Here is a 72,089-nt window from a genome sequence, read left to right as displayed (position 1 = left end):
GCATGTCTTTCTAAAACTTCCCTGTCATTTATTCCTCATTTATCCTCTGATCCCCTCTTCTGTTGTCTCGACTCCTCCAGAGTCTGTTCGTGGCTCTGCTGGGGTACGTTTTCCTAATTTATCCCTTCCTCCGCCAAACCCCCCTCCTCCAGTCCTGTCCTGGGCCCCTTGTGTCATGGAAATCCTTTGTTCCCCCTGCGTCCCTATAACACATGCACACACACATGAACACAGATGGAGTGAGTCAGTCTCAGCAAACAATGATCGTCTTTTGTTGGTGAGTTGTCTGACAAATTGAGAAGGGACATATCTGAGTACAAAAACTTGTAGCAGTCAATAAAAATAAGTCAATGACAGTAATAGCCATTTTTGTGAAAGAAAAGAAAGAATTCTCTCTCCTCTTCCCAAAAAGCTAACGTTTCATGGGTAGAGATATTAAATTTAATACCCTGATGAAAAATCATGATAAGAAATAAGGATAAAAGATTTTTTGATTTAAAAATGACATCAAAGCCTTTTATCCCTTATCATTAATTTGGTCTTTTTTTTGAAAAGCCTTCAGTGTGGTCTGTATGTGCTATCTGGTGATTACACACATAACTTGTGCCTTTTATCTTTGCCTCAGACGAAAGGGAAACCAAGATATGATCCAGTTCTCCTCCACTAGAGTAGACACAGTATAACTCAATGGAATAACTGCATGGCTCTGCAACTCTGTGACACCGGAATCAGCAGTATCACAGAGAGGGAAGGAGAGGTTCACTGGAAATGAGGAAAAAGTGATGGGGAAGGATTGGCCGATGCATGTGTACGTGTATTTGTGCCAAACTTCTATATGATATTCTCCCCTGATCCGTTTACCGTCTTAGCTGACCAAGAAATTCCTGTGCAATAATCCGCCCACTATCGAGAATATAAGATTAAAATTCTATATAAAGAAATTGACATTGACAACGACAGAATATAATACAGCTCCATCATCTGCGCCATATCACTGTGTGTGGATGAGTCACTTTTCAAACACCATGCAGGAGCTAAAGTGATTTTATGGCCTTCTGTCTGTCCTGTCCATGACGTCCAGTTTTTTGGGGGTGTGAAACTGCACGACTTTGAGAAATGCTTTGATTCCTCCTTAAATCATTTGACATGAAAGCCACTTGTGTATTTAAAGCTCCATATCAGGATTAACAATTGTGAAAAACTGCCGCTGTCTTGCTTTATAGATGCATAATGAACAGTCACTGTTAGCGCTAAATTCAGTGGTAAATACAGTGTGCGTCCTGTGATTGCTTCACAATAAAAGCCACCCGGAAGTTGAAAACTCTTCAAGGGAAACTTCAGTATTTTTCAACCTGGACCCTATTTTCCCATGTTTTTGTGTCTGGGTGAAAAATGGGAATGACAGTTTTTTAAATTGTTCCAGTATTGAGCCGGAGCACTGCACCAGGCAGCTCCAATGTAATCTCTGGGGCAATGGCGCGCTGTCAATTGACCTCCATTAACAGTGCATGTTTTTGCCACTGACAGGCTCAGACTGTTATTCTAAGTTTCTGACAAAGAGGTAAAATGCTTTTCTTTACCTTTTGCTTGATTTGTTATGTGTCTAACAAGTTTAGCTAATAGAATCTTGTTTTGTAGTCGAGTTCAGTTGTCGCAAAATGACAGGTAATGAAAAATATTTTGTTCATTTTTTTAAACACATAACAATCTGAGCCTGTCAGGGGCAAAAACAAGCACTTCTAGTGGACATAAATTGACAGTGCAATGATGCCCCGAGTGGCTGAATTGCAGCCTGTTTTGCTGCTGCTGGCTGCTGCCCTATTTCTCAATACTGGATTAAAAGAAAAAACTTGTCTCCATTAGTCACTTATACACAAAAACAGGGAAAATAGTAGCCTGGTTCTAGACCATAGACCCCGCCCACTCAACTGAGTAGGCTTGCATCTCTGGTCTGGCATACTGCAATGAATTTGCGATTTATCTCGTCCAAACGATGGACGGACCAATGAACACCGGGGGTGGGGGCAGGACTAGCAATTAGCCAATCAGCGCCACGCTAATGGCGACCGCTGCAGATCCTACAGACCACATTAACAATGCTATCGAGGTATTTCGCCACCACTCGCGTTAATGGAGGACCGAATTAAGGAAGCTGCTAAACTGGATTTAACGGCGATGCAGCTGGGCGTGCATGACGACGGAGACATGACGGAGGCAATGCTCGCTTGTTTTCGGCACCCCCGAGGCATGGATACTGATGACGTCAGATTCTGGGTGAGTCGCTGATCTCTACTGATTGGTTAGGGAAAAATCAAATTCCCTCCCCCTTGTAAATCGCCTTCAGTGGAGGCAATGTCAGACTGAAGGTTCTGGGAGCTTCAGTCTGACACTCAGGCTAGGAAAATAGGGTCCAGGTTGAACACCGCCCCCCCCCCCCCCCCCCCCCCCCCAAAGTTTTCCTTTAACGTGAGCTAGCAATGCAGCAGTTTTTATTAGTAATGACTTGGATACAGCTGTAGGGAAGTCAACAATAACAGCAAAGACAAGGACATACTTTCTGCATTTAATGTCCACAGACAGCCGCGGCCATGTGCACGGATTTTCTTATATAGTGCAATTGAGGGTTTGCATCAGCCACCAGCATTGAAAAGCAGGGCTGGTAGATGAGCTTACTTGTCCTCCTACTGAATTAATCTAGGTCTAAAATGGGTCCGAACTGGGTCTGGAGTGAACGTCTGTCTAATATACAATTTAAAATTAAATGAAGTTGGCCTGACCACAGTGTTTTGGCCTGGACTGGAGTGTGGAATAAGAGACCGGAGCATGTATAGTCAGCATGCTTGCTATACACACATTCCATGTGTTCAAAAAAATGGGCTGTGCACTAATGTTCGCATAGGGGTCTGGCAGACCCTCATGGAAATGAGTGGGTGACGACGTAGATGTCAGTGGGATCAAAGCAGACCCTCTCGGTAACATGTATGATTTATGTATGTACTGTATGTATGTATGTGCATGTATGATATCCTATGAATTAGTGCCCCACGAATGATGTTACATCCTTAATGTACAGTTGTGTAATTAATGTAAAGTGATGGAGGTTAGGTTTAGGCAAGTAAAGTTACTGAGGTTAGGTTTTAGGACAAGAAACATGTCAAGGATGTATCTTAAAATGACTCAAAGTTCACTCTGTTCTGAACATGCAACTCCAGAGGAAAGTCCTGTGGAAAGTCAAGGTTTTTGTGACATATCTACCACCTCAACCTGCCACCTTACAATCTGGCTCAGGACTGCTACCTTGTTTATTCCTGTTAGTGCACTGGTCACGTAATTGCAGCCTTTTAAAATACATGAGATTAGTATGAATTTGGGTGCATTATTTTTCATAGGAAAGCATATGAGCGCTTTGTGAGAGCAGCCTGGTCTGTTCTGCATATTTGCTGTGAATCCCTTGCACAGAGGTAGGCATGCTGAATCCAGTGTTGAAATGGCAGACTCTGTCTGCCACTAACAATAAAAACTACTATATGAGATAACTCTTGAATGAATGTACATTGAATGGCTACTGCAGAAAAAAACCATTATATTCTTATGGAACTTTAATCAAACATACAAAGGTGTGAAATGTAGAACTCAGCTGCACAAAGATTCAGAAGAGAGTGGATTTGGTTTTCTGTAGATTTGGTTTTTACATCATTGTGTATGTTCACACATGACTAGAAAATGGCCGAATCTCCTGTGGCTTTTTCGGAGGCCATCAAAGAAGCTGTCAGTCTCCTTTCAAATCATCAGGTGCAGGACTTAGATCTTATCTCTCTGTTGACAGTGCTTTGTGCTGAAAAGGGATGTGCCAAATTAGCATGCGAGGAGGTATGTGAGCTGCTGATATGAACTGACCTGATTTGAGCATTTTGTCTGTGATCACAGAGCTCCCCGGAGGTTTACTGAAAGACATATTTTTCTTTGTAAAATGGGTGGTATTTGTGTTAACTCGGCAGCAGCGTTACTTTCCCGTGCTCTGTGTTTCTTCCCTTTTGCTTGAATACAAATTACCTCTATTGTGTCCAAACTATGAAACACTGATAACAATACAAGCCCAACTACATGTGGTTGCTTTTTTTTAGTCTCACACAACAGAGATCATAGAATCAGACACTCATCTTATTTGGTTGCCACAAAAACATCCTATTACCAGATTACCAATTTAGGTGATTTTTATGCTTTCAGAGAAAAGCAACACGCTCCTTTGTGAATTTAGACAATTCTCAATCTTTCAACCTTTGGAAATTCAAAGTAATGAAGCGCAAATGAGGCTGAAGTGTCACGTTTTAAAAAAGTTTTCCCTAAATCACCATGGCCTAAATAAAAATATACACAGACTGTATTCATTTTAACTGACATTATAAACAAAACCTCACACGTTCATTTGAGAGAGAAAACAGTAATTAATCTAGAAATCTAGGGAGAATAAAAAAAACCCAAAACAGAACAACAAAGCCAGATGTGTGCCCACAGTGTTTCATTAGGGAACGCCACGACTGCAAACATACTGTTGCTCACACAAACACAACAACAGCTTAACAAGATAGCACAGGAGGTTTAACAAGCAGGTTACTTCCTTGCCTCTCGGGCTGATAAAAATGTTTGTTTCCATGGCAACAAAGCATTGTTATTTTACAATCCACTCTTAACTGTCACCCCTTCAACTTTTTCCTGCGTCTCCTGTTTCTCTGTTCCTTCCATCACAGCATCCCCTGCTTTTTCATCCCTCAGTGTTTATCCTTTTATCTTGACCTGCATCTCTGTCTCCTTCTCTTTCCTTCTCCCATCTCTCCATCCTCACCCTCTTTCTCCTCTTTCCTTCCTTCACCATGTTTCTCTCTCCGCTTCTCTTTTCCTCCACTTCCTTCATTATAAAGCTAAGAGGATTTGGTGGTGTGTGTATGTGTGTGTGTGTGTGTGTGCGCTGTGTCCCTAGACCCAATTAACCCCCTGAATCTCTTCTCTCTGCTGAGTTGATGCACAAAACGAGAGACAATTTAAATAACTAGTTTTAGGTGTGACGTTTTTGTGTTTGCAAATGGAGGCTTAATTGTCCGGGGTCGCGTCACGCCAACTGTCTTTTCCTCATATAAAGGTTAACGTGTTGACACAGCTGAGACCTGAGCTAAAATAGATCTGCATGTGGCTTCAAATCAGAGGTGGATTGCTTTACAAATATCACAGTTTGATATCGTTTCATCACGAGAGCATCACTGCCGATCAAGACGGGCTTTGCTTTGCTTGTTACCTTGCTAATTTTAGCTGATTTTCAGTTACTCATCTTATTTCCTTTGAATTTTGGAGAGGTGACACTTGACTAACTTTGTGAAAAGCAGCCTTTGAAGATGTCTTAATTTACACAACAGCAGGGACGGTAAATGTATCACCGGTGCTCCTGCTGGTTGCATTCATTCCAATTAGAGAAGAGACAAACAATATGTTTTAAAGGAATTGGGAATATTATTTAAGTGCATGCATCCAACCAGATGAGCTCCTGTTGAAAATAATAAAGAACTGTGCATTAAATCTCAGCTCAGCAAGAAATTAGTATCAGTACATGAATACTGATGTATTAAGAAATTAAATTAGTGTCATTTTTAATGTTTCATATACGTCATTTTTTACAACATGTATATCTTGTAATGGAAAAGTGTAGTTCTTACTAAGTCTGATTGCAACGACTAATAACTTCAAAATGCTTGCATGCATGTTTGTGTTCATGTTCTGTATTGCCACCTTCTGCTGTACCCACAGGTAGTGTTGTGCATGTTCACACTTCACAAGAGCTAGGCTGATGTACGGACTTGTTTTTTTTCTTCTTTTGCACAATGTGCATTAAAACCTGATATTTTTTTCCCTTTCTAATCTGAGTGGTTGCACTAGCCATGCAGGTGTAGTATCCATGGGCGGATTATGACACAATAAACCCCTGGGCACAGATATACAAAACACCCCACCACCTCTCCTACACAGGAGCAAGACACACAGACTATGTGGTTTTGCATCTCTTTGTAATTGTTATCCATCTTTTTGTTGCTTTGTGTCTCTTTGAGGTCATTTTGAGTCTCTTCCTGGTCGGTACGTTAATTTGAGACTTGAAATTTTGTAAGTGAACACCAGGGGGCTCACTGAAACTTAAGCCTTGTTTCCACCCAACACTTTCAGTATGGTACCTTTGGAACCAAAAGTAACCCTTCAGACATGGTACCTAGACCCTAGTGTTTCCACCACAACAGTACTCTTTTATGTGGGCGGGGTTGTTGTCACTCACTGTATTACCTCATTACTGGTGACACAGATGGAAGTCTGCGCCTCATTTATTGTTCACAAAAACAAGGTTGCACACCAACATTTTCAGAACAAACAAAGTTTATATATATAAATGCTTGGATATCCACTCATGTCGTACAAAATCTAAAGTAATGTCGCGGTGAATTAAGCTATTTTTTTCTCAGACTCCAGCTGCTGCAAGAGGCAGCAAAACATCCCTTTCATTTTATAGTTACAGTTTACTAATAAAACTCTTGACGGTATGAACAGTGGTTACGTGAGCCTCAAAACCAGCCACAACTCAGCCCTGAGCAGAGTGACCGTCCCCTATTGACCAATCAACAGACTGCAGTGTTCACAGCTCCACCTTTTAGTACCAGATCTGTGTGCTAGGTACCACAACAGAGGGATGACCAAAAATGGGGACGGTACAGAACGGTTCTATTGGTACCATCCACAACTTTACATAGTGGAAATGGAAAAAAATTGTACTGAACTGAACTGTCCCGTACCTTACTGCAAGGTGGAAACAGGGCTTATGAGTCCCTGGGCAGCCCCATTCATGGTTTGGTAAAGGAAAAGGTTTGGTTCAGAGATTTTGGTAAGAGGAAACCGCCTTCGACACAACACCAGCATGCTGGATGCCATAAATCCTCAGGTGCCGTAAAACACAGTGCATGAGCATTTTAAGCTGTCGCAAGACTTAACAGTGCTCACATTCATATTCATTATTTACAAACAGATATGTTCAGTGTTCACTAAAAACACGAGCATGTTCAATGAATGTGCATACACTGCCTATATGCTGAGGATAAATTCACTGAGTTAGCGTGAATGAAAACTCCCTGCCATGAAAAATTAAGAAAACCTTTTCCTCTTTATGTGAATATAGACTACACACATGAAACTTTAATTTTTCACATGAACTGACACAACTATTATGAGTAATAATCTATTAGCATTAACAATTTAAAGCTAATAGATTCAGTTTTATTCCTTATTTGTTGTGAATGACACAGTAAGAATTTTAAAGGGATTTTGATAAATATTGAAATATCAACAGCGTGTGTAGATGTAGCATCAAGTCCCAAATAACCGTGTTGTGGTGCTTTTTTGAAATGGTGGCCAAAGTTGGAATTGCAAGTCACGTGACACACACACTTTCCCTAAAAGACTTCTTTCCATACACAAAAAAACTGAAGTAAGATGATAAATTGAGTTTTCTGAGCATCACAAACACGCTGAAATTACAGAGGCCTGAGGAAATCTGTTGAGCAACTTTAACTGGAATGAGTGAAGCCCTGTCTTAGAATATTAATCTTGTTCTCTTCATACATTCATTTGTAATACACTGGAAAGATGTTTTTTCTTTCAGCTTTTCACCTGCAGTCACAAATGCATTTCAGTGTCAAATGTACTGTCCTGGCTGTCTTGTCTTTTCTCTACTTGTGTCTCATTTTGTGCACTCTAGCCTCATGTACTGTATCCATTGTAAGTCAGTCCTTGATGTACAGAAGATTTGTTCAGAATTTTAAATGCGTCTGAGTACTTTGATACTGTAAGCTGTCCTCCAGAGCAGAAGGTGGAGGGCAGGGCACAACAGAGAGGAGACAGTAAAAGCATTTCTTGGCATTTTATGGCACCACAGGACCATGCACCAACACACACACACACACACACACACACACACACACGCACACACACGCACAGTTAAAGGAGTCTAGGGGCTATTGAAGGTATCAGGTGTAAGCCAGCTGTGAACACAGACTGGTTAATAAGCCGTCTTTGTTTGAATTAATGACTCATAAACCTGTCTATCTATCTATCCGTCTATCTGTCAGTGAACATGTGTTGCCCCAGACTCGGGTTCATAAAGGTGCTTTTTACAGCCAGAGAGGAATAATTAACATCAGCACATGTTAAAATGATTGTTTATAATCTTTGTTCATAAAAGACTTAGTATGTTCAGAAACAACCCAAAATTAGGACTTTGATGTACATTTGATTTAAATATTGATGATCATTTTTATAACAGCAAGCAAGCAGTTAATTTTTTTTTTGTCATTATGAGCACGTGAAATTTCTTGACTAAAACTGTCAGTGCCACCCACAGTATCTTGTATTGGTAGATGAACACATCAGGGGTGTCGTAAGGTGTTCAGATCATCGTGTAATGGCAAATTAAATTTAGGGTAAAGAGATAAAATTGCAGGGAGATGAGAAACACAAAATCCAAGAAACATAGTTATCCCAGACAGTACAAAGACGCTAATCACTGAAATGTGAACACATTGTTGGAAATGAATCCTTACGGCTGTTAGAAAACTTTCATACAGTTTAGACTGATCGAATTTGCTGCTGTTCATTCTTTACTCTGACAGAGCTGTGCTTTACCTGTCGTTTCAAATCTTAAAGATCCTCTCCTACAACTCATCTCTGTTCATCACAATTACATATTTAGAAGTTTTGTTTTCCATGAAAATCATCCTTTCTGTTGGGAGAGGTGAGCTGTGAGAACAAAATTAATTGTGGAGGAACAAGATGCACTGTGAGGTTCAGCTCTGTTGAACTGGAACTCTCAGACAACTTTATTTAAACCTTCAAAATAAAAGCCAATTTACACACACTCTTCATACATGTTAACACCTCCCTTTGAAGTTGTTTAGATGTAATACTACACTTTGCCTCATTTAGGATGCACAGATCTATTAATATGCAAATTAGCCCCACCCCTCAGCTGCCCGCCTGCAGCTTGAGCGTACCTGCCCACCTTCCTCTCTGCTCATCAAGCACACAAACCTCTGCATGTAAACTGTAATAGATAACATGAGCCTTCTGTTTGACTACATTATCAAATAGCTAATATGTTATCACCATGTTGATCGTCAGCTCTGACAAGTTAAAGTGAAAGTGAAACTTACATTTCAAAATACGGACAGGTAGCTACACCTGGCTTCTCCTCTGACACCGAGCACGTTGACGTTGACGTTCGTTAGTTGCAATGTAACGATCACTGGCTGTCAGAATCTGTGTTCTTGACACTGAAGTTCTAACAGCTTCAGTGTCAGTGTGACATGTCTGCTGCAGCATGCCCACAGCAGAGTGCGTCCATTATAATCAAGTGAAGCTGCTACACTGACCACAGAAGCAGCACTTGCTCGCGTGGGCACTATGTTGCTCAGTGTTACTTTTACGGGGTTTGTCTATTTTATCTTATCTGCATGCTGCTCCACAGCCTCCAACAGGTAAAAACTGCATAGAACTGTGTAAAAATGTGTACAATATATTTAAAAATGCTTTAAATGAGCACCTCATTGTACCAGATGAAATGCGAAGCAGCAGATCATTCCACATTAAAATAAATCAATAAATCAATGCACCCTGGACTTAAAACGATTCACTTAATTGATTCAGTACCAGTTAATAAAGCCTATGCTTCCAAATCCTCCATAACCAAATGAATTATCATTTGGCAAAACGCAATACACACAGTGAGGCTGGCAGCAACCACATGCTACGAAGACGGAGTCTGTATAGCAGTAAAAACCACCCAGATCTGCTCTGCCTATGTAACACGTTGTGTCTATGCTCCATGTATTTGAGGCTTAAGGTGGAAATGCTCAGCCATGGCGTTGAAGAATTGGTTTGGATTAACTAAACCAACAGAGAGCTGCTGTGGTCCATCATGTAAACTTTCTGAAAGCATCAGTGAAGAGCGCAGCTTTCTGTCCATGTAGTGAAGAGATATCACCAACAAGTTAGATCATTCACTAGTATTAAAACTTTTCCAGCAGAGCGTGGGATTCATTATGACTAATCTGTTCCCAGTTTAATATCAGTCTCAGCACAATCAAAGCATTCCCTGGATTTCAATTGGATTGGTGTTTGATTGCAAAATTGCAATATTATTGGTTCTGCAGTTTCATTGCACTTTTAAAACAATATCATTGAATGAACAATTACAGGATGACTTTTCGAAATGGTTCCAACTCTCAAATGTTCAGGGAATACAACTGCACAATGACAAAATGTTGAATATTTACTGCAAATGGTTCATGTATCATCACTTGTTTGAGGTTGTTGGGTATCAGGTGGCTCCATTTATATGGACCTAATTATCTGCCTGACTTGTACAACATTTATACTGTTCCTGCTCATCCACCTGCCATCTTTAAGCCCTAAAATTAAGATAAACACATTCAAGCAATGCGGAAGGACTGCTGAGGTCAATATTTTCAAAGTTTACTGCCTCTAAAATCTGGTCATGTGTCACATACTTTAGGAGAGGACACACATTAGAAGGTGCACTGAGAGAAGCTGTGTTTCAGTGATATAACTCTATAACCCCCACAGTCCCCACATGGGTATCAGCTGTCTTATATCAACCTGCTATAATGACACACATGTGCCTAGTTAATATGGACCCGACTATCTGTCCTGCTGCTCTCCAGCCACCTCTCTCCTGCTGAACATTTTGTTTGTCTACCTAAGATTTCAGGCAGTTATTGGAAATTTGAATATGTGTCCACAAAGATTGAGCTTATTTCCAGTACTGATGAAAGTATACTTCTTAACCACCACCAGCTTAAAAGCAGGGATGTAATCATCTATTACATCGCTGTAATAGGACGATCAGCGGTTTGATCTCCAGCTCCTTCAGCTTGCATGTCAAAGTGTGTCTGGGCAAGATGCTGAACTGCCAAAAAACTAATCTCAGTGTGCAAAACGTGCAGGTCAAAAATTACAGACAGAGATGCAACAACTTCCAACAAATTGGTTTTAACAGATAAGTGCAAATTTTAAAAAGCATTCATGATGTTTGTAAATTGAATATATTATTTCTCTCGTTCAAATGGCATAACATTTGGCTGAGGACTTGACGTGGGACTTAAATGCAAAGTCTTGAGACTTGAGACAAAATTGCAAAACAATGACTTGATCCCACCTCAGCATCCTCCATTTTCATTAGCTCAGTTTGAATATTTAAGGCCTCCTGCCTGAAATGTAACTATTGGCTTGTGTTGCGTTCAGGCGTTGTCAGGTAAATAACAAATTCCAGCACTTTAATAGCACAACACAGCAGCATGTCAAGTGGGCCGAACCCGAACCAAACCCAAGCAAAATTTCTCATTTGTTATCCAAACCCGGCCCAACCCATCTGGTTCCGGAGGGTCCCGTAGGGCTCGGGTCGGGTATCCACACTCTAGATGCCAAGCCATGATTGCTCTTCAAAACCTAACCTACATAAATTAACTTTCCTAAACAGAACCTCCGCAACTTTCTGTTAAATATGCGACTTTCCGTTAAGTGCATAACACGACGACGCACAACCATAGTTCTTTTCCTAAACCTAACCCAACCTTTAGGGGCACTAATACATTGGGTGCTAGTTCATAAGATATCATACAAACTGTTGTATTAGGATACGTTGGGTGATGATGTGTGATGATGATTCTTGTTGGACAAGTTCATCGTTTGATTTCCCGTGTCTACAGATAGGTCAGAGGTCAGGGTATACCACAAGAGCAGCGCCCCTTTTAATTGATCGACACCTGAAAGTCTCGCTCCAGGACAACATCACTCATGTTTGATCTTCACTCTACCTTACTCTACCCTTCCTGTCAGATTAGTCAGTTAAAAAATACCTGTCATAATAGTTTAGATCCAAATGTAGATTTTTTTTAATCTCTTCTTTTCTCTCTGCCTCGCCTAATAAAACAGATATTATATGAAATCATTCCTGGGGTGCAGTCATCATCTTGAGGGTATCAGGTGCTCTTTGTGGCCCTATCCTAATGAGCCACATGTGACCAGTTAAGAAGGACCCATCTGATCTGCCCATTCGCCTCATTACCGCCCAATACATATTAATGTCCAGGGTCACATCTTATACATACAACATACATATTCATAGCACACATGCAGGGTCATATATGTATCTTAATGACACATACATGACAGGTTTACTGGTGATATGCTGTTCTTTTCTTCTCTGTTTTTCTTTTATTATGGCCAGCTGTGTGCTGCTCTTTGCACTTCTGTTGTATGTAATTTCATCATGTCCAGCACTGTTCACATGTTAATGCACTGGACATGACATATCCCTGGCCACCCCATGCAATACATGAGTGAGTTGTCTTTGATTGCAAGGGGGTTACACTGAATTACAGTATGATGACTAAAGGCATTGTTCTTCAATCTTTTGGCTTGCAACCTCTTTAATCAAATCGGTGTCCACTTGAGTTCTGAGCAGTGATTTTTCCTCCTCGTATCATTATATTTTAGGGTTTTTTAGAGGCCTAAGTTTAAAAAAAACATCCAGTATGTTATGAGAAATAGCTAAATATGAGAAACTACAGAAAAAACAAACTTATAAAAGAATCCTATCCCCTTAATCATCTTGTGGGATTTATCTTTGGGCCCTTTGAGAGGATCCTCTTTGAAGATACAAGTAAATGTCTCTGGAGGGTGTTATGGGTAACAATTGGTCACAGAAGAGCCAATGTGCACACCTCCTAAATCTCAACAAAGCATTGTATGGACTTGAGGGTCAAGCAAGGTGATAGATTGAACTGTCTCTTTTGGAGTGAGGTTTTGAAGTGGGAAAGAAAAAGCATGTAAACATCATACTCACAATCTGTACAGGTATAAAAGAAACAGCCACAAGATCATCTCTAAACAACTTTGTCCTTGGTTGCCTACATGCAGCTCAGAGCATCAGCCCAGGCTTTAAACAGTGGAATATCTTTTATGAAAATGGTATTTACTTCCCTTGTGGAGTCCAAGATACTATGAATATATTATCTATGAGTATATATATACTATATAGAACCTATGACAAGAAGCATTGTGAGACTGTCTTCCAACGAAAAGAAAAAAACAAACAGAATCTGTTCATTAAGTACAAAATATTTCTTTATTCCTGACAATGACTGCTATCAGCCACAGGAAACACAACTTTTTTTTGTCAGGAGCAAAAGTAAAGCAGTTTTTAGACCCTGAAAATGCTGTAGGGAGGAGATCGAGGTGGTTGGGTTTGACATGCATGAGCAGTCGGATGCCTTCTTCTTCCTTTGTTTTTGACCCTGACAATTTTCTTTAATGTCGCACAAGTAGCTTTTGTACTGAAAATGAACCCAACGTAAACTTTATCACAGCAGTTGCAGATCATAAAATGATCATATGAACAAACAAAGTTGTCCTGTCGCAGGGGTGTCAGATCAGAAAACATCTACATGGGTTGTTTTGGAGGACAATGCAACCCCTATGCCAGAAGAAAATGCTGGCATTGTATATGTCTGCAAACCACAAATCTGTTACGTTTCCATGTTTCATATGTATCATATCAACATTTCTAACTGATGTAGTACATAAAGTGACTTTGTCAATGGTAGGTCAAAAGGATGGTGAATGGTGTTAAACCTTGGCAAGACGCCTGCTAAGTTGCAGATCACTGCAGACCACTGTTTGAGACTGTTAGGATTCAGCGAGTAATTGCTTTGTTTAAGGCGGCTTTTTAGGCTCCAAATGTGTCACTGTTTTCCACGTCAGACACCAACAAAAAACAGTCATCTTTTCACGCTAGTATGTTACCTGGAAAGTAGATATATGGCGGGTAGGAGAGGTTGTGGATGGGTCCAGCAACACCAGACATGTATGACCAAGATGTTTTTTTCTAAACCTAACCATGTGCGCTTGTTGCACAGTGAAATAAATGTGAATACGCTGTGTTTTACTGATGAAGAAAGTTTATTTTTAGCATCATTTTTAGCATCTAATGAGCTGAAAACTTAAGTGTATTTTGAAATGACACATTGCATGTAACAGGCTTAACTGACACGGTGTCCCAGAATGTTAACAACAGATGCACCCAGGATACCTAGCGCATAATATGTAGACGTGAAAGTCCACTTATCAAACAGCGATATGTGTGAAGCTGTGAGTGAGTATGTGTTGATTTTGTAGCAACCCATCAATGTTTTTTTCCAGTGTGTTTTTTTAAGGCTCCAAATGTGGGTGTTTTACAGCAGCCAGCGGATGGTTTTTACCAAGATATCGCTGCTTTTCCGACCAGAAAAGTGCCTCCAAAAGAAGGTATTTTAAGCCAAAACATGATCTTTTCTTAATCATAACCAAGTGGCTTTTGTGCCAAAACATAACCGCACAATAACCACAGTGTTTTTAAAATGTAATGTTTCAACGCATCTGCTACTTAATAATGTGCAAATGTAATGTATCCGTGATTTGCAGACACAGACAGTGACAAAATGTTTTTGGCAAATGTGTTTAACAGTGAGAACTTACAATGATATTGATATTGTTTTTTCACCTAAATTTGTCACCCATCTGCATCATCAACATCATATCAACATTATTTACCTCACTATCAAGTATTGTAAGTACTAGACAAGCTGATGTATCATTGAATGACACTGCATGTTGGATTTTGTTTTTCCAATGGGTCTCATTTATAGACGACAAACTAATATAGGAAATTGGTTGATATCAAAGTCAAAGTCCTCCATCAGTACCTTTATCTAGGCCTATCTACTCTGACAGTTATGTTGCTGTGAGCTGCCTCTCTATCTTGCCTTACATTTAAAACCCTGTTTGACCTTTCAGTTGTCCTCTATAAGTGGTTTCTCCTCTTTATTTGTCTCTGTTTCGCTCCCTCTCTTTGTTTTCCTGTTCGCACTTACCCACTTAGAACTTGTGTTTCCTCTCCTCCCTTCTGCTCTGTATCTATCTCTGTCACTTTTTGTTTACAAACCCTTTCATCTGGATATTGCTTTATATGTAAAAAACCTTCTATTTGAATGGAGTTTTATTTAAAACCCTGTCATTTAAATAGCCCTTTAAAAGACAGAGGAATGAAAAGTCAACAAGGACCCTTCGATTGTGTTTCCTGACAGGACTCACACACACACACACACACACATACACACACACACAAACAAATGCTCGCACACCGCCTGCCTGTCTACATGCATCCCAGTCTATTATTATGGTAATGACTCTCCAGTCTCCACATGTCCCCACACAATCTAAGACACACACATACACACACGTACACACACATACACACACACACACACACAGATAAATTTCGCTGAGCTCAGCAGTATGGCTGCACTCGCAGGCTCGCAGGAAAAATAACGAGGAGCGAACAATTTCACCATCATAGAAATAGACCAGGTAGAATCTGTGTTTCCTGGTGAGTCATTGATCGGCACAGAAAGACAATCAGTGAGAGAATCACACTCAACCCCCGCTGATAGATACCTTTCATTGTATTCCTTGTTGCTCCCTCTGCATTCGGTCTCTGTGCATTCAAGAAACTATACATAACATACAATGAACAACACTGTTCGATTTGCTCAACAGGTATTTAGTTGTGTATTTAAAACTGTAGACTGTATAAAATATAGATTTATTGTTGATGGGGTTGAAGGGGAGCTATTTTTTTTTTCTCATTTTCTGTCATATATATGTGTATATATATATATATATATATATATATATATATAATGGTACGATGCCAGATGCTCATATTAATCATCTGCTCCAGGGACATTACTGCGCCAAGTGTTTAAATACACTGCTACATCAGGCTAAATGCTAATGTCGGGGAAACAAGTAATATTGGAGACAGATGTTATTAATTTCTCCCTAATTTCAGATCATATCCCTACTGGAACATGTCCGATTGTAAAAAAAAACATGGTTTAGAAGCTTTTTTTGGTGATTTTTCACAGTAAATAATGCTGCTATACTCTGTTACAGTCATTACCCTGGCTGCTACAGTGCAGCAATGCAGAGATGTGGAAGACCCGGAGATGCTGACCAATCAGAGCAGACTGGGCTTTTTGGGAGGGGGGCTTAAAGAGACAGGCGTTCCAGCTCAGACAGTATGAGTAAAATAAAGTGTGTTTTTTTAACATTAGAGGATGTTCCAGTAGAAATCCAAAATACAAGTATGAATGTGAATATGAGAATAATAGGTCCCCTTTAAAGTGTAAAGAATAATCAATTTCTTACAGTTTTTCTTTTATAAATGCACAGTGCAGTGAATTATGGGTCTAATTTTAAATAAATACATACTGAAACTCAGTAATTTTAAACCAGCAAAGACATATTTTTTGGCCACTTGAGGGCAGCAGAAACAAGCTGTGAGCACAACACTGATATTTTACATTTTTAGCTGATAGGGCGAACTTGTTAGCAAAGTGTTTCTTAATTACACAATCAGCACAGAGCAACATTATCATTCATTTGGAACCATGCCTCTGTCCACCTGATGAAAGTCCACTGTCCACACTGACTGAATGGCTGTCTCCTGTGTTGAAGTCCAATGTTTTATCGACCCATCCATCCACTCTGACCTCCTCTCTGTGCAGACTTGTGATAACATCACCTGACTTTCCCCTTTTCCCCTGTCATAATCACCACCGCCATTTGAAGGCTTTGTGACTTCAACATATGTCATTTAGGGCTGAAACAACTAATGCTGTCATTCTTCTTGCAGGGGACAGTCTTGCGTTTTTGTGCTGCGCAGGCAATTTACAATAGGTGAAGGTTGATGAACGCACTGAGACAAAACTATGCAGTTTATGTGTGAGCTAAACAATCAAAACCATGAGCCTCAGACTACATGTTCAAACACACACTGTTGGTATCTAATATTATCCAGTCCATCTGGGAGTGAACAAGAAACTCCTTCGATACAGTGCATCAACACATAAATAAAGCAGCAGTGGTAAGTGACGACTTAAGAGACAGACTGATAGTTAAAAAGCAATGCACTCAACTACACACACACACACACACACACACACACACAAAGACATACTCTCTGTCTTGCTCAAACATTTATCAATGAAGTACAAAAATAGGTTAACTCCAAGGACCTCACTGAATAGAACTTACATAAATGCACACGTCACTGCATTACATCACACACCATCATCCTGCCTGCCTGCCTGGATATGTATGAATGGGGGTAGGGTTTTTGCATAAGTGTGTGTGTGTGTTTGTCACTGTTGACTGGCTGGAGGGAGAAGTCTGTTCGTTTGTGTATAAACACCACAACAGTGCATCATCATCATCATGCTGCATCATACCTCTTTCCTCTGACACACAAATGAACATTGTGTAAGACAAAGTCCTACATGACCCTCTGACATTGTCTCCTTCTCTCTCTCTCTCTCTCTCTCCTTCTCTCTCCTTCTCTCTCTCTCTGTGAAAGACCATTCAGGAAAAACACCTTCACCTTAGATACATTAACTAAACTCATTGGTTAATGCTGAGTCTGGATTTAAGCGCAGAGGATCTGATTGGCCCAGAGGGAGCGCTGATTTGCATAAAGGAAACTCAATTGGTTGACTGCAGTGTTAAAGCATTGACCTGTGTTCAGTGCCACAAGAAGTTGGTTTTTTAGGTTGATTTGATGGTTCTCAGTCCCTGAGAAAGGCTATAATCTTTAGGCAGGAGGGCATTTTTTTTCTCTAAACCAATAGTCGGTGCCTTTGAATTTCCATCCATCCGTCCATTTTTGTAACCGCTTATCCTCTTGAGGGGGCTGGAGCCTATCACAGCTGACACTGGGCGAGAGGCGGGGTGCCAGACTATCACAGGGCTGACACATAAGCCCTATTTAAATAGGAATTGTGCAAATTTGCAGGAAACCCCAATCAGTCTTCTTTCAGCATTGGCAGTATAAAATCAAAATCGGGGAGTGCAGCAAAATGCCGCCTACCTACTTTTGTTCATACAGAATGTGCCTTTTTCGGGGCAATGGGGGGCGTGAGCAAGTAACAAAACGCGTAGCTCAGCGTGTGATGTAAACAGTGACATGGGAGGGAAGCCGTGGCTGGTCAGTCCTTTGGCGATTCTCTCGTAAGTCGGTCCGTTCTTCACCGTCCCCGTCATCTGACGGTTAATGGTCTCTTCATTTGCACGGACAAGGAGGGCGCGCAATTCTTTGTCTCCCCAGTTGTTCATCTTTACTGTGTCTGTCAGGTTTGCATTTCCCTCTTGCTACTAGTACTAGCTGTTCATTCCTGCTATCAGCTGTTTCCTGTTTATCCACCGCCAGTGGGTCGCACGTGCGGTGTCATCAACAGCTCCTCCCACAAGTCATCAACAGGCCCTCCCGGGGCGTAAGGGCGCCTCGTTCTTTTTAAACCAAAAAGGTTCTGCCAATATGTCTACCCTACAAGGCGGAAAATTGGGCACCTCGGATCAACTTGCCAATCCGGCTCTGTGTGTCTAAATGCTAACGTCGAAACGTGTGGCAAAACGGCCCAACATTTGCGGAAAATCTGGCAGTGTAAATGGGGCTATAGAGACAGACAACCATTCAAGCTTACATTCACATGTACGGGCAATTTAGAGTCACCAGTTAACCTATCCCCAACCTGCATGTCTCTGGATTGTGGGAGGAAGCCGGAGTACCCAGAGAAAACCCATGTTGACACAGGGAGAACATGCACACTCCACACAGAGGGGCTCGGCATGCAACCAGTTGCGGTTATAGTTTAATGGCCCCCAGTGGTGTCAGGGGGAAACGCGATGGGACAAGAACAAAAGATAAGGTGGCGAACGTCTGACTGGGGCGGGCGGGTTGAGTGTTGGATGGGTCCAACAAACACCAACTTTCAGCCGAGAGAGCGGTGTTTGCATCCTCTAAGATTATAAAGCCAAACCCTGTTCTTTTTTTCTTAAACCCAACCACATGTGTTTGTTGTTGAAGGGAAAAAAAGTCAATTCATGGTGTTGTACTGACATAGTGCATTTATTTTGAAAATGACTGTATGTAAACGTTAAATTTCCTGTGAAAACAGAAGTGTATTTTAAAAGTCAACAACACATGTAACAGGCAGAACCTGATACGGTGTCCCAGAATGTCAACAACCAACACACTCAGGGTACCTTGCACATCATATGTGGACATGGAGAGTCCATGACCAAGCACTTCAATATGTGACAAGGTCAGAGTGAGAATGTGTTGGTGCGACCCATTGCTGGGAGATTTGTAAAGCAGCAAGCAGCAGTTAGCAGCTAACTCAAAGACGAAGCTCAGCTGCCAAAACGTCTGCAAAACTGTTAAGTCTGAGTGCCCAAAACCCTTTGAGCAGAGGAGATCAACCAGCATATAACAGGAATGGTAAATGATTGATATTGCCATGTTCTGCTATTGTTATCATTTAGAAAGCGCTGCATATACAAACACTTGTATGTATATGCATTTTAACTGGATTATGTTAACTGACAATATTCTATTTCCTGACTTGGAGAAAAATTTAGCCTATCATTTGCCACTTGTGCACCCTACCTACAGGGATTTGTATGAGAACCCACAAAAACATCCTACCTTTAAATTTTACTGCCATAAAAATCAGCCTGAGCGTGCCCTTTAAACAATCTCATTAAATCCCTCCCCGGCCATCACCGCGCGCCGCTGCTGGTCCCACAAGACAAGATGCTCTTTTTTTCTCCTGATGAATAAAATTAAGCACTTCCATCCCTCCCTCTCTCCCTCCTCTCCCTCTCTCTCTGGCTGCCTATAAAGCCGCAACAGCTGATCTCGTGCATCAGAAAGAGCCGCAGCTCCGCACGCGCCGAGGAGAGAAGAGGGAGACAGAGAGGAGGAGAGAGTGAAAGAGAGAGTCAGCAGACGGGGAGCGGATCTGTTCGGGTTTTCCAATTGCAGCTTTGTTTCCAACATTTTTTGAGCAATATTTTTAAGGGACTGTGACGACATTTTTGGCTGCGTTTGTTGTGGACTCACCGGTTGGCTTTTAGAGCACCTTTAACCTTTGTTTCTCTCTGGCGGTTCGCCTACAGCACCCTTACCTACACACTTCTTCTGAAGACAAAAATCAGATTGAGTTGAGTGCCCTGCGTGGGAATTTCCACCGGAGTGTGTTTCGGAAACTTCTTCTTCTCTCTTTTCTCTCCGGTGCTGAACGGACAGCGGCTGTTGGCTGTGGCACGCGGAGGACGGGGAGAGAACAGTCTCGCGCCGAGGGGAGCTGTCCGGTGCTGAATCAACCACACCGGCTTGGAGCACCCTTTTCTGGGAGCTGTCCGCGTGCTGAAGACCATCGCTTTGAAACGAGGAAGCAAACGATATTCTGTATTTTGTTCTTAAGAAAACGGAATAAAACAAGAAAAGGGGACTGTGTTGTCCGCGTGCCAGTAGCCAAAACAGGACCTGGTCTATTTTATGTTTTATTTGGACCTTTCAGAGCTCCACAGGTCTTCCAGAGGCGGAGGAAACTGACTATTTTACCACTAAGAACCAAACAAATCACAATCTGTCTGACTTTGAATTTAAGGTATGCTAAAAAGCAGAAGCACGTGAGGAGCTGATTCTTTAAAGCCATGTCTCCTCTCCACTTTGGAGGCTGTTTGATTGGAGGGAGCAAAAGCACCTTTAGTAGCTGAAACCAGGGAGCACATTATAATAATAATAATAATAATAATTTTTTAAAAAGGCGATTAAGAGTTCCAGTTACAGGCTCTGGTGAAGTTTAAAGTGTGTTGGTGGATTGAAGAAAAGTGTGTGTTTATTGTGCAAGTGTAGGAGCAACTACTGTCCCATCATGCCTCGCTCTTTCTTGGTGAAGAAAGTCAAATTGGACGATTTCTCGGCTGCAGAGCTGGAGAGCTCATATGGCCACAGCAGAAGAGAGGAACTCAGTCTGCGATTCCATCACCATGACAAAGGTTAGTCACCCTCCCACCTACACACACACACACATGCTACATAAATACACACACACATGCTTTACATTAGGGTATTTCTTTATCCCCAGATTCAAAGCATTAGTCATGCCTGTTTCAGAGGGATGGAGAAAAAAAAGAATCACAGGGTCACACGCTGGTCACAACCCAAAAATATACCAATCGTAGGCATTGAAAATGTCTGCTCTTGCAAAGATTATTTCCATGAAACAGACTTATGTGGAGAAACAGGTCAGGGAGATGGCAGGAAGTGAGAAAATCCTCTACCTACTAAAAACCCCCGCATGCTCAGAGCTGTAACAGAAACGAACACTGTTGAATATATAATGCAATAAATACACCTTGACCTTTTCCACAGCACAAGTCAGAGGTCAGGGCACAGCTCAAGGGTCTTTCTCACATTAACCTCATCAGGGTGGATTCTTGATGACTCAGTTGTTCCTGATCTGTATGTAAAAATATGAAATTTCCCTATTCCCATGAAAGGATGACACATACTCGCTTAAATAGGATTTTTTTAAATAAGAAATGCCATTTAACACATAAAACATGTATGAAAATGACATAAACATGCTTTAAAATCCAGTGTGAATTTCTGGCGAGGGTAGGCACTGTGGTTAAATTCCTGTGCCAGCATGAGCAACATCTTGTAAGACAGCAAATTAAACTCTATTAGTCTTCAATTGAACTGTAACATTTTCACATGTTGGCTCTTCCACACTGTTATGATACTGAAATGAATTGTGATGCCACATGAATAAACAAAACATACTCCTGTTTGTTAATTTCTTTAGCTTAGATATACAGTACAGCGAGCCCATTTTCAACTCAGCATAGTTGCTGACATTAACAAGTTAAGTAGAAAAAAATCCTGCTTATTCCTTAGTTGAAGACAGCTGATAAGCAACAGGGAACCACACAGCTAAATAATTATATTGATGCATTATGTCAGCAGCACACATGCAGTGGCACTCTGTCATTCTGTTGCCCACTACATTATTAAAATCTGGTTGTTTCCAGCAGCTTTGAGTCTCTCTCCAAGATTTCAGCAATATTACGCAGCTACATTGATGCTAAACGGTTCCCACACACTGTATAATCCTGGATACACAGGCAAAATACAATACAGAGTCAGAGAGAATGGGAAATATTGGGTCAAACGTTCAGTGGATATTTTCAAAAATTATTTGCATGTCTGAATGGAAGTTGCTGTTTTTGTTTTCATTCTTGTGGAACAGGAACTTTGTAAAGGTAGCAGCTTTTTTATGTTAAAGCTGCATTAATATTTAAAAATAAGCACTTAGATCAAATGACTACAATGTAAAAGGAGCTGCTTGCAGTCACAGAATCACTGTGCAGCTTTATGAAGCTTTGAGCCTCATTTAGCTCATTGTTTTGGTTTTCACTGGCACTCTTACTCTAATGGCTCACCTTTCTCATCATCCCTGTTGTCAGCAGCAGCAGGCAGCTGTTTTCAGCATGTTAGCGCTTAATAACAGCATCAAGTATTAAACAATTATCCAGTGAGGAAGCATGAAGATCTAGCCAGATATTTTTTTCAGGAGCTAATGGAGACCAAAACAGAGTGAAAAGGAGAGCAGATAATGGACACTGGAGTCATGTGGCTAAAATAAAGCGACCCCAGTGGGATAATTATGTTGCCTTGTGTCTGCTTGATGTGTAAATAAAGCAATAAATTGTTAGGTCACATGTCACATGTTGGCCATATCGCCTTTATAAGGCAATCATTTTCCAGTCTTGTGTGTCAGTCAGCGTGTTTCTGCCCCCTAGTGGCTAGAAATTCATTAATGCAGCACTGAAAAGCAAGAGGAAAAATTGTGGCTGTCACCAGGCATAGGGGGAATTGTGCAACACTGTTAGTGCGACCTGGTGGTTTTCACATTGTACCAAGGTCAGATGTGAGATGAAGAGTTCCCAGGTGCTCTGATGACAGAGTGAACAGAGGAACATGCAGCAGCAGCAGCAGTGCGACAAACATGTAAAGACTGAGACTGCTATCCCTTGTTATAAATATAACACGAGTTTGACTGAAGCAACTGCAGCTTGTTGCACACACATACACACATACACACACACACACACACACACACACACACACACACACATAAACCTACACGCACTGCTGTGTTTCTGTCAACTCGGCACATTTCCCAGGCAGCTTGCACAGCTGAGTGCACAGCATCACACACACACACACACACACACACACACACACAGAGGAAGCAGTCAGTGACCTACAAGTGTCCAAAGCACACAAGTGTGTGTCAGTTACTGCTGGTTTGGATCAAAAATTAAATTGTAGCTTGCAGCTTTTCTCTCTCTCTCTCCGTCTCTTTCTGTCTCTCGTTGCCTCTCTCCATCATTTTTTTTTCTCTCTTTCTAATTCTCTGTATTTCAAAGACACATAAAAGAGGGATGGCTTCGGTTTGGCAGAGTATTTTAATCTTTAATAAGCATTTAGAACAGCTATCAGCTCTAATGCTGCTAAAGTGCTTTGAAATGAATACAGAGTTGACACAGCGAGACAGAGACGGAGACAGTTGCAGGGAGACAAAGACAAACAAACAGAGACAGTGCGCAGACGTTGAGACGTTCAGTAATTACGGCTCACAAAACAGTTTTTTAAAAGGAGGATACTGGGGGAACGGTCATGTTTAATTGGAAGGGATCATAGAAAAAGCGTCTGTGAGGGAGAGCAGCTCTGCACACTGTGTTTATGTCTTAAAATCTTGCATCCTAAACCAGGGATGGAGTTTGTTTTTATTTGCTTAGCTGTCAGTCACATAGGCACAGCTCAGTCTGGTCCTTAGTACCCTCACAACAGTGTAAACAATACAGCTACAGAAGAGGTGTCATGATACACACTGAATACTGGAGGGGAATAACATTGGGTAATTTAGTTTTTCTCACTATACAAGACACTTTTACCAGGAGTCAAACTCAGGTCAGTAAGTCAGTCATTACTGAGCCGGTCCGCACTGCTAATAAGCGTAATGGTGTGGCAGCTATCAATTAGATTAAGTGTAGATCTAAGTGTTTCTTTGAAGCCAATATTTTGGTGACTCTTCCCTTTACTCCGCCACCATTGTCTGGACAAAACGCCAACTTGTGCCTAAGAAATATCTAAATGTGCCACGATTTACTGAGTACAGTCATATCATTTTGGACACTTTCCCTTTTGCACCACCTTCAGGCCAACATTTAAGTGTTGCAAACATTTCTTTACTGTAAGTGCCACCCTCAGGAGAAACTTCATCAGAATCTGCCGTGTATGATGGTCATTTCGTCCAACATTTAACCTTAAAGTACAGTGGGATTTACATCAGTGAATTTTACAATTACACCATGCTGGAAGCTCCAAACGAACTGCATCTAAATACATCACACTCCTAAATTTAGTATGAAAATATTTCTATCAATACAAAAGTTATGAGTTCCAGATTTAAAAAGGAATCTGACAAAAGTTTGTTTTTCCAATAAGATTGTGGGATTTATAAGAATTTAGCATCTCACTAACTCAGCCTCATCTGGTAGCATGTGGTTAGAGGAGGGAGGGAACCAAATGTAGGTAGTTTATTTGCACTTTTTATAAGTTCTTGTTATTTTTCTACAGTCGCCAACAGCAGCTTTAGCCAGTGGTGGAATGTAAGTAGATACATTTACTTTGATGTTGTACATAAATACAATTTTGACATACTAATTTTCATTTTATTTTACATTATACTTGTAGACGGTATTCCAGTGGGAAGTGCTGTCTTGAGACTAAATTCATTTGATAGCTAAAACACATGACACAGTTCTGCATAGTTCTACACGGTGATGCAGTTGGTGGGTGTAATTCGGTAGAAAGAAAATAGTTCCTATCAAACTGCACACAACAAGGTCTGTGGGTTATCTTGAGTAATCTGGTCATGATTTCTGGAAAGAGACATTGCTGTTGAATATTTCAAATTTATTTTTTTGGCACTTTGAGCACCACAAGCCAAAAGTCATCTAGTTCTATTATATTGGAGAGAAGGCAGACATCTCTATGGCCGATATTTCCAACACTTGGCAACTCACACTAAAATAATCTAGACTGATAAATAGCACTACAGGTAAGGGAAAGTTCCCTTAATGCAGTGGCCCCCTCCAGTGTAGCTCTTCAGTGTCCACCAGCACAGGTCTGTTGTTCTACTGTGAAGCTGCCAATTTGAGTGATTATGAGGCTATGCATCATCTCTGAGACTAGAGCTAAGGGCTAAAAATGAACACTTGGTCATATTTCAAAGTTACTCATGCTCTATAAAGCAACACACACACACACACACACACACACACACACAGATGCAGGCGCACACACAAACACAGTACTTTGTTTCAGAGTGCAATGATTGAATATTCATGATTCATGATTTTTTCTCTCTCCACCTCTCTCTTGCCTCCCCCCTCTATTTTCTGTCTTCCTCTATTACTCCGTCTCAATTTAATTCAAACATTAAATCAGCATGAGAGCGATAAACAGCACTGCCAAACCACCTAACCACCACAACCACCATACTGGACGCAACACCACTTTCACTGTGCCATAACTACTTTCCCTACCCCATTTCTTCTTTGCCATCTCTCACTTCTTTTCCCTCTCCTCTATCCCCATCTATCTGTCTGTGTCTGTTGCTCTCATCATATTATCGACCGACTTCTGAGCTTTTCTCAGAACTGCATCATGAAATTATATTACCAGCAATAGTATCTCCTCTGCTGCCTGTGTCTAAATGCTCACAGAGTGCTAATTGAAATGGAGAGCTATTGATCGGCATAGATCCACAGGAGTCATGGCTGTGGGGGTATTAGCTACCAGTTTCTCCTTGTGTCTGTCGGAGTTCAGCCTGTTGAGTTTAGAGACCAATAGCAGAAATAATGAAGCAGACGACATTATAACGTGGCAACAAATGATTGACCAGATTTGTGAGGAGCTGTGCAAAAGTATGCAGGTTGCTGAAGATGAAATACTGTTTAGCTCAAGGAGACTGAAAGGTTATGGTCAATACACAGTTACCAGTGTCAGGATGCCCTTGAGCAAAGCACTAGACTCCTGGCTGCTGTAATAGAGATGCTCTGTGTACAACAGTTGACGTTTTGACAGCTCAGGGGTGTGACTGTGTGCAGCTGTAGACCTGTCAGGAAAGGTGCAGTTGTTGAGGAGACAGTATGCTCACTGAACCCTTCTATGAAAAATAAAATAAAGATTTCCCACTGAGAGGAAAGTGTCTCCTCCTTGCTGGCAAAGACATAAAAGCACTTTACTACCGCTATAAATACCTATTTCTCCTGCTTCTTCCCATCTTCTTTGCTTTATACCACCTCCAAAAATGGTTGTGTTTTAGACAAAACCTCTCAGTGTGTGGGCGTATCTTAAGAATGGACTTGTGTCTCCTGCGCCCGCTTTTGTTTGGTATGGATGCATGTGTTAATGGGGGAAAGAGAAGTTCATCTTAAAGCATAATGCACATGTTGTTAATGTGATCCTGGGGGGGTCCAACTGATATTTAGAAACCAGAGACGGCGGGCTGTAATCAGTAATATTATCAGGAGACAACATGTGAAGCAGCTCTCTGAATAATGAATGAACTTCGGTGAATGAGTCTGATTTGTGGCCTGTGTTTTCACAATTATATGAAATCTTTTTAATTGTAGCAGTGGATACATCTGAGCCCTCGGGGTCCTGAGGATGAAAAAAAATGAGCACACAAGTTTGTAGAACTCATGTAGCCTTCCTGTAAAGATATTCAAACAGGTTTATTTCATGTAACTCACTGCAGCAGGTAGTTAGTCATCCAAAACACTACAGGTTAGACACAGTAAGTAATGTCCTGTGCAGTGCATGTGATTTTGGGGTGCCATGGGCTAGTGATTTTACCACAAAAGAGCAGCTCTAGAGCAACTTGAGTTTTTATTAAACTTGATTAAACAAGGATGCTTTACATTTTTGCATTATTCTGTAATGAATCTGTTGAGACTTTGCAGTTCTCAATAATGCTGTGATGAAGGTGTGTTTCAGTTTAGGCACAAAAAACACTTATTGTTAGGAAAAGATTGGGTTTTTGCGTAAAGGTAGCCACATTTGGTTGCTCAAACACCCCTGGGAAATGCTGCATTGGGTTGGTGAGAAACTCCCAGGTTTAGTGCCACAAATGCTGCTGAAAAACGCTTGAATGTGCTGCTCGAAACACCCAGGTTTGATAGATTCCGAGGCTCAAATGTTGCTGGGAAATGCCATAATGTGTAAGTAAAAAACATACAGGTTGGGTGCCACAACCACTGCTGAGATGTGCTGCTAAAATCACTAAGGTTCGATAAAAACCACCCAGCTTTGGAGGCTCAAACGATGCTGGCAAACACTGCAACGTGTTTGCAAAAAACACCCAAGTTTGATTAAAAAACACACATTCGGTGGCTCAAACAACGCAAGGAAATGCCATGAAGTGTCTGTAAGAACACCTCCAGGTTTGGTGCCTCAAATGCAGCTGGGAAATGCCACAGTGTGTCGGCAAAAAAACACCGCGATTCAGTAAAAAACAACCAGGTTTGGTACCACACTGGTGGAAATGCTGCGAAGGGTTGGAAATAGACATTGTTTGTTGGTTTTGAACAGTGGTCAACAGCTTGGCAGGCATCTCATCCAGGTGACACATCATCCACCATCCACTCCACCTCCCAATGAAGTCAGCTTTTATATTATGTCAGTTTAGAAACGCTGATGTGATACGTATGAAATGTGCAAATGTAACGTAATCCTGGTTTGCAGAAATGTACAACGCCAACATTTTCTTCTTTTTTTCTTCTTTGATATAGAGAGGCTTGTTAATACTCAAATATAATAGGAAGGAAATAATGATTCTGTTCAGACATGCATTTTCCCTTTCTGGTTTCTTTATCACCTTTGACGTGCTCATGTTGCCTCCCTGTAAAGATTTTCAAACCCATCAGTTTCTAATTTCCAGTCAGTCCCTGTAATGGTCAAGTGATTAACCTCTTCCTCTCTCTCTTCAGGCTACGTCAGCAATTATCTGGCTCCATCTCCTTATGATGATGTGGTGGGAAGTGATTCATCTGTCATCTCCAAAGTACCCTCCCCTGGCCACCCGTCAATCATCTACAGCCGCATCGACAACACCTATTCTGGCATCCATGGCGATATCCATGGGGATTCGGACCAGCCGGACAGCCCACGGTCTGAGGTTTCATCATCAGCTGGTGGATACATCAATGGGGATGCCGCCGTGAGCGAGGGATACACAGTGGATGCGTTTTTCATCATGGACGGCCGATCACGGAGGAAATCCACAGGCAACCCCAAAGGAAGCATTCAGAGGCACACCTGCAGTGAGTGCGGCAAAACCTACGCCACGTCCTCCAACCTGAGCCGGCACAAGCAGACGCACCGGAGCATAGACAGCAAGATGGCCAAGAAGTGCCCCACATGTGGGAAGGTCTACGTTTCCATGCCTGCGATGGCCATGCACCTGCTGACCCACGACCTCAAGCACAAGTGCGATGTGTGCGGCAAAGCATTCAGCCGACCGTGGCTGTTGCAGGGCCACATGCGCTCGCACACGGGCGAGAAGCCATTCGGGTGCGCGCACTGTGGCAAAGCATTCGCTGACCGGTCAAACCTACGTGCTCACATGCAGACGCACTCAGCCTTCAAGCACTATAAGTGTAAACGCTGTGACAAGACGTTTGCGCTCAAGAGTTACCTGAACAAGCACTACGAGTCGGCGTGCTTCAAGGGGGCTTTCTCCCCTCTGAGCTCACTTGGGGAATGATAGATTCAGATAGGTGGACTTTTCTGTTCTTTAAATCAGATTTTACTGGCCTCACTCCCTACTTTTCCTGCTTCCCCCAACAAGAAGACCAGTATGCCTGAGCACTGCAAGGAAGGAATGTTTTCTCTGCAAGGATCATGAGGCAAATGACAAAAATAGATTGAGGACATGTCCACTTTTATCAAGACCCTTCAATCCCTCCTTTGTCTCCTCCCTCCTCATCTGGGAGTGGAGTGAAAAGGTTTCAATGCTTGATTTAGATTGCCACCTGCTTCGATGAGATACTTCTGAGGCTGTTTTGAGTATCTGTGAAGATAAATAAAGCACAGCACATCTAGCTCATCATTTTTGAAGATACCTAGATCTATTTATGTCCATATCTATCCTCGTCCCTCTTTTTTTAAATATATTTTCAACCCATGACGAAACGACACTAAAGCACAAATCCTCTCCCATCTCTCTGTCTTTCTGTGACAGGAATATCACAGGAGTTAAAGCATGAATCACATTTTCAGTTCTCTTGCAAAGAGATTCAATGAACTTTCATATTTACTGCTTTTTTAAAAAACGAATAAACAAACGTTCACAATCTAAGGATACATCTGGTATCCTGCGTTTGGTGAAACTGACCCTGGACTGAACTTTTAAGGAGATAAAGCATCAAAAAACAAAGAAAGCACACGCTATTTGTTCTCTGCAAGTAAACAAAATACTTGTCAAGTTGTTCCTTTATACTAGTGACATGCTTTGCCTACTGTATACTGTGCTGGCTACTGACACATCCACACTGAACTGTGAGGAAAATAGAAAGTACAAACCTGCCATAGCATGGTAGGTATGGCAAAGTACAGCTTAGTAGTGGGGGAATAATCCTTTTTTTGGTGAGTTTTCTTTAAACCAATGTCTTAAATGGACTCATATTACAAGCTGTTTTCTTTATTTAAGTTATTTTTGGCATTAGTGCTTTACTTGATAGTATTCAGTGGAAGGTGAGAGGGTATATAGGCAGACAAACTGGACTTCCATGTGTTAAAATCTCCCACTGAGCCACCAGGGTATTCCTTAACAAACAGTGTTTTCCTACAACCTAAATCTGATGTTATTTATTTTTACTCAGCAACACCAGACGAGGATCCAGACATTAAAAATGTCCTGATTTTCCTCAAAAGGTCAAACCTTTCTTAAGTGTTGTAAAATAGTGTTTTTGTTGCCAGTGGGCCACACAGTATTCAGCTTTGAGGTCTTTTTTTAAGTGTCTATTTATTGCCTAATTTATTTATTTATTTATTCTTATGTTTTTGTAGATGTATTGATTTTGCACTTTACTTTGTTATATTTTGCCTTTGTTACGAATATGCCAAAGCATTTGACACTTTCTAATTACAGAATACCTTTTTACTTTTGTCCGCCACTTTAATTATAACTGCATGCAAAAAAATAACAATAGCCTAATAATGGAATCTATGCCAATTTTATGAAATCTTTGGGATATTTTGCCAAACCTCTTAGATAACAGGCAAATTGAGCAAATTTCTGTCTTGGGCAATATTTCATTCATATCCAATAGAGCAATAATGCATGATATTTTTGAAGAGACGTGAGTCATAACTGCTTGTAACATCTTGATTTTTTCAAGTACCACTATTCTATGTAGTTATGAGAAATGAAATTTCAGGGAGTTAGCGAACCAAGTTAGTGTTAAATATGGAGGGTTGGGTTAAGAGCTCTGTATTTAGAGGGGACTGTGACTCTGTTGTGATTCTTTGAGGCCTTCTCCCGTGACTTAATAGTCTTTGAACAGATAAAATTGGTGAGAGCAGAGAGTCAGTATCACCAATCTCTGCTGATTTAGTATGTAATATCATCTAAAACAATTGCCTCCTTGTTATATTTCAGTCTTGGGATCAATAGCTTGTTGACAAATCAAGAATTAGGAGCTGTTGGTACTTCCAGGGATTCACACAGATGGCACAACTCCTTTTGGTGGAGGGCTCTGGGTTGGGTCGGGACGGGTCTTTTTGTACATGGTTTATGCACTGCCTGCCTCGTATTATTATTCTAAAATATTGTAGAAAGTAGAGGGTACTACCGTAGGCCTCTGGTGCTGAAACATGGATGAAAACACAAACCCAGAACAAGAACGATTGAGAGCTTTGGTACTTTGTATGTCCCTGGTGTGAGATGTTTAACATGTGAAACACAACTTTACAACAGCTGCTGAATGTGGGGATCATTTTGACCCTCAGTCGTCCTTGAATCAGCGATGAAGAACAAATTTCCCCCCATACATTGGGTCATAATCAGTGAGCTCCCTGCTCAGTTTGAATCACGTCAAAAGATCTGTTCTGCTCCTTGGCTCGACATTAATTGACAAACTCCATGTGAGGACTCCAGAGCGAACACCACTCATTAAACTGCCTGCACAATTTCAGGTTGCTTTTCTTTCCATCATCTTTGGCTGTTGTGAGGTTGTGGTGATCCCCAATGCAATTATAAGGATTATTGAGACTAGAGGAGAAGACATTTGGTCAATATTTCAGCACCAGAGTGCATCGACAAACACTTAGATTCTACTATGAACTACTGTAGCCTACTATAGCCACAAGCTAGTTTACCTATTCTTATATAAAAGCACTTCCTCTTATAAATTATATCTTACAACGTTTTTTGTTCGAAGATAGTAGCACAATGAAAGAGTTTAGATTCAGGTAGACAATGCCTTGTATGTAAAAATAACAACCTCTTTCTCCTTTTTCTACTATGATGAATCAAAGGTAAAAACAACAGCAACAATGCTGAAATAACACAGGCTATGTTGTCCTTAAATAACACATGAAAATATGCTTTAAAATGACAGGTGTTATAAATGATAACCTTTATTACACGTGTCATTTTTCAACATATTTGTGCGAGAGCGTCTTCACCACACCTTTTTTAAGAGTGAATGAAAACTCTTTTTGCGGCAAGAGGCCTTGTAAATAAGCACTGATGTGACTTTGGAGTCCGATTATTTCTACAGATGTGTATAGAGTGACAGTGATGATGATGATGATGAAGATGATGATGATGGTGGTGATGATGGTGATGAATTTTTCTGGAGCTTCCTGCTTTGTTTTGAGTTCTTCCTCTGAGGTTTTTTTGGGACCTCCAGTGGCGGTTTGAAACAATGTAAAGCACAAAGACAACACTGGGCATTTTTGTTTCACTTCCTAAATAAAAACTAGTTTAAAAAAGTCAAGTGTTTTGATTCATTTTTTCTTCATTAAACCCCTCATTAACAATCAACATTGATATTTTGCCATTTTTGGTGGTAACAAACATCCACTTGCCCACATTTGTTTTGTTATTATGGCCGACATTTCAGCTGAACAATCTGACTAGCCTAAGAAAAGGTTGCAATTACAACTTTGCTGCTTATCAAGGACTTAGTGTTGCCAGGGATCTTTCTCTTTTATGCAATCTCTAAATTTGTTCAAGGTCCACACAGTTTAATACAATCAGTGTCATGCTTGGGTTTGGCCATGTCGTTGAGATAGTTTGCTGTCCGTTATTCACTAACTCTACAGCAGGAAATAACACTTCAAAAATAAAAACTGTGCTGGAGATTCACTGTACTTAAATATTAAGAGTGTTTTTGACGAACTTGACATTTTGTTAGTCACTTGCAGTCCTTTCAGAATGGACCCGTGACCAATCAGTTGGGAATCACTGTTGCAATGATTAAATATTGCACCTCTCTAACAGCCAAAATACATCAGACGTAGGATGCAGTGTGACACATGTGCCGCAGCATGCCCACAGCTGAACGCGTCCATTATAATCAATGGTGGCATGGTGGTGCAGTAGTTAGCATTGTTGACTCACAGCAAGATGGTTCCTGGTTTTGAACCCAGTGTGGGAGGTTCAAACCCAGGGTGGGGGAGCCCTTCTGTGCGGAGTTTGCATGTTCTCCCTGTGTCAGCGTGGGTTTTCTCTGGATACTCCGGCTTCCTCCCACAGTCCAAAGACATGCAGATTAATTGGTAACTCTAAATTGCCCGTAGGTGTGAATGTGAGTGTGAGTGGTTGTCTATCTCTATGTGTCAGGCCTGTGACAGTCTGACCTTTCCAGGGTGTCCCCCGCCTCTTGCCCAGTGTCAGCTGGGAAAGGCTACAGCCCCCCCGCAACCCTCAAGAGGATAAGTGGTTATGGAAATTAATGAATGAATGAGTGAAGAAATCCCAACAGCTTTTACTTGATAACATCTCTTTGTTAGATCCTCCTTGGCCAACTCTCTGTTAAAAAAAAATCAATCTATTGCAAGTCTGATGTCGATAATTTCGAGCTCGTATTCCCAACTTCCGATCTTAATGCATCCCAGTACATCTGCTTGGTGAAAACACAGAGTGAACTTGTGTTTACATGTCCAGTCTCTGAGCTTCACAAGCATCTACAGAGGACTTCCACCAATTCCCACAGTGCCACAGCAACAGTTTATAAAATAAGTCAACTGTCTTGATTGTCATTCCCCATAGAATAATGTACAACAGCTCAAAACTGCGTAAATAGGTGCGGAGTAATAGTGTGACCCACTGCCCAGGGCAATAAGGTCAATTGCATTTTTTGGTCTTGGAGGCAGGTTTTTTTTTTTCTTTTTTCAAGTTGCAAGTACAATGGCTTGCAGCATGAGACAACCCTGATGACATCACTATGACAACATCAACAACATCGTTATTTTCTTGACATAATGGACAAAGCTCCTCCAGAGCCACAGAAGACATTCTACAACTGCTTTTATTGGCCGAACAGTACTCCTGAGGATGAGTAAACTGACCTTTAGCCTATGTGTAAAATCAATAGTGACGATTTAAATAAATCATTTATGACTATGTATGTTAACGGCTCCTCTCCAAAAGCCATAAACTCCTTCTGATGGATCTTTACGGTTTCTACACATGACATGGTGCACTTACAGTGGAGCCCTTCAATGCAGCAAGCTCCACAGTATTAATTAATCATTAGCATATCGATAAATCATTATGCTAAGATATAGCATGGGCACACTGTGAACTATTTAGTTAACAGTAATAATGAAATACTTTGTAAAAGTTTAATAAATGTTGTTGTTGGCCCCTGTGCTTTCATTACTCAGTAAACGGTTAATTAGTGTTTTGTAAAACATTCATTAAGATTATTTGCCTCCAGCATAAAATAACTGCAACTGATTATTGTTTACAACACTCACTCTCTCTCTCTCCCTCATTTTTACCCTGTGGCGACTGTGCAGAGGTCAAAATCTCCAAGTGTGTGTGTGTGTGTGTGTGTGTGTGTGAGTGATTTTAATTGCTTGTGTGAGGTGTCATACATGAACGGGGAAGCTGATGTCAGGACAATGTCTTTAACCTTGCGACACAGTGTGAGTACGAGTGTGCATGTGTGAATGTGTTAATATTTGTTTTATTAAGTAAAATCATTTTTAATTTGCTATATCATGCTGTTCAGTGTTTTGGTAAAAAAAAAGGGGCATTAAGGTTGTAAATATGGACGTGAAAGCCATTTTGGATGCGATATAATGAACTGATGTAATAACGTTTAACAGTATGCTATTTTAAACGATGTAATAAACATAATGAGATGTCGCTCCCGTTGATGATAGTAACGGCTGCTCTACCATTTTAATTGGCCAATCAGTGATCTGTAATAATTTGCATGGTAATACAGAACCTTTAAAACTGTGTAAGTTAATGACAAGAACTCCACAGTAACATAATCTTCCACAATGAGCACCATAAGCAAAGATTAAACCAAATGCTTGTATTGTAGCACAAAATGACAAAGTATAGCATAAATGTACAGTATGTACATGAGTTCCAAAATGTCACAAAGCTGCTGCCACCGCGTGCACACACATGGACTATAGAGAACTTTCAATTTAATTAAGCATGTGCATGTTTTCTTGAAGTGCAAGTGTAGTTTTAATCAATTAGATTGTGTAAAATAAAAGGAGAACTGTAAGACACTGGAGACTGCAGCCATTCCCAGGCACAGTTTGTCTTGATGTATTGTGATTTCTTTTCACTGAACAGCTTGTTTTCCCAAACAGAATTTGGCAAAGAGTCAACATTTTTCAAATACATTATGAGAAACCAGTTTAGCTTTCCCGTTTTCTGCCACACATGCTGTTGCTGCATGTTTATATGACTCTCTACATCATTTGCTTGTTTATATGTATGTGAAAATGTGTTTTTTTGCATGTACTGTGTGTGTGTGTGTGTGTGTGTGTGTGTGAAAATAAGCCTTTGTATTAATGTCATCTGGTGGTTTTACATTGCAGGTAAAGGTCCATTGTGTAGGATTTAGGGGGAGAGGGGGAGGGGTAGAACCCTCACTCATGAACAAGACCCCGAGATACTTGAACTCCCTCGCTTGAGGCAGTAGCTCTCCCCCAACCCGGAGTGGGCAATCCACCGGTTTCCAGCAGAGAACAAGAGGTCTTGTTCATGAGTGCGGGTAGAATAGAGCGTAAGATGGATCGGCGGTTTGGTGCGGCTTCTGCAGTGATGCAGGCGCTGTGTAGGTCCGCCAGGGTGAAGAGGAAATTGAGGCAGAAGGCAAAGCTTTCGATTTACTGGTCCATCTATGTCCCAACCCTCACCTAAGGTCATGAGCTCTGGGTAGTGACCCAAAGAATGAGATAGCAGGGCTCAGCCTTGGAGATAGGGTGAGGTGCTTGGACATCTGGAGGGAGCTCGGAGTAGAGCCGCTGCTCCTTCGCGTAGAAAGGGGTCAGTTGAGGTAGTTCGGGCATCTGATCAGGATGCCTCCTGAACACCTCCCGCTGGAGGTGTTTCAGGCAAGTCCCACTGGCAGGAGGCCCCGGAGCAGACCCAGAACACCCTGGAGGGATTATATATCTCATCTGGCTTGGGAACAGCTTGGGGTCCCCCAGGAGGAGCTGGAAAGTGTTGCTGGGGAGAGGGACGTTTTGGGTGCTTTGCTCAGCCTGCTACCCCCGCAACCCGGCCTAGGGAGTGGGTCCTCATCTATGGAGATAGCCATGTTGCATTGCCATGTTTCTACAGTAGCTCAGAGCAGACAAACCAAACACTGGCTCTAGATAGGGCCATTTGCTTTTTGGTGTAAGCCCAACACTTTCTCACTCCGTCCTTGTCACACATTTGGTCATGGACTCTCCACATCCAGATACAATATGCCAGGTAGTCTGGGTTGATGTTCTGGAACACTGTGTCAAGTTCTGCCTGTTACATGCATTATGTGTTATCAAAATACACTTGTTGACTTTTGTGACAAATTTTTCCCCATGATGGACAATAAAGATATATCCTATTCTTTTCCATCCAATGTTAGTTTAGCATGTTAGCACGTACTAGATTTAAATCCTATCCTATCTTTTGTCAGATATTTACCCACTCAGCTGGCTTCACTGAACAACAACACATTAGCTTTATCTCCAGAGGAACTTTAGCATGACTAACCATTACACCACCAATGATTCATTTTAAAGAGAGTCTCCATTGCACAGTAACTCAAATCACTATTGGCCACATGGAGGATCCCACTGACTGCTGTTGGCTACCATCTGCCAGTAGTTTACCTCTTGAGACAAATGACCTTCTATTAAAAGGTGATTGATTTTCTCCTATTTCTACTAAAGATATTGATTTTCTTATATTGCCTTTGGTCCACTAATGATACTAATTCTAATATTCACTGGACCTGAAAAAAGGCTTCCTAACTATAATAGCTACTGCTAATGTGTGTGTGTGTGTGTGTGTGTGTGTGTGTGTGTGTTGTACAAACATCTTTGAAATCTATACTAGCATTATTTCACTTTGTGTTATACTCTACATTACATTACGGCAGCCTGAACCAGTATGGATCCACTGCAACAGATGGAGCACCACAGTTGGGTTCAATCAAAGAGGAAATACATTAAAGAAATTAGAAATGTTGTACCTACACAAGCAGGACTTGTTGACATCTACAGCTGAGGAGCTCACCACATTTTTGAACTGTAAGATCTTGAAATCAGAATAGATTACAGGTAACGGGTTTGCGCCAAATGTGTCTGAATGTGTCTCTGCTATTGGCTCTAGGTATAGCGATGTCGGCCTGTCTCTACAACAACTATAGGATGGCTGAACATATCCACCTCCCAGCTGCAGTGGCCTATGTGTCCTGCATGTCACTGGTTGTGTGATGTAAATTCAAGGTGTATTCAAATTATGTCATCAACTGAACAGATTTTACAAAACATTTTGGACCCCAGGACTAAAAGCTGTTGTGACACAGTAACTAATCAGAAGAAAATGGCTGTATTTTCAAATAAAATTGACTTTATCTACGTGCATAAGATAACTGAAGACAGAAAAAGAAACAGAAAATGTGAAGAAAAGCTACACAAAGAGAATATTTTATTTTTTGCTCCAAAGCATTTAAATATGCTAATTCTTGTTTCCCATGATGTCTGACCTTCTAGCCTTCAGCAGATGAAGGGTATAAATAGTTCATACACTTTCCCCTATGTAGTTTTCACTTTAAATCATTCATAAAGCGCCATGAAACTCAAACCTACACAGCGAGCACCAATAATGATAGGCCAGTCCTTTATTTTGGACCTGTTATAGCAAATAATCTGAACTGAGATGAGTTTTGCTTTTGACATGTCACAAAACTGAATGAGGCTGTTCAAGATAAATCACTGCTCCATTATGTTCCCTTCACTTTTACATGTTATATTTTGTCTCAAATCCATGTTTGATTTCACTATCACTGACTAAGATGTGCCTTCACACCTGTAAGATCCCCTGTGGTTAAAAACTGAAAGCTCATCCCACAGTGAGATGGGTTTCAGGTGCCCTCAGGTGATTTGTCTCATATTTATTCATACCTGATATCACATGCTGAGGTGTAAAGCAGATGTGATTTGTGATCTGCCCTGTGTCTGCCAAGATGCAAGGGAAAGCTCTGAGTACAGGTCATGGGGAGTCTTTAGCTTTGGTTAAAAAAATGTAAATCTTTTTTTAAAAATGAGGATTTCCCAGTGGGTCCAATAAACTCTGCAACTTCTAAAACTCTTTCACAGCTCACTGGAGTCTAAAAGTAGTTTGTGTTAAGACTGATGCAGTAAACTAACATCTGATGTGTTTAATGATAATTTGATGGACTAGTGTGCAGGATTTATTTATTTATTTGCATGTAGAGGGGAGGTTGCAGAACTAAAACTTTTCCTGTGTGCCAAATGTGTGGGAGAACAATGGTGGCCGACGCAAAAACATGGAAATATGAAAACATTAACGGCGCTGGAGCCAGTGTTTGATTTGTCTCCCATGGTCTACTTTAGAAACAACATAGTGAACTCTGTGGAATACCTTTAAAATCTCACCAAATATGTTGACAGACTCAAAAAGAAAATCCTGTCAAAATGATATACAGAGAGCGCTGAAGCTTGGAGTTAGGAAATGCTTGTCTCCAGAGTATTGAGACTGTACTCCCAAAAAAACAACAGAATGACCCTTGTCCGTCAGGAGCACAGGATGAAGTTGGGTGACTTTACTGCAGAGCCACAAAGTCCACAAAAAAAGGAGATAAGGGTCGATGGAGGGATCAACAATATAGGAACACTCTGTTTCCTATTAACAGTCAACGTTGGTGTCTTTCATGCCTAAAGCTAACCAAACTTTAATATATGGTGGTATCACTGCAAAAACTTTTTTGGATATCACTGACAAATGATGTCATCCTTCAGATGAGGGCATTCTGTAAGGCAATTACAAAGTATGTACAGTGTCTTTCTTTAAAATGTTATATTTAAAGCTACAGTTGGTAGAGTTTATGAAAATAACTCATATTAGCTGAAACTGTCTCTACATCCATACAGTACTACATGAGACAGAAATCATGTTCCTCCTCCTCCTACTGCCTCTAATGGCATTTGCTCAAATCTACCACCAAAACAACCAATCAGAGACAAGGAGTCTCTAATGCAGCTGTCAATCACTTTGTGAGCTGCAGTCAAACTAGGCAGTGCTGATCAAATATAAATCAAGATTCTTCATTGCCTATTGCTAGCCTCAAATTCTCTCAGAAACATATTTTAGTGTACTGTTTAGATGTAAAATGAGGACGTTTGTGACCAAGTCACCATGTTGAAAACAGTTGAGCAATGCACAAAACACTGCCTACCAGCCAGACCAACTTTCTCATTTTACAGCTAGTACACTGAAATATGTTTTTGAAAACATTTGAGGTGAGAAATAGGCAATGCAGTGGCAGAATCTTGATTTATAATTGATCAGTGTTGCCTAGTTTGACAGTTTGATGTTCACAAGCTGCATTAGACAGATCATCTGTCTCACGTCCACATATGACGTGCAAGGTACCCTGGGTGCGTTTGTTATTGACGTTCTGGGACGCCGTGTCAACATCCTGTCACATGAATTACGTATTCTCAAATTATGTTTGTGTTTTTGCAGGAAATGTGCAGTTTGCATACAGTCCCTTTCAAAAAATTTCAACTATGTTGGTACAACAAGGCAAATTGATGTTTTATTCCTTAAACAACAAAAACACAGAGTTATGTTTAGCCAGCACACACACTTGGTCAGGTTTAGAAAAAAATAACAGGGTTTGGCTTTACATTCAAACAGTAAGCGAACACTGGCCTCCCAGGAGAAAGTTGGTGGATGCTGGCGGCCATGAAACACCGTCCGTCTCTGTCAGGCAGTGCTGGGAAATTGTTCAAAATTCAGTCAGCACCATGTTTGAGAGAGAGAGAGACTGAATTAGTTAGAGATATAAAAAGGAAGTGAGCACCATAACATTTTCACTGGCCTTCATGCTGCTCTATACTGTTTACTAACCTGTGTCTGCTGATGTCTGTGACATCAAACATGACACATTATAAAAAAAAGAAAAGGAAAAAAAAGAAAGGCATACTCATCTGCTGCAGAAATGTGTACACAGCTAAGGTATTATTGGCAATGGGAAAGCAGTCTGTTGCCTATTCTTAACTGGTTTTCTTAGAATGGGTTGGGTAGGGTGTTGGAATGACCATACAGTACACGACTATCGATATCTAATTTGTTGCAGCTGCTTTGATAAACAAATGATATGACTACACTGCAGCTATGTTTGCACATAATTTAAGATCCTCAGGTAAAACCTTTGATTGTTTTTCAGTTTAAAGTACAGCAGAGGTAAAAATGAGAGAATGATAGATAAAAACAAATGTCTTGAGCTGGGTGTAATTTGTGCAGGCACAACTGCTGTGACACCCTCCAGCCCTTGGACATGTTTACCTCTCCGGAAAAAACACGTCTGTATGTACTGTATGTTTTTTAAAAATGTGGATATTTACGCCTGATAATATCACAGTGTAGTTTTAATAGGGCCTCAGAGGGCAAGTGACTTTCAGTATCTGTGTGCAAATGGATGAATATGTATATAAGCTTAGAGTGTAATATCACGGTTCACCAATCTGATAGGGTACATATAGAGGGCTTCATACACACACACACACACACACACACACACACACACGAACATCTATATGCAAACACCTGCAGCACAAAGGCAAAGTCATACTCACAAACATGCAGATTAAATTACATTTTCAGCAATGCAGTCATATTCACACACACCCAACACACATTAGGTTAGTGTTTGTTAAATCACACACGAACACACACTCATAAACACACTCCTAGAGGACTGTGTTGCAACTGAATATCATCAATTACCACAGCAAAAGCTATTTTAGTAATTAGCCAAAATATTCCCACTGTTGAGTGAAAACTCATACAGGCTGCATAATAAAAAAAAACCTGCAGTGACTGGTGTTATTCTTTTTTTTTTTTTTAATATACTGCATAATTTAGCCAGAAACTTCTCAAAAGATCAGAGTGTTTTTCAACAACATGCTTATGTCCATTTCCAGCTTAAATATTTTACTTATTCCTAATGAAGCAACCCAGTGATTAACTGGTGAAAGATTGTGTAGTGCAGTAACCACATACAGAGAGGAGAGGAAGAGAGAATAGAGGATGAGAGGGTGGAAAACAGACAGAGGGAGATACAGAGATAATGAGACAGAGATGGAGAAAAGATGGTGGAAGTCAGAGAGGCAGCGAGGAGGAAAGAAGTGTCAGGAGGCGCTGACGAAACTCAACCTGAGCTCTAAATGGCTCCTTAACAAGAGGCTGAGACAGCAAAATGAAATTATACACACACACTCACAGTCACACACACACACTCACAGGAGAACCAAGCTTACACGCATTATTGTTGCGTGCACATGGACAAATGTGCAAATTCACGTGTGTGATACATGTTGCACAAATGTTTATCACCATCATGCATGCCTTTAATTGCTACAAACAGGTTGAATGCAAACAGGTACATCCCTGCTTGAGTATGGCATTCACAAATTTGCATTTAACACACTCATACACACACACACATTGTCGTATCTATGGTCAAACGGAGTTGATATGCATTGCACACACACATGCACGTATAACCCCCCAAACACACATTCAGCTTCACACACGGTGATAGGTCTTTTAAAGGGGTGTTTCACACCTCATCGCATTTCAATTAGTAGGTAAGACAGACACACACACACACATGCGCGCACACACAGACACACGCGTACACACACAGAGCTTGACAGTCTGTCCGTTGGGTGAAGAAGATTCATTTGGATTCTCATCTCTTCTCTTACCACTTCCCTTCTGTATGTGCCCTTTCTTTTCATTCTCCCTCTTTCTCTACTTATCTCCCCTCTGTATATTCTCTCTCTCTCTCTCTCTCTCTCTCTCTCTCTCTCTCTCTCTGTCTCTCTCTCTGTATCACGGTGACTGACAGTGGTTTGACCTCCTGGGTTGTCAGGGGAGGCTGTTGCACAGACGGCCTGAATAGAGGAGTCTTTCCCTGGGTGCAAGTCTGCTGAGGGCTGAAGGATGAGGAAATCCTGCAGCCACCTTTCCTACACCAGGCACACAGTGTCTTGACACCACAGTGTGAGCTGCTTCGCAAGATCATGTGTCATTATCGTGTAAAGCTGCATGATATTAATTTAGAAAAGGATAACATGGTTATTTTAATTGATCATAGATGGGGCCATCATTTCTGTTGGTTATGATTGCTGAGATCTGGAAGCACCTATGGCAACGTTGGTACGACAAAGTCCAACGGAGCAAGATAAGTGAAGTCAAGTCAGTTTTATTTATACAGCCCAAAATCACAGTCTCAGGGGGCTTCACAGTTCAGTTCACTTCACTTCAATGGCCACATGACCAGAATTTGTTTTGGGAACAGCATGGAAGAAAATAGCTCAGTACACAGTGTCAGCAGCACAACACATAAGCAGATACGATCATACGTCATATGACAACAACTGTTCTAAGACCCTTGATCTGAATTAAGAAAAATGGAAATGGAGAAATGTCAAGAGGAGGAACAAAGGGTGTCCCTTTGTGTTGAAAAGCGGTGGGGACATAAGGGCTTTCGGTCTTTAACATATGCAATTTTAGGCAACGGAGTGGGCTTGGTATGAGGTCAAAGATAATTATGGTGGTTCAGGAAAACCAATAATCCCTTATTCCACAATAAAACATGAGAGCACAACTGCAGCAAGTAAGTAGATTTAAGTATGTGATGTGCAAGGTGTATTACTGTAAGAGTGCTGGGTGCAACATGTTGAGTTAGCCTTGCTTCTAATTTTTCCAGTGACCAAACTCAGCACTGTAACTACAAAAATCCCCTGCAGGCTGTGTAACAAACATCAATCATGACTCTTTGTATTATGAATTTTTACTTTACTTCTCAACAACAGGAGTTTTTAAAGTTTTAAGAACTTGTAATGCACCAATCTGATACTGATATCTGATACTGGGCTGATAATGACTCAAACAGCTGGACTGAGTATCAGTGACAATGTGGCTGATCTATTCGATTCAATTCTATGTTTACATCTGATTACAAGGGCGCATACTACGTCTTGCATCAGCAGCACACTGGTAGAGAGCATAGCAGAGGAAGCTAACAGCAAACATGTTAGATGTTGGGAGCTATTTCCCACTTGCTACGCCAACAAGATCTACGGCTACTTGCAATATCTGCAAAGCCAATATTTAGCCAATAAATTATTATTTAACCAATAAATATGTATTTATTTATCAATTTTGTTTTAGAAAACGTTGTTCTTAGTCAGGAAAGCCATGTTTAAGTCAAGCCTGATGTTGTCTTTTACGTAAAAGAATGATCCCAGTCACTTTCACACAGTGAGGCATATAGCTTATTAATTCAACACCAGTATCAGATCGGTACTCGTTATTAGCAGATACCAAAAGCCCAGGTATTGGTCATGGTATCGGGACTCAAAAATTCGAATACCAACACAATGGGTCACCCTTTAGTGGTGGTATGAGACGTGCTGGGCGGCGGCATTTTCGCCATAGTATAAAGAGCGAGAAAGTCTGCATAGAGGGGTGGGAGGGTATGCCTACAGGTAAAAAAACTGTGGACTGTGAACCCAAAAGTCAGTAGAGTTATTTTGATAACAATGCATTGTGCTTCTATGAGTAGCATGCTATGCTAGTTACATCTGTCACAATGCTTTACATTACATTAGTAACCAATGTACTTATTTTAAGCAAATCATGATGTTGTTTTCTAAACCTAAACATGTACGTACTTTTATTTTGTAGTTTTCTACCTGTGTTCTAAGTTTATTTTGAAAAGAGACTGTTCGTTTCCTTTAAAACAGAGGTTTATTTTGAAAAGACACAATGTATGTAATGAGGATAAATTGACATGCCATGCCGGAGCGTCCAAAACAGACTCTAGAGGGGTTTTCCTGCAGCGTTATAGCATGAAATGTAGGGCCACTAAACAAGCTTTTCGACTTTTTCAAAACCTATATAGCCTGTAGTTTTGTGTCTCAATGTAAAGTCTATGGGAAGAGCTGACAGGTTCACTAAGGCACGTGTGCAGTGGCCTAGACAGCACAACCAACCAGGAAAAAAGCAGTGTTCACTGGAATGGCTGGACAGACAGTATATAGTTTTGTTATATAGCCATTGTAATGTGATGGTTATAAGTGATTCTCCTCCAAATAGGTTTGTCTAACCTGTGGGTTTATTTGAAATCAGTCAAACGGCCTTACTGCTCAAGTTTCTTGTCCTGTCTGACTTCTTTAAAGGGATGTATAATGATGTTTCCATAGAAAATAATAATGTTCAGAACCATGGAAATAAGCCTCAAGTAATAAACCAGAATTCTTCGTCTCTGTTCTCCGCCTGTGATGTTCATCCTCAGTCTGACTTCACTGGGAAACTCCTTGGTAATCACCTCAGCTCGGACTGTAATATTTCACAAAGCACTTATCCTCCGGTGCAACTGTTGGATGGTGAACAGGACAGTGAGCTAAAGCAGAGCAGTGTGATGTCATATGACTGACACGCAGGTGAGAGGAAACAGACATAGGTCATACAGAGGTCAGGAGGGAGTGGAAGAGCTGTCATACAGTGTGTGTGTGTGTGTGTGTGTGAGAGAAAGAGAGAGAGGCAGAAGATAGATTGGCTATAAATTGAATCCTTTCCAATTGGGAAACTATTGTCTGTTCATCCTCTCTAAAACACACACACACCTGCCCCACACACACACACACACACACACTGTGAGGGTGAGACAAGTGTTAAGCATGAAATTGATTCCACCCTCCACTCAGTACACACACCACTAACCCTCTCTTTCTCTATGTCCTCCCTCCCTTATCTCTAAGCCACCATCCTCCTCTTCTTCTCTCTTTCTTCATCCTCCAGATTCTCCTTTACAGACCTCTTCTGATATTTTTTTCTTGTCTGATGCGATCGACAGTGTGTCACAGCTCTCCTAGGACACAGATAGGTACACTTGAGGCTGCAGTTTTTTTTGCGCCTCAGTACGTTACAACAAACTGAATGTCAGATTGCTTAAAAAATGTATGTTGGTGTAAAGCGTTGTATTTACAGGATTTCCAGGCCGATGCATCATGTGAAACTCTGCTCTGTTGCTTCTCACACCCACACAGATTTATTGTTTTTTTCTGTGAGAAGAAAAAAAAACACCATTTATGGGTGATAATGTTTTTTTTCTGTAATCTCTCTCTTTCTCTAATGTGTCTTTTATTGCACCAGTACAGAACAAAGCCCTCAGGCGCTACACACACACACACACACACACACACTCCCTCTTTCTACCACACACACACACACACACACATAAACACACGGCACATACTGAAACATACAGTATGTTTGGCCTAACATTAACAAATCACACCGTACAAAGGACAAACACACACCTACCCACATGCACACGCAGAAATACACACACTGTTGAGGTCATGATCTAACTGTGTTGGTGAGGCACTAATTCTGTGTCGTTTGTCAGTTGGCTGACAGTTGCTCACACAGAACAATAACTGGTTGTGTGTTTTTCACTGGTTTTATGAGCGAGGAGCTGTATTTTACTGTTAGCCCTCGGCTACAGAGCAGGCAGACAGATGAAGGAGAAACGGAGACAGAAAGTGGAGGAGACAGAGAAACCAGACATTGCAAATAAGCGAGGAGAAAATGGCTGTGTGTGTGTGTGTGTGTGTGTACCCTGTTGCCAGTGCTATTAAAGTTGTATTGCACAGGGCTTTTAGAACATCGACCATCAGCCAAGCAACTTTAGCTAATAATTTTTTTAAAACCTCAGTGCTTTGTGCATGCAGGACTCCTCCCCAGTGTGTGTGTGAGAGTGTGTGTGTAGGCGGTGTAACAGTTGGGATTGCCGGCCTGTGTTTATATAAGATCATTTCGTCATATCTTCTAGGGACACACATGCACACATGAGGCCCTTTCAGACATGTACTGCAGTCTTTAAATGCATCACAAAATGTTCTGTTTGCAGCAACATGTCTGGGGTTAAATTTTAAAGTTGCTCCGGTGATCTGCCAACATAGAAACATTTCATGACATCTCCTACACCATGCAGTCTGACTGAAAGCAGGTACACTGACAGTGAAAGCATGCACAAGATTACAGCACAGTGATTACATCTATTTGAGACAACACGTCATGTAGGTATCCACTGTCTAAACTGAATAACATTAGCTTACTGGTGCAAGCTGCCCTTCCCTTGAAAATAATCCATCATCTTCCTCTTCTGTCCTCTCTTTCTTCCATCTGTCTCTATCTTTGGGGGTGAAGTTATCACACATTAGCGTTAATGTACTTTCTAACCTTGAAGTACTCATCCCAATTTGAGGGCACTTTTATGCTCCTCATGACATGATACTGATAGTGAGCACAGACAGACCAGGAGAGGAGGGCCCTTCTAGGGGATCACTGACAGTCATTGCCAGCACGGCTGGTCAGGACTATAATTAGGATGCCCCTGTTCTGGCCAGTGCTGCTTGCGATGTCCATCAGAAACCCCCTTAGCAGGGCCCCCTACCCCTGGCCTGAAGAGCTGAGGTGCAGACGCAACCATACTGCTGTACTGGTAGCTAACAAAACAGATAGCCAAGTTGCACATAAAACAGTTTGAGTGTTTGGTGATTTCTGGAGCTCTGTTTGAGAGGTTGCATTTGAAATAACCCACCACTTTAGAAAACTGCCACTCTGTTTCAGTCGCTCGCCCTCTGTTGCTAGATGCTGACTGACTGACTGATGTAGTCGGTACTGTGGCCGCCACTTTGTCGACAGCTGCACACATGAATTGGTGTATGTTGAGACTGGGGGCAGGACTGTGGGGTGACATTACTATATGATTTGTGAGTGAATATCTTGATGGCATCACCTAGAAGAAACTGCAGCACACAAAAATTAACTTGCTTGATAATATTATGTATAAAACTGCCAACAACATGTAATTATTTATTAATCCAAATGCCAGAAAGCCATTCTGGGTTGTTCCAGCCCACTTCAACCCCTGGACATGGCCACCTTGATGTACCCTGTCAGTTTGTAGACTGCAGTTTTTGAACCCCTGAGCTCGGCGTTTTGGCTGTTGCCATTTTCGTGAGAAGCCAGAAGTGACCCGTGGAGCTGTGGAAGAGTGAGGGGTAGATCTGACTGAGAACCTAAGGACACTACCGACAGGTCGCTGTGATAGTGACTCAATCACGATGTAACCACGGCCAAAAACATACCCTGATTTACTGTCTGTTTTAGTCTAAATGGGATCATAATTTACATGATGAACATCCTGCTCGTTTAAAGAAGAACTAAAACTAGCAATTGAGACCATAAACACATTACTGATGTTACACACTACACTCACACACACACACACACACACACAAAGATATTAAATCAAGAGAAGGACATGTTGCCAGGAGAAAGGAGGAGTAGACAAAGGAGAGACAGAAAAAGAGTGAGAGTTTATCTGCTTACATGCTTTAAAGCCCACATTTGGAGTGTTTTGCTCTGTTCCTTGAAAAAGACTTTAGAGAATTAAATCTGATAAACATTTTAAAGTCTGTGCCGTCCCTCTGCTGAGCCTGTGAGGCTTGTCAGGGTGGATATTGCCGAGTCATGACAACATTACGATAATGACGCATTGCTTTCCCCTTGTTTTGCCTTCATGTGTTGGGATAGTTTAAAGATTAAAACAGACTATGCTCATGAATAAACTCAAATCCTGGAAATACGTCATTCAAAACAAAACAGTTTCATCAACAAAGCAGCACTTTACAGCAAACAAGTCTCCTTTTTTGAAGCAGAAAATGTGTAATATTTTTCTTTTCTTAGAAGAAGCCAAAATTGAGTGACTACCTTCTTTTCACTTGGTCTCTTTTAACTTTAGAGGCCAGAAATCTGAGCCAGAACGAAGAGTCCAGTCATGCTGTAAGTGAATAAAGAGAAAAAATGTCTATCCTCTGGTATAAAAACAAATGCAGTATAAAGACATGTCCAGCACGCACACATTTACACTATATATTCCTTTGCTGATGTCCCAAAAAACACAGACAACTCACTCAAGGTGACTCTGCCCAAAAACGAGCAACCAATGCTTTGTCTGCGAGATAAAGAGAAAGACAAAAAAAGAGAGAGTAGAGAGGAGGGAAAGAGAGGAAGAGAGAGATTAAGAGAGAGACGGAGAGGGAGAGAGCGAGGGGGGAGGGGGGTGCATGCGGCAAAACAGAGAAGGACAGACTGAAGTCATTCAAGCTTTTCTTCCCCCTGAATAATCCCAGTTTTGTCCAAATTTAGTTGGAGGAGATTGTGGAACATCCAGTCCTTGACATCAGACAGAAAGTCATGTAACAGCACCAACTTATATTCTGACTGAATCTCCCATGTCACTCTTTCTTTCTCTATTCTCTTTTTTCTTTCCCTGTTTCTTTAAGTCCTCCAACACTCATTTTTATTTCTCCCTGTTTCACTTAGTGATGCAGCATTATGTATCTGTCTCAGTGTTCAAACCAGGGTTGTCTGGGAGGGGGTCAAACTGGCCCATTAGTACTTTTCTATAGGGGGTCACTGGACCATTGAAGAGGGACAATAAACAGTAATGTGATAAGTGCTACAACAGAATAATGATATGATGTGACAACTGATAACAGACATATTATATTAGACACAACACAGATTTTGTTTTTGATTGCATTAAAGAATAACAGAAGGTGAGAAAGTGCTCCCGTTTTCATCAGGACTTGGTTAGCTAAAGTTAGCTTGTGTTAAGTGCAACACACACTGCCGCCGGCGCGGCGCTGTGGCTGTGAAGTGCCGCCCCAACAACACACATTGGCAGCGGCGCGCAGCGGCACCATCGACAAAGTGTATTTCCCACCTCAGCCTGCTAGGTGGCTGTACCTACACTAGTTGCCAACGGTTGCCAACTGCTAGTAACGGAAGAAGAAGAGGAAAAACTTTGAGGCAACAATAACTTGGATTTCACGGGTGAGTTTCTTATCAAAGTCGTCTTATTAAAAATTTGAAAAACTTAATATCGTAAAGCATCCAGATACCCCTTTGAAAGCTGCAACCGGAGTTGATACTACTGCGGCCGAGACGTACATAAAAGGCTTTTCTTGCAGCGCCGGCTGCACTGGAAATAGAGCAGTGGGCTGAAGCAGAGTGGCGCAGTGCGTCGGCCAGCGCCGGTGTGGGTTTGTTCATAGAATATAATGGAGATGGGCGTTTTGACGCACGGCGTATGGCAGCAGTGTGTTGCACTTTAGAATTTCACAGACTTACAGAACAAGCTGTTGCCCAGCTCTTAATGTCCAGAGACCCTGGTTAAAGTGATTAAAATTATGGCTGCAAATTATTAATTTTCTATTACAAAGTATAGTGCCACATTGAAGAAGAAAAAAACTTACATATCAAGAATAACGTAAAGAGAATAAAATGGTAATTTCAAGAAAAAGTCATAATACAGTATTATGAAAATAAAGTTGGAATTTAATGGGAATAAAGTTTTTCAAGAAAAATATCATAACATTACAAGAATTGAGTCATAATTTTATGAGAGGGAGTCGTAATATTATGTGATTAAACTTGTAAATACACAAGAAAAAGGTCGCAGATTAAGGCCCCTGTATCTGCGCTTTGTCAGGGACTTTGTCGCTGTCATGTCACCTGACTTAACGGCTCCAATATGTGACTTCTTTCATGTAATTTTTCTTGTAATTTACAAGTTTAATTACGTTATATTACAGCTTTTCTTTCACATAAAATTCCAGCATTATTCTTGTAATATTACGAATTTTTGCTTGAAATAGTATTACTTTATTCTCATTAAATTATGAGTTTATTCTCATGATATTATGACTTTTTTCTTCTAACATACAACTTTATTGTTGCTATATTATGATTCTTTCTTGAACTGTTTTTTTGTTTTGTTTTGTTTTTTAATAAGGCTCTAATCTTCATTATTGTTTTATTGGCTGATTATTTTCTCGATTAATTGATCATTTGGTCCATAAATCACAAAATTGAGAAAAATGTCTATCCCAGTTGCTCACACTCCAGGGTTTCACTCCAAAATTTTTAAATATCTTGTTTTATCAGTCCAAAACTCAGAGATATTTAGTTTAATATGACAGAAAACAGAGGGAAGCTGGAAATCTTCATCATTTAGAGGCTGAAAACAGAATTGAAAATCACATTTTAAATATTATTTTAACATTGAGTTGTGCTGTTAATGTGCTAACTGGCTAATCTGTCAGCATCTTTAATCCATCCTGTAGGTCTTCACTTTTGATTTTCATGTCTCCACTCCGGCAATAGACATGGCCGGAGGCAATATGTTTTTGGGTTGTCCGTCAGTCTGTCCGTCTTTCCCATTCTTGTGAAGACGATATCTCAAGAATGCCTCAAGGGAATTTATTCAAATTTGGCACAGAAGTCCATCTGAACTCAACAATAAACCAATTAGTTTTTGTTGGTCTTAGGTGGAAGGTCAAGGGCACTGTGACCTTGTCTGTTTCATTCTTGTGAACGTGATATCTCAAGAACACCTTGAGGGAATTTCTTCAAATTTGGCAAAAATATTCACTTGGACTCATCAATGAACTGATTGGATTTTGGTGATCAAAGGTCAAGGTCAGTGTGACCCTGTCTCATTTTTGTGAATGCAATATCTCAAGAACACCTTGAGGGAATTTCTTTAAAGCTGACACATCCATTTGGACTGAAGAATAAACTGATTAGAATTCTGCAGCTGAAGGTCTGAAGGTCAAGGTCAAGGTCATTGTGACCTCACAAAATATGTTTTTGATAACAATCAATTAATTAATTAACAGTTAATTATATAAATGTTAAATAGGATAAAATAATGAAGTGATGACATTTTATATCCAAAAGGTCAAAGGTCAGCTTCACTGTGACATCATAATGTTATGCAAAAGACTTCTTTCTGGACATTATTCATTATCATATCTCAGGAAAGGAAGAGGAAATATGTGGTCAGATACTTAATTGGTGGCAGTTATCTTGGGTGCCAACACTGAAACTGTGCTGATTGTACAGACCTTCTGTGCTGTCAGTGGGACAATGTGTGTGAAACATCCATGTTTTCACAGTCAAGAGAAACTTGACTGGTGTGCAGAGACATACAACTGCGGGGCAGTAATTCTGGTTGAATGATGATGCAGACTTCCACTACCTGCTGGTATGAAGAGTCATTTTCTCTCACGCAGGCACAGAGTTGGCCGCTGGCTGCAGTCTTTGCGGTGTGTTCAAGTGCAGCTTTTTTTGCCTAAACACAGGCAACATAGGGCGAATCATCTGTCGGCCTTTGTCACCACTAGTTCATTTTTATGTGTCTGGGCCTTAAGACAAGCTATAGTCAAGCTAGTTAAACTTTCATTAGGTTTATGTCAGAAATGACAACCAGTGCCATGCATATGATGAATGTTTAACATGTTGACCTTTCTGCTTATACCATCCTCACACAAATGAACTACAGTAAGGAATACTGCCACACACATTTCTCAACACCTCCAGGCACACAGCATCATAAATTCTTCAGATATGGGTTGCTGAGGACCTTTGGTCTGACACATCCTCTGGCCAGTTATTCCACTTACTTCAAAACAACTGCAAAAGGTCAAAAACTAATTGTGTATCTCAACGTCTATCTAAAAGATTGTCATTAAAACTCATGTAGGCATCATTGAGTAAAAATCCCATAATAAACTTTGAGCATTTCATAATTCATGTTATTGGGACTTAAGCCTTAACACGAGCCTGACCTGGTAACAGATCTCCAATTGAAGTATAAAAATGGCTATCGTAAAATAATTGATAATGATTAATTATGTTAAATAATGTGACTTAATTTACATCAAATCACCTTGTGGGGCACCATTCCCATAAAGGGGAAAATGATAGCCAGTTAATGATATCAGTCTCATAAAATTTAGCAAACTGTCAATTTGGAATTTTGATTAATAATTAAATAAATGAATATAACCAAAATGAGCATGATACCAGTAAAGGCTGAAGGATTTTGGAGTTCTTGACAAAGCAGAGGTTGACTTTTCATTCACTCTTGTGCAACAGACAGCAGGTATGATTCCCAATATATTTTTTTATTAAGGTTGTAGTTTGCAGTGCTATAGTTGCATCAACACAGGAAGGCATTCATGCACACACACTTACACAGACTCAAACACACATTCATGGCCCAAAAATCTGCACTCACTCCCTGGTATTAAACCATTGCCTTCCTCAAGGGCAAACACAGCAGGTAGCCTGAGATCTAATTAGCTAGTTAGCCTTTGGTTGACTGAGTAAAGACCCCATCCAAGAGAAATCGGAGCTCAGTTCACGAGATATTACTGTGAGAAAGAGGTAAAGTGCGCGGCAGTGAACAGTAGGAGAGAGCATTGTGTTGATAAATGGCTGCTAAATACAGCAGCTTCTGATTAAACAGTATCCGAGGAGGTGTTCATAAAAACAAAGAGAGGAATGAATGTAATCAAACAGATTCCATCAAACTACTTGAACTTATCCACCGGGGTCATCGTGCTTGTTTTCAAATCACTGGCCCGCTAATCTGTCTTGAAGGCAAAACAACTCAGGAGTGAGATGTCAAAACATTCAGACACACAGCGTGAGCGGAATATTTACAGGGGAAATAAGTTTTCAAAGCCCCAAAAGCAAAAAACTGGAACTATAAATAACTGAATGGGGCAGATAGAGTTGTTCATCAATGACAATCACTTTCAAGACTCACATTCCAATTTTTGGAGGCTTATTGAACATTGAATTGCTAAAGGGTTAATAATGGAGCAACTAGTGGCTCATTTCAAACTATTAATATTATTACAGTACTGTAGCATTTTTCATCATGATACATCTTAACCTGTTGGATTGCTCAGGTGAGCTGCCTCTCCTATCTGTCAATATGTTAGCTGCAAGCCATTGTGGTTTTTAGAAATACTGACTATCCCTACATGATAGTCAAAAATCTGTTTTTTAAGAGCCTTTACAAATCCTACTGTGTGTAACTTAAACTCATTAAACACGTCAGGTCTCCAAATTCATAGAAAAGTCTTAGCATTCAGTATGGATACTAGGAGCAGAGGTGCTGAATCTCTCCTTTGCAATTCTAGCTGATTGCTAATGATTATTGAAACCAGACTTTGGGTTACTTATTCCCATAATAGAGGTGTAATTTGAAGTATTTTTTATTCTCCTGAGGTGCTCCAGCCTGGTCACCAGAGGGAAATTTTGTACATCTTTGCAAATCACAGATATGTTGAAGTGATATATTTTGATTACATGTATATGAGCTGACTTTCCCAGTGGTGGATGTTGTAACACCTCGGTTGGATGGACCCAATCTGCAGACCACTGATCAAGAACAAATAGCAGTCACGTAGTGTCACATTACAGCATTTCCAAAAGCAAATGTGCCACCAAAACTGTTTTTTTTAGCAACATACTGGGGCATTTTCAGCAGGGACTGTAGCACCAAAGTGGGTGTTTTTTAGTTACACATCGCTGCATTTCCAGCAGAGCCTGTGGCATCAAAACTGGATGTTTTTTAGTGACACATCATAGCATTTTCTAGCCACGACTGGGACCCCAAAAGCTGGTGGTTTTTAGTTTCACGTCATGAAATTACGAGAGGCAATTGTGCCACCAAAATTGGGTGTTTTTTTAGCAGCATGTAGTGGCATTTCCTGCCCCAATTAAAACCGGGTACTTGAATCAAAACATGATGTTTCTCCCCAACCATAACTAAGTGGTTTTTGTGCCTAAACATAACCACATGTTAAACATATTTTGCAGAAATGTACAGTGCTAATATTTATTCTTGTTAATAACTTGATTTGTGCACTTCGAAGCATTATTGTAATGTTTGCTCTTGATTTCATTCTCTGTGGAGGATTTTTTGGTTAAAAAAATGTTTAAAATCTCAAAATGAGGACTGACAGTAGCGTATGGCAATAACATAAAAAGTGTTTCTCAAGAAACTTTTCATGAAAGACATTGTGTGATAATATTAAAGCTTATCATCTGCTGCCAGCACCTTATAAACAACCAAAACACCTTTTGAAAGGTGAAAAAAAATTTTGTCTTCAGATCATATTTACAGAGATCATCTTTCCTTTTGTGCCTGAGCTATCTGCCTTCAAACTCAGCATCAGTCAGGAAAAATTGTTACCATAAATTTTGCTCATTGCAATAAAATGGAAATAGAGTCTTATTTGTCATTTGGTGCTTCTCCCTTTCTCCCCCTCTGGAGAATGTTTCCTGCGTGAGGTTAAGCAAGCATAACCATGATTAACTGGAAATATGACTGAACAATCCTCTGAGCGTCTCTCAGTCATTATGCCTAAATATGATAGAGTGTTAATACTCAGAGATTTTAACATTCATGAGGGAGAAACAAAGAAACTGGAGCCACAAAGTGTGAGGAGAACAGAGATATGACTGGACACTAATGAAGATGTATGTTGCCACTACACATCACTCTGTGCAAGCGTGTGTGTGTGTGTGTGTCTACTTTGGAAGAATGGACTTCATCAGGATCTAAATTGCCTCTAAAAGAGCTTGATAAATGCAAGTATAAAAAAATAAATTACACTTGTCAGTTACAGTTTATTCAAATAGTAAAACGTCTATTGCTCTATCATCCATGTCATGTCTGTGAATCTATCTGCCATTACCACATCCTACTGGTTCATATATTATCCCTCACTGTCTTTTTTTCCTCATCACCTTGCTGTGCAACTCTAGTTTTAAAATGTGTTTAAATGAAATAAATCAGACATTACAGAGTCCACCGACATTTGTGTGAATTGTGTCGCAAACTCTGCCATACTCCCAACTCGTTGCGATCCCTGCTGCCTGTCACAAACATTTGGACACAGATTAACAAGAAAGCTCTTGTGACCTCTGACCTTTGTTCAAGAAACAGCCTGCAGCAGGACTTGACTCTTTGGCTGTCTGTCTGCAGCAAAGTCATTTTTTAAATAGAAACAAACATGTTGACACATCTTTGTGTTGTTGCTGTGTTATTGCTTATCGCCTGTGTGAATTGATGATTTTGAAGCAAGAGTTGGGCCCTGACCTTGCAGAAAGCGTTTTAGCAGCTGGAAGTGGCTTTTTGTAATTGTTTCTAATGAGAATGAAGCTTTTGGCTCGTGCCTTGCATTTCTGCGCTTTAGGCGCCTGGTGTTTTCACTGGAGCTCAGAATGGAAAAGCGCCCCACGTCATCTCAGCTTTTTTCCCATTGTCCAATTGGATGATTTGAGAGGCGGGCTTTTTGTGGTGGTCCCGACAACAAATTTGTTGATGAACAATGGAGGAGAAAATGGTGGTAGCGGTTGCTGGATACCCAGAGCTATACGGCCAGATGATAGACAGCAGGTTGTCAAACTGCCTCTGAGTCATCCTAAAATATGCCTGGAAATGGCCATCATCAAGGCGAAGCTCCTGGACCAACTGGTGGTACTCCCCTTGATCTACCCTTTTTTTTTAGGGTCTCATGTACCCACACAGATCTCTGTTTCCCTGTGCCCAACAAACTATTAGCTGACAGCCTCTCACCCTCAACCAGAGCTACAGCAAGTAAAAAGTAGATTGATTACATAGAAAGGTTAACATAAGGAGGTGATGGCGTGGTTGCCTGGCAACAATTAAAAGCTGTGGCAAGCATTTTTTTTTTTTTTGCTTTCTGTGTGATCAGGGCCTTAGCCAACAACAGTCGCTGAAAGAAGCGTCCATCAAAACTTTAACCAAATTTCCAGAAATTTGGTAACAGAAAATGTGAAATAATGCACATTTTCATCCACTACTGCTATGCAACGATAAACAGTTCAGTGCATCAAGATAAACACTTGGTGGCGCTAATTCTGCAATCAAATATATCAAATTCAAATATACAGAAATGATGTAGAAAACGTGATGAAAATATTGCATTTATGTTTGTTTCATGTATTTTGGGGTACAGAACAAGTTGGATTTCCATCAAAACGTAACACAAACTTGAAACAAATTTGCAGGAAATTGGTTCTGATCATCCTGGCCAGAAACAAAATATGAGTGTTGTTAGTTCCACTCTCTTGATCTGTGTGACAGTAGTGCGAAAGGAACTTGGTAAATTAAAAAAAAAAAAAAACCCAGATGTTTCCGATAATTTTGAGACTTTACATCAACATCAGAGAAAAACAATAGGTTCAGTAGGGTCTTTTCCAAGTTTGCAAAAATGTGAAAACCCTGCTAAGTATTGTCATAGACTTCCAGTGTGTTCCTAGCTTCAGGATACAAACCACCAGGTCCTCATGTAGGTTCCCTGAGGTGTGGATGTGATCAGTGCCGTGTTCAATACACATGATCACTGCTGCGTTTGAGATCAATGACTGAAACATTAGCTGATGCTCTTTTTATCCATAGAATCAACTGTTACATGATGTTAGATTACTCTTCAGACTGTTTCAGGGTCCTTTTTTTCAAAGGGAGAGGATGAGTATGGATGAAAGGGAAGGGAAGGAGATACTGTAAGAGGGTGAAAGAGAAAGGACAGGAGGAGGAGAAAGAAACTGCAGCAGCTGGAATTGATTTTTTAGGAAGCAACCGAGAGGAGCAGGAAACTGCTGCTACATCCCCTCGAGCCTCCTCTGACACACACACACACACACACACACACACACACACCTGTGAGAACACACCTGCACATACACACTTTGCTGATTCTGCACATGACACACACACACATTCCCTCTCTCACACACACACACACACACACACCTCTGCCTCTCCAACTCTTTACTCTTAACCTTGCACAAACCCAGGCTCACATCAGTTGAGAACATTGAAAATGTTTCTTTGTTGGTTTATTCCTTCCCATCAGAGCAGCTAAATTAGCTCTCTGGTAAACTCTGTTACACTTCAAAAAGCAACACGGGAACGGAAATAATGAAAAATACCTGCGTGTGTGTTTCAGTACAATTCATTACAATGATATTGATCTGCTCAGAGGAAAAAGCTCCGAGGCTACTGCTGCCGCTGGAGGCCACGACAGCATTTTGATTTATGATGAGTCAGCGGGAATTTATTTGGCTATAAGCTTTAGGAAAGAATAACTGGCTGTTTGGTTTGCATGTTATGGCTGCATGTAAAAGTCTGTAAAATATGTATGTGAATCAAATATTTCGCATGTAGCTGCCACATTCACATCACGATTCCCTGCACACCAGACAGCTACGTGCCAATCTTAAAGCCATGTTGTGACAGCCTTGTATTTTTTGTCTCACCAAAACCAAAAACACCAGAGCAAAAGTTTAAGAAACAGACTAAACCATGTATTCATCTGCTCTTAATGTGAGATGCAACCGTTAACAAACCAGGCTACCTAGCTTACTAGCTACAGTTTTGACCTAGAGTAACTTAAAAGGCTGAGAGACATTCATGTTTTGTTCTCCATTATAAAACCTGATCAATTTTAAGGAGAAACGAAGCGGTGGGAGTGCTGCAGTCTGGGTCAGGAGAGATGCCAAAATGTAAAAATGTAAAGATTGTTAAAAAAGTATTGTTAAAAAATCAGGTGCTCTTCAAGACATATGAAATTGATCAATAAAGGAGCTGGCTGAAGCCAAAAAGGCAGTCTGAGGCACTCTGATTGAAATGTAATAAAAATCCTTTAATTGACAGTCAATTAAAGGATTTTTATTACATTTCAGTCTGAATTTTGAAGCTTTTGTAACAAGTAGCTAAATGAGACAGAGCGTCATCACACTGATTGCAGCTTTACAGCCTCGTTGTGGTGGCGTCATTGAAGTCACGCGACCGTAATGTAGTTCGTTTATAGCCTAATGTTAGCTTTTTATCACATCTAGGTTTCAAAAATCATACAGGTGTTGTTCATTTTAAAAGATTATCTTGCTGAACAAAATGTGTAAGTATCATAAATCTTTGTTCGCCATAGAGCTTATTTTCTGCAATAATCCAAAGTCCAGTGGAAGAATTTTGTTGGTTTTTTAACGAGGGAACATGGCAAAAGCTAACTTCCATGTTGGCGTACAAAAAAATGTCTTCCCTGCGGCATTCTAAAGGCTATTTATGGGGCTAATTACCTCTACATTAGCCTGGAAATCCAGACTCAAATCTAGAAAGATTTTGAGTCTGGCCCTCACCGATACACCCTTTCTACCCAAGGGGCGGCACTAACTGAGGCATCTCAAATGCCGCCGCTCACAATTGGATAGTACGATGGCCAATCAGAGCAAAAAACAAGGTGACGTATTCATTGCACTAAATCCCATTTGTTTGCCAAACAGTGGGGCTAACTGATATATTATGCTTTTGCCGTGTCCTTCCTTCCTGGAAGCGAAGGCTTCTAGGGCAGTCTTCTGTTCCTCTCTCAAGGAAAAAGATGAGTGTAGTCTGCTTAGCGTTTCTTCCAAAGCTAAATTGAATGGACGCGGTCCTTCGGCAGCTGCCATCTTGGTTGTTTACTTTCCGACTCCTACGGCGCAGCGCTGTCATCATCATGTTACGCCGCCCAGAGCCTGCCTCTGTCAGATAGGCTGATCTGATTGGTCCGATGGCGATTCACCTGGCTCTGCTTGTCGGGGCCAGATCCTCGTGCAGTGCAAATTCGAATTTGCTGGGGGCGGGGCATCTGGATTTCCAGGTTATCTCTACATGGCAGTCCAGGAACAACAATGTTTCTTTATTAGGACTTACATTTCTTCAACATGAATAACCTGGTAAGGATGCTAACCTTTCCTTGTAGGTCTACTGTAATTTTAGCCTAATTTAGCATAGCATGTGAACATTAAGTGCATATTTAAGACTAACACTTTGATAGGATGAGTTGGAATCTATGAAAAAAAAAATCATCCAGAGATGCCATTTTAACAACCCAACTTAGCTAGCTAGCTAGCTAGCTACAGCTGACAGCCATCAATCAGCTAATAAAACTGATAAGTCGCTGGCTTTTCACTCAGCCCAGTTGCCAGAAGAAAATGTCGGCATCGTATGCCAAGTTTCTGCAAACGATGGATAGTGTTACAACTGTAGCTACATTACATGTGTTGTTTTTAGCAAGACACCGGCAGGTTTTGCAGCAGCAAATGTGCCACCAAAAGCAGCTATTTTAAGCTAAAACATGACCTTATCCCAACTATAACCAAGTGATTTTTGTGCTTAAACATGATCACAAGTTGATCACAGCATTGGTTTCAAGTTTCAAAATATCTAACTACATAATAACGTATTAATGTCACATAGGCCTATCCGTGTTCTGCCATAATGTGCGATGCTAACATTTATTTGGGTGAGCAAAGCTTCACAGGTGTAGCATCAGTAGGCCAAACTAAGGGAAGTGGGCCAAAAAAGCTTTTGATTGTGAAGAACAGTGACACAACTGAGTGAGAATCATGATTTACATAATTTCAAAACACATTAAAACTGATTAAGCAAAGTTCTCTTTAGAGGAAAGCACACATGAACTAATTAAACACATGAGAAAGCAGGAAAAATGACAAGCTAACTCGCCTATTTGTTTGATCACTTTAAAGGAAGGAATTTCCTTCTGTTGTGAGGTAAAAGTGCGGATACATTGAGTGTTTTCAAATTTAAAAAAAAAAGAGTTGCAATTTATCTGCTGAAGTCCCCAAATTCATGCTCAACTGGTGTAGTGTGTTTTAAACTTCCTGAAGGACAAAACAAAATAAATGAACTGTTGCTTGAGATAAATACGTCTGAGGTTTTCTTTAAGTGAGGCTCAGGTGTGAATGTGTGTGAACAGAAAGTAATGAAAAACAGCACGTTTGCTCAACCAGCTTAACCCAGACAAATAAAGGTTAATGAAAAATGAGCCCTTAAACTGAATGTGTAATTTCTGCAGGAGGCTGTAGACCGTGCGTGTGTGTGTACAGTAAAGACACACTTCACCTGTGTGTGTTTCTCTGCTAACCACACACCCTCACACAGCCACAGGAAAACCCTGTAAGGTACCTGTGTAATTATGCAAAAGAAAACTGACTGCACATGCTCCTGAAAACGAACCAGTGATTCTTCAAAGTGAATCAACAGTTGTAGAGAGTTCTCAGTAAAATGAATGGAAATATGAATATGGATCAGAGTGCTGCCTTTTCTGCCCCGTCAGCTTTTTTTTTTTTTTTTTTTTTTTTTAAGAAGCATTGCAGCACCACAGACCTACTTTTCCTACTTTTCCTCTCCTCATAGCCCTGCAGATTGCACCAGAGGCTTTTAGACGCATGTAAAACTGCTCAGAGAGGAGAGGACGTCATAGACAGTAAACATTTGTGTCTCTGTTTGTTCATCTTTTCAGTGCTCTTTCAGGTCACTGTCAACCTAATGAAATCACAAAATTGTGACATGATGCACTTAGGAGACTCATGAGTACATGTATTTACTGATATAAATATAGGTATTTGCTAATTCATGCCTTGATAATATGGTTGGTAAAAAAAAAAAAGTAAAGAAAATCTATCCTTTAAACTGGCAGCAACCCTAACCATGTGACTTGTTAAAAAAATAAAATGTTGTTCACATTTCTTTGCCAAAACCTCACAGTAAACTTTGATTTTTATTTTTTCTGTTATTAACCCTCTGGAGTCCACAGACTGCATCCAAATCACATGACTGATTTATGACGTAGCAGCAAGACATAGCCTCGCTGAGTCTCTGTTTCAACTTGTGTCGAAATTGCAAACTTCAAACTATATACCACTTTTAAATTGTGTTGATAGGTCAAGTAAAACCAGACCAGATGATATATATAATTTACGCCATGGATTTTCCTGAATATTGTTGTCACGTTTGGTGTGCGTTTGGTGCAGGAACAAACAGTAAAAAAGGGCTATTCTAACCTAAGCAGAAAGAGCTTGCAAGCAAAAAAAACATGACACCCCCTTTCCTATTAGTGGTGTTTTTTTGTGTGATTTTAGGCCCAGTCTGTTAATACAGTATGTCAAAATGAAAAATAACTGTCACACAGGTGAGGTTGTGCTGAAAAAACATGACACCAAACAAGACAAGATAAACAGTTTTTAAGGTGAAATTTAAAAGTAAAATCAAAAGTAGTCAAAAACAGTCAATTATACCCCTGACCACAAAGGGTTAATCAACTCAGACAGCAGGATCACAGTCCAGATTAGTCCAGATTCCAGTCAATAAAAATCAAAAATATTTTCTATAACATGCCAACTGTCCTTGGTGACCTGTGCAGTCTCTACATAATATTAGAAATCAGTCACTGTGGCCAAACTGACATGACCATTAGAGGCTGTTTCAAGTTCAGGGCTGAAAACTGAAGGTTACAATGCTTTTGCTGATGTTGCTCTTCAGTCCAGTTGCCAGAAGAAAATGTAGTATTGTACGTTTCCCCAAACCACAAATATGTTCCATTTGCATGTTTCAAACATTTCATATCAATGTTTCTAAAGTGGCGTAATATATGAGCTGACTTTGTTACTCTAAGGTGGAGGCTATGATGGATGGTGCAACCAAGCTGCAGACCACTGTTAAGACCAACAAACAACAAAACCGGTTGTGTTTTAGCAAATCATTGCTGTGTTTCCACTTCCTTTTTAGGCACGAAATGCGATTGTTTTTTTTACCAAGACATGATCTTTTCCTAACCATAACCACAACCATAAAACCACTGTTTTATTTTGTGGATTGTACACTTCATTCCCCTTGGTTTTATATATCCTCTTCTGTCTCTTTTATATTTCTCCTTTTTTAAGGCACCTTGTAAACTGTTATATCATTGAAGAGTGCTTGTGTGATTGCTTGTTTAATAGTGTGCACTGTGTTCTTGCCTTTACAGAAGCAAACAGCTACAAAACAAGAATAGAAAAATACTTGTTTCAGTGCTGTTTGGACAAACTGAGATACATTTTGCAGTGTTTACTTCAAGCATTTAGTATATTATGCTGTTAAGAGAATTATAGTAAATATATTAGTTAAATCTGAATTTGTGAATTTAGTAACCTTAAGCACACAAAAAGAAAGAACATTACATTAAGATAAATGCATCTCTGAAAAACTATAATCAGATAAAGATATGATGGGAAGTACCTTATAATAAAAAATAATAACTTGATTAAGGAATCAGGAGAATAATCAAAAATAAAGCATAACCAAATTACTGCAGGAAGTAAAGAAACCACAAAACCATACCCAAACATGAACTCCCCCTTTAACCAATTTCCTGTGTAATGATTTTTCAGCACGTCCACGTCCCTAAGATAGCTAACAAACTGTTCCCAAGCCAACTAAGAAACTGTAACTCTGGCTTAACAGGCTCAAAACAGCTGACACAACGACACACACACCTACACACACACACACACACACACACACAAACACAGTGGTATATTACCGGTCCACCAGGGAACTAAACTGCTTACAGGACACACTGGTAGGAGTCCTTAATGACCCAAGGTGTGTGTGCATGTGTGTATGTGTGTGTGTGTGTGTGTGTGTGTGTGTGTGTGGTGAGAATGTGTGGACACAAACAATTTTTGTATCTGAATTTCTGCTTGTCGCACACAGCGTGGGTGTGTGTGTGTCTTTCTGTGCTTCTGAGCATAACTTTGCATGCAGGTGTTTGTGTCACTGAGTGCAAGATGCAAGTACATACCTATGTGTGTGTGTGTGTGTGTGTGTGTGTGTGTGGATCAATAAAGCTATAACTGTAATAAGCCGGCTAAACTGCTGTGACAGTATTGCAGCTGTCTCTGGAGAACAGATATGAGAAACTGTTGTCTAATTTACCTGAACAGCACAATTTAGAGAGTGCTTCATTTTCTAGCGTCTCATGCATAAACACACACACACACACCTACACACACACTGCACATTGTTGATAGGATAATAGGATAATGGACAGAATAAATGAGCACCACAAAATTGTAATTTAATATCTTGACATAAGGGTGTAATTAAGTTGTGACACTAAAAGTTGAGCTTATGTGGAGATAAAATACTTTAAAAACCTGTAAATAAACACACTCTGTCCTTAGATCAGCTAGATTTCCAGTGCTGTATTATAGTTTTCTCTCTGTCTCTCTTTATGTCTCATTTTGTCATATGGATTACTGTAAATTTATTATGTTGATCAGTTCTGTATAACATCTATTGCACGTCTGTCCATCCTGGAAGAGGGATCCCTCCTCAGTTGCTCTACCTGAGGTTTCTACCATTTGTTTCCCTGTTAAAGGTTTTTTTTGGGGGAGTTTTTCCTTAGCCGCTGTGAGGGTCCAAAGAACAGAGGGATGTCGTATGCTGTAAAGCCCTCTGAGGCAAATTGTGATTTGTGAGATTGGGCTTTATAAATGTAAGTGTAAAGGTTGCATGAATTCAGATTTATCTGTTCATACTGACACTGCGTTGCCTTAAAATCAATGTTCAGTTCATTTGTATAGCCTCATCACACACACATCAAAGTCTCACTGGTCTTCACCCTTGTCTCCTGGAATCTGCATTTATATACAACCAATCTGAAACAGCAAATACTTTTTGAAGGAAAGATGATGTTGAGTAAACTGTTATTAAAATGTTGCTAAGTAACATACACAGCAAGTTGCAAAAATACTGATATTGAATGTATCAGCAAAAAGAATTGTTTTCCACCAAAATCACTACATTCCCTAACCTGGAAATCCAGATTCCCCGCCCCCAGCAAATTTGAATTTGCTCTGCACGGGCATCTGGCCCCGACAAGCAGAGCCAGCTGAATCGCCTATCGGACCAATCAGATCAGTCTATCTGACAGACATAGGCTCTGGGAGGGTGTAACATGATGAGGACAGCTCTGCGCTGTAGGTGTCTAAAAGTAAACAGCCAAGATGGCAGCTGCCGAAGGACCACGTCCATTCAATTTAGCTTCGGAAGAAACGCTAAGCCAACTACACTTATCTTTTTCCTTGAGAGAACAGAAGACTGCCCTAGAAGCCTTTGCTTCCAGAAAGGACGTTTTTGCCGTTTTGCTGACGGGATACGGCAAAAGCATAATATATCAGTTAGCCCCACTGTTCGGCAAACAAATGGAGCTAACTGCAATGAATATGACACCTTGTTTTTTGCTCTGATTGGCTATCGTGCTATCCAACTGCACGTGGCGGCATTTAATATGCCTCAGTTAGTGCTGCCCCTTGGGTAGGAAGGGTGTATCGGTGAGGGCCAGACTCAAAATCTTTCTAGATTTGAGTCTGGATTTCCAGGCTATACATTCCCCTCACCTTGACCTAAACTTACAGCAGGAGTCTGGATGCAAACCGAGGATTCTGTTCTTACGATACTGCACTTTGTACGCCCGCCATCCTCCCCAAAACACTTCCTTCCCAAGCCCATCTAGTATATGAATGTATAGTGTTTCGTCACCTGAAAGACACGTCTCTGAACTTAATCCAGGCAGCAATTAACAAAAGCCAGAAAGAAAGCAATTTAGTAATGTACAAATGTAATTTCTCAGAGACAGGATTGCAATGGCAGTGTTCCCCAATCAGACTCAAGATATCTTACAAGACAAGGAAATTCCTCTAAAAAAGGCAATTCTAAGAGAAATCACCCCCTCCTTTTATGGCTAGTGAAAAAACGCAACAGAAAAATGTATCCCAAACGTATCAGATTTAGGGCAACATATGAGAGCGACCTCAATAGTCAGATTCATAACAAAACCCTCAGCATGTGGCACACATTTTAAGTCTCATCCTCACTAATAATGAGTTGAATTTGCCAATATTTTCCCTCTGCTGGAGAGGGGAATCCTTCAAAGGTCGTTTGTAAGTAAAATATAAGCATAACAATTAACAGAAAAAGTGAGCAAAGTGAGAAAAGTGAGAGGACTCAACATCTGAGATTTGATCATTTAGAAGTTCCTCATTAAGGGTCATCAAAGGGCCCTAAGGCAGGTAATTAGTTGTATCTTGGGCTGCTGAGTGAATGAGTCAGCCTCACATCACATCTGCCCCTGACCATAATGTTCAAAGGAGAGGCCACAACTTATCCAAAGATCAGATTTCACTTTAATCAAAGCAGGAATGACTCAGTCTGTCCATTAAGTATTCCTCAGTTTTGAAAAGTTTTAGGTACGTTTGTTGGGAAACTCTCTTAAGAATGCATTTTTTATTTTATCTACTCTTCTGAATTGACTGAACCTCATGCAAGGTCAGGCATCCACCACTGTGTGTTGTTGTGTTCTTGCTTATGCTCAGAAGCATCTTGTAAAGTCAAATTCAGGAAGAAACATTGTAAATATTAAATCTATCAAACTGTTTTCTATTCAAACACATGTTTTTGGATAGCTGTTTAGCCTGCAGCCTCTAATCAAATGGTTCTCCCTGCCCTTTTGTCGTGCACAGTTATCTCTTATCTTCATTGATAATTAATAACATGAAAACCATTAGTCTGTAGAAAACATCACAGCACTGCCTGTTATGATGCATGTCAGGAAAGGAACAGAAGAGTAAAAGAAAAACAGATTACTTCAGACAAACATGAGAGTGTTTTCAGTGGTAAGCTAACAACCTTTATAATCAGGTATGATTGAACTGAATGCAAATGCAGGCAACTGTCTGTACATTTATCTATAACTGTACGTTCAAACGAGCAGCGACCAGAGCTTCCAAAACGGCAGAAGTCATTCATTTTCAATGAGAGCCTGGCGACTTGGGTGACCTGGTTGTCAGCCGCCGACTTGGGCCACCAAAGTGACCTTGTTTAACTTTATGGTAATGAGCCCTGACGCAGTTCTGAATGCTGAATGCTGAATGCTTTGACGAAGCGGGTCCCAGAGAACAAGCCATGTAACTTTGGTTCCTACAGCACACTTGTTCCGACATTATCAAGAAGTTTATTACTTGCGGTCGCGCCCACTCAGTCCTTTATAATGTGTCGCTGTTCGGTTACAGAGACCAAAATAAAAAGAATGAGGCTTGGGACCGCGTCGTGGAGGTAGTTGGTTGGTCTGGTGAGTTTTCAAGTGTGTAATGTTAGTAATAGTAATTTTCCTTATCCGCTGTGAGGGTCCAAAGGACAGAGGGATGTTGTATGCTGTAAAGCCCTGTGAGGCAAATTGTGATTTGTGATATTGGGCTTTATAAATAAAATTGATTGATTGATTGAATAGAGGAGAGAATTGAAGGCTGATGTTGCGACGTAGCATGCAAGTCTTCCTTGCTTGGTTTGAAGGGGATGACATACGTTTTCTGTTTTCATTGACCAAATATAACTTTCTGTCGGCCAACTATGAGCTTTTGGACTGGACAACAGCTAGCAGCAACTACGCTGCTTTCAAGCCAGTGGTCCACTTTGCGGATCCTTTAAATTGACAAGAACGATCGAACGTTCAATGATACACGTGATGAGCAACTAGTGACCAAAGCTGCCACAAATATTTTTGACAGTCGTGCTTCTTGGGCGTCCGCAAGAGACTTTGCCTCTTTGGAAGCTTCTGGTTTAAACGTACAATAAGGCTACATAAACATAATTATAAGTGGTAAGTCTTTACACACAAGATCTCAAGAACTCTTTAACACTGAGTTTAACCATATTATTAAACAATTTGGAGAGGACAATGATGGTGAAAGTTAAAGTTTTTACCCAAAGTGTGACGATCGACAAGATGTAAATGTGGTAGAGTTGCTACCTGGTTCAGCTTACAAAAAATCCAACATACTTACCATGCTTACCAACACACGCACACAAACAAATAGGGCTCTAGTTTCGCAGACCGGGCGAGGCGGGTGCGCAGCGCACCTGCACTTCGCCAACTGGGTGTGGCCAGGCAGATTTTGCAAGTTTGGCACACCGTGCGCGCTGGCGCAGCTACTCCTCTTTCCCACCTCCGTCCCTCCTACCTGCGCAAGTCGGAAAGAGGGAGGAGAGAAGGCGTGGAGTGGGTTTTACACACATCACACCAATCAAATGAGCCCCTCTCCTCACCCTTAAATGCGCCGCGCGAAGGCGTAATGAGGCAGAAGAGAGCAGCAGCGTCAGATGGCCAAACTTCTCCCAGGAGGAAACTGATGTTTTGGTCCGGGAGGTCCAAGCTCGCAGTGTCCAAATATACGGAACTGCGAGCAGACCTCCACGGGCTGATGATGCAAAGGTAGCCTGGGAGGAGGTCACCACAATTGTAAATCAATGTTGCGTTTCTCTCGTGCGCACGCTCTCTCTTTTTCTCTTGCAGTCTCACTCTGTTTCTTTTCTTTTGACTTTTCTGAGATGACAGATGCTGAATATATACTCCCTATCTGATGCTGTGGCTGTTTGTGGTTGGCTGAGAGGGATGTGAACTCATTAGTTTGCAGCTGTGTGTTGGGTTTCCATTACGCGTACCAAACGGTGCCAATTGTCCTTTGATCTGACATCAGATGTGATGGGATAGTTGATATAGAGATACATTTATGTGCTGACTGCAGATAGTTGCATTGAATAGTGTTTTCTGGGTATTTATTGCATTATTAATGTGCCTGACATTCTGGAAACCTGCCTGTGAGGTTTTGGTGACGTGTGCGCACTGTCCGCCGGTCAGCAAAACTTCGACTTACACCTGCTGCGCTCCGCCTGCGCTGACAGTAGACCTGGTTTCAGCTGGCGAGCCTTTAGCACACCTTCGGCGAAGCCTTTTGGCACGAAACTGTCACTGCGCCAAGCTGGATCTGTCGACACCTCCCCCTGCTGTGCCGCCACACCCATCTCAGCGTACCTCGGTCTGCCAAACTACCAAACTGAGGGCGCCTCAGGTTGCGCTACTCGAAACTAGCTCTGCGCAGGGTTTGCCACCCTGCGCCACCCTGCGCCGCGCCAGGAAACTAGAGCCCAAAGTGTTTCCAGCTGCCTATTTGTATGCGCATTTTCAACTTGCACGTAAAAAATGAAAAACATTCTTTTATCGAAGAGTCGAATTATCGCAAAAACATTTTTAGGTTTGGATGAGGTGGAAGAGTTAGAGTATCGACAAAAACAAAATGTGGCTATGTGCAATGTGAACAAAGTGATTAACAAGCTGATAATGAGACAGGAAATAGGGAAAATATTTAAAATTACTGCACGAGATGAAAAAACACAATGAAATAGATGAAAATAGATTTGAAAACAGAAATCTAAAATACAATAATGAATCTTAATACAAAATAACACACACACACACACACACACACACACACAGAGTTCCCTGAACTGGAGAGATGAATGATGCAAGGATGTGAAATTACAGCTGAGGGTATCTGATGGTCTGTCCACACTCTCCACTCGTCTCATCTCCTCCATCCTATCATCTCTTCTCCTCTCATCCTCTCCCCTCCGTCCTCTACTCTCCTTTCCTCTCTCGCCCCTCTCCTCTGTTTATTGTTGTGTTCATCCTCAGGCTAATCTTAGTCACGGCTGTCTGTTTGCGTGTGAAGGCGAATCATCCGAGAGCAGTACAGTGGTTTATTAAAGGAAAACCATTAGCCGTCTGTTTGACTCCATGCTCCTTCTCTCTTCCCCTCTCTCTCCCTCTCTCTCTCTCTCTCTCTCTCTCTCTCTCTCTCTTTCTCTCTCTCTCTCTCATACACACACACACACACACACACACACACACACACACCGTCACCCCAACTGGCCTATTGTTGCTCCCCCCTGCTTTTATCTCTCATAGAATATACATGATGCTACCATTACTGGAGGAGAAGAAGAGAGAGACTTTGACTTGTAACCTCCTTTATTAAAACATGTACCAAGCGCTAGTTACAGCGCTGTAGGACACACTAAAAAAACCCAACCCATGCATCTCCCACCTACCCGAGAAGAAGAGGAAGAAAGAAGAGTAATCCTCATTTGATGACTCAGTGTGTGATTAGCTCATTTCCTAGAGCATGTGTGTGTAAGATTGTGTATTTGTATTTAAATGTCTGTGTATATATTTATACAGGAGAAGAATAATGCCTATATAAACATGCACTTGTACATGAGTGTGTGTGTATTCACGTGTTTAATGCTCTCAACATGCCAATAAAGCACCATTTGAGAGAAAGATGGAGAGGGTGAGAATAACAGAGTGAGGGGAGCACGGAGGAAGTGTGATCACGTTTCTGCAAGATGGCAGCCTGAGTGTTAAAGCATTTATTTTCACAAACTGTAGCAGCGACTTTAAATATTAAAGTCATTCAGTTTTTCAGTTAAACCACTTAAGTGCTGCTGCATGGCGTTGTGTCATGGCTCTCCGCCTGCCTCAGCGACGACGCAAAAACCAGGCTGGGTGGCACCATAGTATGTTGATCATTATGTGTGAATACAGCTTAGTTATACTGGGTCATCAAGCACACAAAAGCCTGCTTGATGAAGCACTGGAGCCTTCTATTAAAGTTAGAGCACATGGAATCAGTGTCATTTTGTTCAACCCGTGTGCGAGCTGTGAGTTTCCGAAGTTCAACAAGCTATCATAGCTCTCTCTGTCCAATAAATGTATGAATAAACATGTTTGCTAAATGCCACAATCATATAAACACAACCAATACAGCTATTACTGATGCACCTTGCAGTCTCTCCAGCCCGCTGGCAGTTACTTCTCACTGCTGTGGTTGTGTGCTTTTTGCTAACGTTAGCTGCTGAACAAAAGGGTATAGCTGCGCAGTGGCTCTTTTTCCCTGGTTTGGAGGGTATGCGCTGAGCAGCCGTAGACTGTGTGTGCTACTGGGTTAGCTGCTAACAAGTCTGTGCTCCTGCAGTAGCTTGTTCCTTAGCTCGGGAGCTGTGTGTGATCTGTGCTGCTGATTTAGCTCCTAACAAGAATCTGTCGCTTTGCAGCGGCTCAGTCTTCGTTTCTGCTCCTTCAGAGGGCACACAGAGCACAGAATACTGCTAATTTCTCACAACTTTAAAATATCATTTTACATAATTGGCTTTTTTTTTTTCATTTTTAAATATGTAAACTGGTTGGGTGGTTAAAGACATGTTTTTCTGCCCAATCAACTGATGGAGTTGCTGATTGAAAGAAGAGAATCAGCTGATAGATCACATGATTCCTTTCGATGCAACCAAATAGCAAATCTCATTCAGGGCGCCCTAGTTAAACTGCTCTGACCTGCCTACTGTTGCTGCTTCCACTGCAAGCTTCTTTGCAACCTGCCTCCACCCCAGCTCCTCCTTTTCATGTTGTGTCTGACCTATTGATGTCATTTCTGTTTGTCACTGATGCTGCTCTGTTCTGTTCTCCGGGGGTCTTTGCTGCTGCTCACCCTGCCTTAGGCTTTCCATGTAGTCACATGAAAGTGCAGGGAGGTGTGCTCTCTCTGCCTCAAGCTTGCCTTGTTTGCATGTGGAAGGGCAGAGAGGTGTGCTCTCTCCACCTTAGGCTTTCCACGCAGGTGCGTGTGAGAGGCTTTCTGCGTTGGCCCAAGGAAAGGCAGAGAAAGCATACTCCCAAATATAATACTGCAAATGGAATTAAAGTTTTCTTTGATGAAAAGTGTTCCTGACTGAAATGTATTTTTTCTTTTCTCTGACTTTAAACAAAAGTAAAAAATAATATTTACAAAAGGAAATACAAAGAATATAAACATTAAAATAGAAATGAATGAATAAATGGAATGAAAGTTGCTAAAGTGTAAAATGTTGTACATGCTTGACTGCAAATACGTAAATGTGCAGGGCTGTCAAATACTAATACTTTTATTAACCATTCCTTTATGTATTAAAAACCAACCAAAATACTCAAATGCACAACATACAAAATATATATTTTAGGTGTATTTAAAAGATCTTTTTTTAATATTTTGGGTTTTTTTTGTAGGTACTGCTGTGTAGCATGTAGTGTTGATGGTTTTGATCATTCTGGCTGCACACACACACACAGACTGTGGCTGTATGTGTTCGCTGCAGAGCACAGGAGACTGTTGCTGTTAAAAAATGCACATCCTGCTCTGTTGCACAAGCTGCTGCTGCTGCATGGCAGACAAAGTGGGTCAGTACACACACACACACACACACACACACACACTAGGGACATTGGCAGACTTGCATTCACATGTTCTCTCTTAATGTCTTTCTTTCTTTCTTTCTTTCTTTCTTTCTTTCTTTTTCTCTCTCGTTCACAAACACACACATACACTCAGAAATGCCCCAATAAGAGTGTTTCTCTTTCGTTTGGCAATATTTGCTCCAGCTGTTCCAGCACTCAGGGCCTGTGGTGATAAAGACTATATGAAAGGAGAGCTGACCTAAGATAGAACTGCAGAGAAACAATTGCAGAGATGATTAGGAGAGGAGAGGAGAGGAGAGGAGAGGAGAAATGGAAGGGAGAGGAAAGGAGTTAAAATAAAAGGGAAAAAGAGAGGAGAGAGGGGGAGGAGAGGAGGAAACGAAACACTGGAGGATAAGAGAAAAACAACAGAGGGAAAAAAACAAGAGATGAATAGAACAGAATCTATTTCCACAATCTTCTCTGTGTTCAAAGTGTGTTCAAAGGCAAACACTGATTATTTGCCAAATGAGCCTCTTGATTAACTTACCGTTGTGTAACGAAAAGGGCTGATGGCAGTTTCAGTGCCGTGTGTCCACTATTTAATTAGATCACAAAGATGCCTGCTAAAGCCTCAGCACCCTAAGAGTGTTTATTGGACCATAAAAACTAGTGTTGCATCACATCAGAAGAACTAAACACACACACACTGTTGTATGGTGATCAAAGTGTGTGTGTATGTGTGTGTCAGGAAAAAGTCGCTGCATGTCTCTGAGGTCCAGTAGGAGAGAGCGTAACAACTAATACACCAGCCTCCAAAGATGTAACTGGGGGATGTAGAGGCAGGTGTGATGAAACCAAACGCACACAAACACTCTGTACACATGGTGTCACCCACACACACACACACACACACACACACACACGTAAATAAACTCAGGAGACAGGAGATCTGGCAGACATGAACACACCTCATCCCGCCACGTTCAGTTGCACATCACACCATCACGCTCATATCACTCTCTCACTATCTAACACAAACACACACACACACACACACAGTCACACGGGACCGGCATGTAAGCCAAAAGTCCCCTGTCCTTCCAGAGCCACCTGTCAGCAAACAACAAAACAATCTGGTTTCATATCAATCACAAAATAGATGCACACTGATGTTTCCACACCCAGCAAGACACACACACACACACACACACACACACACACACACAGACACACTAGAATTTCCCCAATAAACATTTCTTGGCAGCATCATTTAGGT

The 72,089-nt window shown here is 40.9% G+C and overlaps 1 protein-coding gene across 1 annotated transcript; it reads left to right on the top strand.

The window, feature by feature from the left end:
- Positions 1–20,794: 20,794 nt before the first annotated feature.
- On the top strand, positions 20,795–29,036 carry LOC117264178 (transcriptional repressor scratch 1-like). Its single transcript, XM_033638035.2, has 2 exons — positions 20,795–21,042; positions 28,114–29,036. Exons 1-2 carry the CDS (start codon positions 20,919–20,921, stop codon positions 28,887–28,889), a joined length of 900 nt encoding a protein of 299 aa, XP_033493926.1. The 5' UTR covers positions 20,795–20,918; the 3' UTR covers positions 28,890–29,036.
- Positions 29,037–72,089: the final 43,053 nt, after the last annotated feature.

Source organism: Epinephelus lanceolatus, chromosome 16 (genome assembly GCF_041903045.1).
Source record: "Epinephelus lanceolatus isolate andai-2023 chromosome 16, ASM4190304v1, whole genome shotgun sequence".
NCBI lineage: Eukaryota > Metazoa > Chordata > Actinopteri > Perciformes > Serranidae > Epinephelus > Epinephelus lanceolatus.
Note: the sequence above shows the minus strand (reverse complement) of the source record. Positions and strands in the feature narration are given on the sequence as shown.

Bases quoted from the DNA above. Each gene is read 5' to 3' on its own strand.
- LOC117264178 (XM_033638035.2), top strand. From the start codon at position 20,919: ATGCCTCGCTCTTTCTTGGTGAAGAAAGTCAAATTGGACGATTTCTCG. The intron at 21,043-28,113 runs GTTAGTCACCCT...CTCTCTCTTCAG, and splicing joins ATTCCATCACCATGACAAAG to GCTACGTCAGCAATTATCTG.